Raw genomic sequence first — 72089 nt, 5'->3', positions numbered from 1 at the left:
TTGGCGCCCACCTCCGGTGAACTCATTCGACCACCTTCGGTAAAGAAGTGACCTTCGTCATGCCACCGAAGAAGTCTTCAGGGCTAGGGGCTGCACTGCAGCCACTGGATGTCAATCAGGAAACAATGCGTGAAGCTAGAAGCCAAAAAAGAAAGGCTACAAGTCCCACGCCATAGGAGGAGGAGCTGGACCAGGAAATAAGAGACCTCGAAGCCATCCATCAACAGGTCGAGAGGAAGAGAGAGAGAAGATGCTTCGTCTCTCCGATCTACAGAAGAAGATCGATGAGGTTACTGAGGAAATGTGTCATCTCACTCAAGATGACCAGGACCGAAGACCTCCACGCAGAGAGCTTCGTCAGGACAATTCCTACGATGATGATGATTGGTATGATGATTTCCATCATGGAAATTTTGCTTTTGATGATGCTTCTCCTCTGTCGGCAGAACTGCAGTCTACCCCATGGCCCCCATCATACAAGCCACCTCAGCTCCCCCATGTATGATGGGCACTCAGATCCGAAACAGTTTCTGATGAGCTACGAAGCAACCATATCTTTGTATGGGGGCAATACCGCAGTCATGGCGAAATCCTTCATCATGGCAGTCAAGAATGTCGCGCAAACCTGGTACTCCTCTCTTCAGCCAGGAACAATCACATCATGGCAGAAGCTAAAGGACATGCTGATCACCAGTTTCCAAGACTTTCAGACGATGCCGGTTACTGCTCAAGCTTTGTTTCAGTGCACGCAAGATCACGAAGAATACCTCCAGGCGTATGTCCGAAGGTTCTTGCGTCTGAGGGCACAAGCGTCCATAGTGCCCAATGAAATCATCATTGAGGCCATGATCAAAGGGCTTCGGCCAGGACCTACGACTCAATACTTCGCCACGAAACCCCCTCAGACCCTGGAGAAGCTGCTTCAGAAGATGGATGAGTACATCCGGGCCGATAATGATTTCCACCAGATAAGGGAAGAAGCTTATAGGTTTTCTGAGATGACTAGGGGCTTCGGAGGAAGACTCCACCCTAGGCATGTCAGATCAATTCACAATTCCACTCAGAGTGATGATAGAGGAAGCCAGTTTCAGAGGCCACAACATAGCTCACAATCTTCAGGGCAACAGCAAAGCTCTTTCAGGCCACCAGCTCCAAGGGGCAGAGGCGGCAAGGGCTTCGAAGGAAGATATGGGGATCAACCCAGGAAACTCTATTGCTTATTCTGTGGTGAAGACAAGGGCCACACTACAAGAACATGCCAGGTCACCATTCAGAAGCAAAAAGAGATTGTCGAAGCAGAAGCGCGGCAGAATCAGCCAAAGCAGGTTTTACATACTGCTTCGTGCTACTCTCCCTACATACCAGAATATGTGGGCAATCAACCTGCAACTTCTGTTGCTTCGGCAAGTCATTCACAAGCTTCCTAGCCTCAACTCCCACTGCCACCACCATTGCCACCTACTCATACCCGAAGCCAGCAGCCAGAAGGGCACCAGCATGACCAACAGCAGCGCGACTTTAGAGAGGAGTTCGAAGCTCGTACAGTCAACAGTACTATACCAGAGTCGAAACATATATACTGTGGAATATCCTACTGTTGATGTACTTTTATCTTTTATGTTATTTTATTTTCTCCGTGAGAAACAAGTAATGAAGAACTTAATTTCAAATTTCTTGTAATAACTGTGCCTACACCAGAGTTAAATCTATCTTCCTCATGGATTTTCGAAGCTCAAAAGTCGTTCCTAAGGGAATGCAGAGCCAAAAATTACGATCTGAAGCTTCAAAAGTCATTCCTAAGGGAGCGCATCGTAAGTTTTCTGCTCAAAAGTCATTCCTAAGGGGATGCAGAGCCAAATACCACCGAAATATAAGGTGAAGAAGCTCAAAAGTCATTTCTAAGGGGATGCAGAGCTTAAATGCCATCGAAATAGAAGGTGAAGAAGCTCAAAAGTCGTTCCTAAGGGGATGCAGAGCTTAAAGACTCAAAAGACGTTCCTAAGGGGATGTAGAGTCTTGTGTATTCCAGTGTGGGCGCGTGGGTGTGTGTCTTCGGCATACTCATCATTTTGCATCATATCATCATATCATTTCGCATAACATTACATCATACATCATATTGCATTGGCGGCATAAAAATTGAATACGAAGCAAATCTTCGGTAAATGCTTCGTCAAAATAAAAATGTGCTGAGGCACGAAGTAAGCTTTGGGAAATACAGTTTTATCAGACTTGCGATAGAAGGGACCTCTTTCTTTACGAAGCATGAAAATAAGGGAAGGTATTTTTTCGCCGAAAGCTCAAAAACGGTATGTGTGTAAATTTCACGCATCGTAAAGAAATATATTACAGTAATTTACATGTCTCATCAATTGTTCTATACACCAAATGTCATAAGGCATTTTTACAATAAAGTTACGAAGTATTATTACAACAAAGTCTACTCTTCTCTAAGGATCTTTTCTGCGGCTTCGTTTAATAACTTATCGACAACTTCGTCGATAATAGAATTTGCAAGGCTCATAACATCCAGTGCTTCCTTCATCTCCGGATCAGCCAGGGGATTGTATGGCTCCGACAGCGGTGATAGCTCAGCTGTAATAGATAAACTACTAGTTCGAAGCCACAAAGCAAGTATCGAAGTTAAAATTCAAAAAAAACAATACCTATGCGCATTTCGCGCTCAGCAGCCTCTTCAGTTCGCCTAGCTTCGTCTCGGGCGTCATGGGTGTCTTTTTCATTCTTTTTTATAATTTCATGGGCCAATTCTTGGCCACCATTTACCCAGACATCGGAATAAAATTTTTAACCCATTAAAGTTGCTTCAACTGAAGGATCTTTTGTATCATCTATGGAGAAGGCAGCTTTGGCTTGGGCTGTACTTTTGACGTGATCACATCCGGCCTTCTCCAGAATAGCCGCAATCCCCCGGGCGCCAGAGAAAGCGCAGATATCTCCACGATCGTTCAGAATTTCCTCAAAAGCTTCGGCTTCCCCGCTTATCCATTCAATAACGCCTTCGGGGTTGCCTCGAACAAAGTTCTCCTCAGAGGAGTAGGCACCTACCTTTGCAAAGCTGTTTTTCAAATTTTTCACGCAATCCAAGGATTTTTCGAAGCATCTTTCCTTGGATTCGCGAAGCTCCTCAATATTTTTCTCTAACCTAGCTTGTGTCCATTCACTGATCTCTTTGTTAGCTTTGGCAACTGCACAATTTTCTTTGGCTTCAACAAGTTGTTTCCGAGGTTTTCAACTTCGGTTCTTTGGGCTTCGGCCTGAGCGTTGTACTTAGCTTCGTCTTCTTTCATTTTATTCACCAATGAAATTAAAATCTTGTCTTTCTCCAAACCTTCATTTCTCAGCTCAATTACCTCTGAGCGAAGGTTGCTGAGAGCTATTGTGCAGCCTTCGTCATTGGCGCTCTTTTGTGCCCTCAAGGCATTGCTAAGAATTAAGCCCTGCAAGGAAAAGGAAGAATTAAGCATAACAATGAAATACTTCATTTCCAACTTTAAAGTTAACTTCTATACCTTTATATTGTTATACGCAAGGCTATCAGCAAGATCATCCTTCGACATGGCCGAAAGGCCTTCCTCAAGCTTCGGAAATCCCATACTTTTAGCTATCTCCCGGCAAACGGATATTTCTTTGTTGTCCGGGAGATAGTATAGGAAATCATCTTCGTTAGTGCCATTGAACACTAAGGCCCCCTTCGGATATTTTAGTTTCTGGGTGTAGTGTCTGGCTTCTAAGATTTCTTCGTTGGATATTTTCCCCGAAGCATGTCGAATAATGTAATCAACATCTTCGGTCGAAGCTTCGGAGGTAGGGGATTTTGCTTCTTCCATCATATCTTGCCCCGATGTCATGCCAGTATCTGAAGTTTGTTGTTCAGTTTTATCTTCAGGCGTGGCAACCTTCGTTTTAATAGGCACTAAAGGCCCAGCTTCGGGTTCGGCCTGGACTTTGACAGCTTCGGCAACTTTCTTGGTAGGAGCAGGGCTCAAGGCCTTTGTGGTCTCCATGATAGGGTCTAGCATGCTGGCCATCCTCCTCCTCTTGGGAGTTGCGGCAGGAACTTTTTGCACTTTCGGCAATTCTGCCTCTGCTGGTGGGCTCAGAATTTCTGGCATTTTTACTGTTTTTTCCACTTTTGGCTCTTCGGCCGTATCATTCTTGGCTTTGGCTGGATCGACTGTAGGCACCTTCGGCACTACAATCGATTCTTCAGCGCTCTACACGATGGGAGCAGCTTGTTTTGCTTCGGCAGTCGAAGAGGTCCCTTCGCCAAATTTAGGCACTACGGTCGGTTCAAAATATCGCGACCGATGGGTCAGAACCTTCATTTTCTTGCCCTTCGGCACAGCAGTGGTGGCCGAAGCGGCAGTTTTTCTCTTCTTTCCTTGCCTTCGTAATGGGTAGTGATAATCAGGGTATACGAAGCCAATTGCATCAAACACCCTGTTCAATCTTTTCTTGCCTCGACCCCCGAAGGCTGCGGACAAGGCATCATCTTCGGCCTTCGAATATGTCCCAAGCAGCTCATCGCTGGTAGCTTCAATGCATTTCAACCAATCATCATTTGGTTCATCGAATTTCTCTCTGAATCTGAAGGTATATTTCAATCGAACCAGGCCACCTTCGCTAGATTCAGCAGTAGTCTCCTTCGGCATTTCCCAGCTATCCACAAGTGGCCACACCTTATAGGCTATGTGCTCTTGGATTATATCTCTTGTGCCAATGAAAAAACAAATAATTCTAAAGGCCTTTTGGCACGCTTCGACATCACTCTCGACAGCCACCTTCGGCCTTCGAAGGCCGAAGCGAGACCAGATGGGGCGCTGGATAATTTCCTTGATATCTTCCCTTTTAATCAGATCATTTTTAACATTAAAACCATTCCTCCATCCAGGCCCTGGGCCATCTTTTCCGGTATGTCGACACTGGGTAGCTTGCATTAGGGCGAGCAATAAATCCATAATAACTGAAGTTGTTGTGGTACTGCTCTTTGCCAGCAGCCTTCGTCTCGTATAAAAGCTCGTGCATATTGCAGAAGCACTTCGCACTCGGCTCCAGCCCCTGCCTTCTTACAGCCCAAACAAATATCCCCATCCTAATTATAGCTTCGGGGGTGATCTGATGAAGAAAGATATGGAATATCTTCAACACTTCAACCACAAATTTGCTCAAAGGGAACCGAAGGCCAGCCTTCAAAAAACTTCGGTAGACAACAACTTCATTTCCCTCAGGAGCAGGGACGATGCTATCTCCTCCAACCCTCACAATAGACATATCGCGAAAGTATCTTCCTCTCATGGTGTCAATATGACTTTGTTTAATGATCGATTTTCCGAAGACGGCATGACTTGGTCGCCAGGGCCGGTCCTCAGAATCTTCATCTCCACTTTCCACATCATAATCATCACTGTCATCAAAATCTTCAGACAAATCCTCCATTATCTCCTTGGTAATTTTTCTCTGTATTTGGTTTTGCCATAGATTCATAAAAACCAGCAATAAAAGGATCTGTAACTTTCTTCTCTTCATACAGCTTCTTCTCCTCTGTTATCTTCTTCTCCTCTGTCATCTTCTTCTGCTCAGACATAGAACAAGCATGTCTTTAAACCGAAGCTCGAATATCAGGCGAGAGCCGATAAGCAAGAGCTAAAAATTTGAGAAAATATGCAAACAACAGAGATGGCGCATCAAATGCTGCCGCTGTGGGTTCCTATTTATACGCCTAGCGCTGTGCAACTTGGCAGGTCCCGTTTGTCATTGACTTTCGCTATTCTAGCGAAGGGAAGGTGTTTTTTCGGACCTTCGGCTTAAGGCCTCCGTTCTTTTCGCAGTCTAAATTCGTTGTTACAACAAATTAATACTGCGAGGGGCTACTGTTGGGGGCCTTCATCTTCCGAAGGTCCTCAAAAACACAACTAACATGTTTTCCAAGTATAATATATATACAGGGACCTTCGGCCTTGGGACGAAGCTGTACATGATATGACAAAGCGCGGTCCGGAAGAAGGATGAACCAGTTCCAAAGCTAGTTGTGAAGAAGCTTCGACTTAGCGGTGGAAAACGAAACTGACTTAAAGGGGAAAAGGTTGTCTAGTCCTCGATAGATTATCCCTAAGTCAATAGTAAATATCAAGGGCATGGATGTAATTTTACACAGGCTGCGTCCTGTGCCTATAAATAGATGAACAGTAGCATTGTACTGTTCACGCTGACTTGTATTCACTCACACGCCACTCTTGAGCTCACACCTTGTGTCAAACCGAAGGTACAAATGTAATTCATTATTGTTATTAATGTTTGTACATGAAGAGATAAAGAAAATAATCTGACAATTCAATATAATTGCTCATATTATTTTCCATGTTTCATATGCTTCTTTACTTTCATATATGTTGAGATGATGAAGGTATGTCTTTCATAACCTTCGTCTAAAGATCATTATAACCTTAGGGAGATAATGGTTCGAAGGACGAAGGTCTTTCATTATTAACATTTTGTGTTGCCTTGTTCTTAACTCATAGTATTTGAGAACAAGTCTCCAACAATATCTAAATTTACCACTCACATATATATCACAACTAAGCTGATATATATACAAATTTGACATCTTTATACATGAAGACAACATTTCATCTTCGGTCATAGCCGATAGAGAAATTCCTCTATCATGATTCATGAACCAAAGAAGCAACTTTTCTGTAGTGTTTACCCCAAGCATGAATCATTGAGTTAAGTGTAACAACACTTTTGCCCTCCCACAAACCTCTATTCTCGTACTCTACCAATAGCCTTTAAAAGGTGAAGAAAAAAACCATCAATACAACCACCTTTTAACTCGTAGATCTGAACAAGACTCGACTGATGTAATAATGTATAGCCAGCTAATAGTTAGCTGGTTAATATTAGTTGTAAACTATTAGTTATCGTTAGCTAACTATTATATGCCAGTGGATCCAAATGAGGCCTAAGTGCTACTCCCCTCACCATTCAATCAAAATTAAAGGTTTCATTAGTTATGTTCTAAGTCAAAATTTTCTAATTTTGGCCAGAAAAATATAGTGACGTATATGTTGGGGGCCTTCGGCTTCCGAAGGTCCTCAAAAACATGATTTAACAATGTTTCTGGAGTAAAAGTACATTAACAGGTATCTTTGGACTCGGATCAGAGCCACGGTACGAAGAAGCACAAAGAACACGAAGGTTGGCGCAGAGCCGAAGCTGTGTGAAGAAGAGCTTCGGAATAGTGGCGGAAAAAGAAACCGACTTAAAGATGAAAAACCAGATTAAACCTCGAAGAGTTATCATAGAGTTATTGATAAATGTAAAGGGCATTAATGTAATTTTGCATGGGCTGCGACCCATGCCTATAAATAGGCGAACAGTATCCCCGTACTGTTCACGCTGATTTGGCATTGGTTTTTGCGTCACACTTGTACTTTTACCTTCTCACGAGCTGAAGGTACATTTGTAATTTGATATCATTTCTATTTTTCCATCATAAAAAAATGGAAATGATTCGACAATAATACACAACTGTTTATGTTATCTTTTATGTTTCATATGATTCCTTATTCATTATTATATTTTATGCTGATGATGGTATGTCCTTCATAACCTTCGTCCGAAAATCATTATATCCTTAGGGAAATAATGTTTCGAAGGACGAAGGATATTAACATTTAACATTTTGTGTTGCCTTGTTCTTAATTCACAGCATTTGAGAACAAGTCCCCAACATTGGCGCCCACCTCCGGTGAACTCACTTCCATTTTTTGAGTCTTGAGCACTTTCGGCAAGCATCACCTTCGTCATGCCGCCGAAAAAAGCTTCAGCGACAGGGGCTGGTACTTTACAACCGCTAGATCCCAATCAGGATGTCCTTTCTCTTAGAGAGGCCCGAAGCCAGAAGAGGAAGGCTGTTAGTCCAACACCTCCGGAGGATGACCTGGATCAGGAGATCCAAAACCTGGAGATCCTTCAGCAACAGGTGCAACGCAAGAAGGAGAAGATGGCTCGTCTAGCTGATCTTCAGAGACAGATAGACGAAGCTTCTGAAGAGGTTCGTCATCTTGTTCAAGATGATCAGAGCCGAAGGCCTCCACGCAGAGAGCTTCATCAGGAAGGCTTCCACAATGAGGATGACTGGTATGAAGATTTCCATCATGGAAATTTTGCTTTTGATGATGCTTCTCCTCTCTCAACAGAATTGCAGGCTACACCATGGCCACAGTCTTACAAGCCACCCCAGCTCCCCATGTATGACGGTCACACAGACCCGAAGCAGTTCCTAATGAGCTATGAGGCAACCATATCTTCGTATGGTGGCAATACGACAGTCATGGCAAAATCTTTTGTCATGGCCGTCAGGAGCGTTGCTCAGACTTGGCACTCTTCTCTTCGGCCAGGGACAATCACTTCTTGGCAGAAATTGAAGGATATGCTGATAACTAGCTTCCAAGGGTTTCAGATGAAGCCAGTCACCGCTCAGGCTCTCTTCCAGTGTACCCAGGACCATGAAGAGTACCTTCAGGCGTATGTCCGAAGGTTTCTGCGCCTGAGGGCACAAGCGCCAACAGTGCCCAATGAAATTGTCATTAAGGCCATGATTAAGGGGCTTCGGTCGGGACCATCAGTGCAGTACTTTGCCAGGAAGCCACCACAAACGTTAGAGAAGCTGCTCCAGAAGATGGACGAATACATTCGAGCTGACAATGACTTCCGCCAAAGAAGGGAGGAAGCATTCAGGTTCTCTGAAATGACCAGGGGCTTCGGAGGAAGATTTCACCCGAGGCATGTTAGGTCAATCCATAACTCTGCTCAAACTGATGATCGAGGGAGCCAGCAGCAAAGGCCACAACACTCTTCACAAGCTTCGGCCCAACAGCAGAGTTCTTTTCGGCCGCCAGCGCCAAGGGGCAGAGGCGCCAGGGGCTTCGGGGGAAGGTTGGGAGACCATCCAAGAAAAATATATTGCCTATTCTGTGGTGAAGACAAGGGCCATACTACCAGGATGTGCCATGTTACCATCCAGAAGCAGAAGGAAATAGCGGAAGCAGCAGCGCAACAGAGTCAGCCGAAGCAGGTCATGCATACTGCTTCGTATCACTCACCTTATATTCCAGAATATGTAGGCAACCACCCTGCAGCTTCTGTTGCTTCGACGAGCCAACCCCAAGCATCTTGGCAGCAACCCCCACCGCCACCGCTGATCCAGCGAGGACAACAGCCAGAAGGGAGTCAGCACAATCATCTTCAGAGGGATTTCAGAGAGGAGTCCGAAGCTCGCACAGTCAACAGCACCGTGCCAGAGTCGAAGCACATTTATTGACAAATATCCTACCTCCACAACAGTTCTTTTGCATTTTTCTACATTCGCTATTACCCTTTTGTTAATAAGGAACAATTATGAAGAATTTAAATGTCTTTAATTGAATTTCAATTCCTTGTAATACTTTCGTCTTTTACCATAATAAAAATATGTTTTTTCCATAGGCTTGAGTTGCCGAAGCATGCGAACTTATACTGATTTGAAGGACCTTTGTATTATCAAAAATTTGATCTAACGGACACAGTACAAATTGTTCGAAGCAGTAAAAAGTCGTTCCTAAGGGAGCGCAGTGTAAGTTTTCTAAACATACAGCGAAAAATAAACGCTGATTCCGCTGAAAGTAAAAGGCGAAGAAGCTCCTAAGGGAGGCTTACAGCGAAAAATAAACGCTGATTCCGCTAAAAGTAAAAGGCGAAGAAGCTCCTAAGGGAGGCTTACAGCGAAAAATAAACGCTGATTCCGCTGAAAGTAAAAAACGAAGAAGCTCCTAAGGGAGGCTTACAGCGAAAAGTCAGCGCTGATATAAAAAGTATGTGTGCTTTATTACAGGGATATGTATCTGCGGCACAAATATCATTTTGCATAACATAAAATCACCACATCATTTTTGCATAACATAAGCATCATACAGCATAATGCATCTGGAACAAGAAGGGGATACAGTGTTGACCTTCAGAACATATTTTGGAAAAGAGAAAATCGTGCTAAGACACAAGACAAATCGAGATAAAGTATAACCTCATCGGAAACGCAACACAAAATTTTTTTTACAGCTTCGAACAATATTTCACGAAGCTTGGACATTTTTCATCAGAGAAGTAAGCAAATTCTTATGGTATAGAAAGGATTTTCTTCACGAAGCATGAAAAGAAGGGAAGGTGTTTTTTCGCCGAAGGCTCAAAAAATGGTATGTATGCAAAGTTTCATGCATCGTAAAGAATTAAACTATAAATAGATTGTATATTACATTTAAAGTTACAATATATTACACACTTTTATGTTTCAAATGTTTCTACAATGGCATTCAATCCTCTTTAAGCACTATCTCTGCAGCTTCGTTCAATAGTTGGTTGACAACCTTGTCCATAATGGCTTCGGCCATTTTTCTAATTTCATCGTCCCCCTTCGGGTGGGGGCCCGGAGATGCCTCAGCAGGTTCTGAGGGAAGAAAAGATACGGCTACATTACTATTACAAACCGAGATCAGAGTCTGGAATTAAAATTACAGCATGATAAAAACCACTAATTAATACCTATTTGCCCTTCGGGCTCTGTACTTTTCTCGGCAGCTTCCGCTACTTTTCTAGCGTCGTGGATGCCTTTTTCACTCCTTTGAATAATTTCTTGCGCCAATTCTCGGCCGCCGTTATCCCAGATATCGGTGAAGAATTTCCCGCCGACCATGCTTGCTTCGGGTGAGGGGTCTTTAATGTCTTCAGTAGACAAAGTAGCTTCGGACTGTGCTAAGGATTTTACATGCTCACAGCCTTTCTTCTCCAAAGCAGTAGCAATCCCTCTAGCACCCGAAAAAGCGCAGATGTCGCCGCGGCTGTTCAGAATTTCCTCGAAGGCCTCTGCTTCGTGACTGATCCATTCCATTGGACCTTCAGGATTGCCTCTTGAAAAATTCTCTTCACTAGAGAACGCGCCAACGCTGGCGAAGCTAGATTTTATCTTTTTGACGCACTCTATGGATTTAACATAACATTTCCTCTGGGATGCACGAAGCTCTTTAACACTTATTTCCAAATGATTGGCCAATTGGTCACTAAGCTCTCGTTTTGTCTCTTCAAGTATACGTTCTTCTTTAGCTCTAGCTAGCTGTTTCTGAAGATCTTTAATTTCACGTTTTTGAGCTTCGGCCTGGGCCTTTGAAGCAGCTTCGTCCTTTTTTACCTTGTCTACCAATGTAAGCATAATTTTATCTTTTTCTAGAGCTTCGTTTCTCAGTTTAATAACTTCTGATCGCAGATTGTTGAACGCAATTTCATAGCTCTCGTCTTCGGCACTCTTTTGTGCTCTCAATGCGTTGCTTAGAATTAAACCCTATATGAAGAAGAGTTCGTATAAGAATAAAAGAATGAGTTACGAATTATAAAATTTCCAAACGTCTAATCCCCATATCTTCAGGCTATTATACGCAAGACTATCCACGAGATCTTCTTTCGTCATAACACATAAGCCAGCTTCGAGCTTCGGAAACCCCATACTTCTAGCCATCTCCCGACAGACGGATAATTCTTTGTTGTCTAGGAGGCAATATAGGAAATCTTCTTCGTTCGTCCCATTGAACACTAGTGCCCCCTTCGGATATTTCAATTCTTTGGCATAGTGGTTAGCTTCAAAAATTTCTTCTTCCGACAACTTTTTCCCCGAAGCATGTCGCACGATATAGTCATATATTTTGGAAGATGCTTCGGGGACAGCAGTATCAATTTCTTCGGCCAAAATAGGCTCTGACATTTTTATTTCTTCAGTTGCCTTTTCAATTTTTGCTTCTTCTGCTTCCAAAGGTATTACCTTGGTTGGTTCTGAAGGCCCAGATTCAACTACAGTCTGTTGCTTCGGAGCCTTAGCAACGGATACTTCAACAAGCGCCTCAGAAGTTTCAGCAGTCTTCTTTGGGGTTGTGCTTGGAAGTTTAATTGTTTCCAAAACATCTAAAACATTGACCATTCTTTTTCTTTTTGGGGTCACTGTTGGCCCCTTTTTAATTTTTGCTGCTTCGACTTCTTCCGAAGGACTTAAAATTTCTGATATTTTCACTCCCTCAGCTGATGCTTTCGCTTCTTCCGTCTTTGGTTCTTCCACCTTTTCTGTCCCTGGCACTTTGGCCATTTCTGTGACTTCTGGCAACAGGGTTGGCTCTGTAACCTCGGTGGCCGAAGAGGTCTCACCAGTGAACTCAGGCACTGTGGCTGGTTCAATATAGCGTGGTCGGTGTGTAAGAACTTTTATCCTTTTTCTCTTCGGCGCTGGCTCGCTAGAAATAGCTGCAGCTGTTTCTTTCGCAGAAGTTGTGCCTTTTCTTTTTTGCCCTCGTATTGGATAGCGATAGTCGGGGTAGACAAACCCGACTGCATCAAACACTCGGTTGAGTCTTTTCTTTTTTCGGCCTCCGAAGGCCGCTGCCAATGCAGTGTCCTCGGCCTTCGAATATACCCCAAGCAATTCATCACTTACAGTCTCAATACTCTTTAACCAATCATCATCTGGTTCAACAAACTTGTCTCCGTACTTGAATGTATACTTCAACCGGACTAGCCCACCTTCGTCAGTTTCTTTAACAGTTTCTTTCGGCATTTCCCAATTATCTGCAAGAGGCCACACTCTGAAGGCAATGTGTTCTTGAGTTAAATCCCTTGTACCAATAAAAGAGCAAACAACTCCGAAGGCTCTCTGGCATTCTTCGGCTGCTTCATTCATTTCCACCTTCGACCTTCGCAGGCCGAAGCGTTGCCAGATGGGATGCATAATGATCTTCTTTATATCCTCTCGAGATTTCAAGTCATTTTTCACGTAAAACCATTTCGTCATCCAGTCGACAGGCCATCTTTTTCGAAAGGTCGGCACTGGGCAGCTTGACCCAGACCGAGAGAAGAAGCTGTAGCAGCCAAAGTTGTTGTGATATTGTTCCTTACCCCAGGGCTTTATCTCGTATAACAATTCGTGCATGTTGCAGAAGCTTTTTGCATCAGGTTACAAGCCTTGGCTCCTCACAGCCCACACAAAGATATTCATCCTTATGATTGCTTCGGGGGTAAGTTGGTGAAGATGGATTTCAAATATCTTCAGCACCTCCACAACAAAACGGCTCAGGGGAAATCGTAGTCCAGCTTTCAAGAAGCTTCGAAATACTACGACTTCATTTTCCTCAGGAGTTGGGCAAGTCTTCTCTCCTTCGTCAGCCCTTACAACAGACAAATCCCGGAAATATCTTCCCCTCATGTTGACAAGATGATTGTCTTTAATACTTGATTTGCCGAAAACTGCATGGCTTGGCCGCCAAGGTCGATCTTCGGAGTCTTCACCACCACTATCTGCATCATAATTGTCGCTATCACCAGTATCTTCAGATAAACCTTCCAAAATTTCTTTAGTGATCTTTTCTGTATTAGTCTTCGACATAGATCGAAGAAAACCCAGATGCATCTCTTCAGAAAGACTCAACTTCATTTCGGCAGCAACCTTCTTCTCCTCAGACATCCCTTCGGAATTTTTGCCTCTCGCTTCCGAAGCTTAAAACTAGGGAGACAACCAAATATTTGTGGGCAGAAAACTATTTGAGCAGGTAAAACAGATGGCAAGAGAGCGTGCCGAATAAATTGTGGCGAGCCCGTATTTATAAACCCATTATGTCGGAGACTGGAGGGCCCCATTTGCCAATGACTGTTGCTATTCTAGCAAAAGGAAGGTGTTTTTTCGGACCTTCGGCTCATAGCCTTCGTCCATTTCGCAATCTGAATTTATCATTCTGACAAATTAATATTGCGAGGGGCTACTGTTGGGGGCCTTCGGCTTCCGAAGGTCCTCAAAAACATGATTTAACAATGTTTCTTGAGTAAAAGTACATTAACAGGTATCTTTGGACTCGGATCAGAGCCACGGTACGAAGAAGCACAAAGAACACGAAGGTTGGCGCAGAGCCGAAGCTGTGTGAAGAAGAGCTTCGGAATAGTGGTGGAAAAAGAAACCGACTTAAAGATGAAAAACCAGATTAAACCTCGAAGAGTTATCATAGAGTTATTGATATATGTAAAGGGCATTAATGTAATTTTGCATGGGCTGCGACCCATGCCTATAAATAGGCGAACAATATCCCCGTACTGTTCACGCTGATTTGGCATTGGTTTTTGCGTCACACTTGTACTTTTACCTTCTCACGAGCTGAAGGTACATTTGTAATTTGATATCATTTCTATTTTTCCATCATAAAAAAATGGAAATGATTCGACAATAATACACAACTGTTTATGTTATCTTTTATGTTTCATATGATTCCTTCTTCATTATTATATTTTATGCCGATGAAGGTATGTCCTTCATAACCTTCGTCCGAAAATCATTATATCCTTAGGAAAATAATGTTTCGAAGGACGAAGGATATTAACATTTAACATTTTGTGTTGCTTTGTTCTTAATTCATAGCATTTGAGAACAAGTCCCCAACAGTATACAATTACAAATACATGTATTATCAATAAATATTTCATGGAGAATTTAATGGTACTAATTTGATGCTGTAAATTAATGGTACTCCCTCGTATAGATCAAACGCCACACCAAACCTCATATTACTGCAACACCAAATCTCAAATTACTAAATGATAAACTACCCAGAATCATAATCATGGTCGTCTACTTAAGATTACCTAAACCAAACAACTATTTTAGACACTAACTTTACCCTAGCTCCCGAATCAAACTCCACCACTACCGCTATAACTCCTAGAACCAAGCAGCCAACAACAAGGTACCCAATCCACCACCCTTCCTTCCTTCCTACTCACTCATAGTTATTCTTCTAACCTAAAGACTTCACCTTCCCACTGAAGCGAACCGAACTGCAAGCGATCTGTGACCTGAGCACCTAACTTACTAATTCCTACAATCTGTCCATGTGTCTACAAAGCCAGTAGTCTTTAAAGTTGAACTATGTGCTGATTTGATAGATGCAAGCCGGGAGGGTTTGACAAGTCAATGCGAAAATAAATCTGTGGAAGTCGGAAGACAACAAAAGCAGACCAGTCACTAGACAACTGGAGAGATGCTTGCACGATGGTGCTTTAGGAGCTGCACTACCTGTTTCAGTTTCCACATGCCACCCTTAGTCCCTCAATCCCCTCCTCTATCTCTATGGAATAACAAAAAGAAAAGGTGTGAGAGATGAGACAAATCTCAAGCCTAAACAAAATGGGTTCACAAAATAACAAGATTGATAGCACACAACACACCTGATACAAAAGACAAACCTAATAGAAAGTCCAAAAACATTACAAGATACAAGGTTGGCCCATCATTTTAGGCTTTTGATTATAAATCGAACAGCTAAGAAATTTGACCAGTAGTTAAACAAATCCTTAAACTGGCGATGTAAATCTGAAAAAGAAACACCTTTAGACATAATAATAAATTAAAGCAAAGAAGAACGAGGAAGAAAAGGCATAACCTTAGGAAGGCCATCTGCTTCAACCCTTGCAGAGAAGTTTAACAATTATACAAATTGTTGCTTTAGTAAAAATGATAACTTTCACACCTTCGACTGGTAGAAGCAAACCTTAATTAAATCATTTCAGAATTTTAGTGAATCTACCAATGGATTAAATCAACTTCAAGTCTTAGATCATGATTTTGATGAAATCATTTTAAGTTGAAAACCTTGAGATATATCTTCATAACTGAAGTTGTGAACACTGTGTTTATGGGGACCCTAGCATCATACTCCAAAGAGAAGACATCCGGCCATGATCGCCATCTCCAATGACCCTAAACCTAAACAATAAACAAGTATGTTTGATCTGGTGAAGAACAACCTATAAATTGTTTTCCCTAAAAGAAAAAAGCAATGTAGTGTTAACTTTGGGTTTATATTGAGGTACAATTTAATAAAAAGTTGATGTGGATCCTATGAACCCCATCTTATTCACCAGAATTTTATTACATCAGATATGACCAAACCTAAACCTGAATTTTTGTGTAGCATTACTTAATTGATGGTCCAGATGAAGCATGATTAATTTCGCAAGACCTGGTTGAACAAACAACTAAACATGTTATGTAGTAAAAATGAAGGACCAGAAACACACTCAGACTGCATGAGGCCTATCCTAAATCACAATACATCTACAGTGTGTTGTGGACAGAGCAAGTAGTGATCAGTAGACATTTTAATACACACAGTGATAAAATACCAGAAATCTACGAACCAAAGTAAGAAAAAAGGAACCTGGGACTGTACCAGCTGCCACGATTGTTTTGGAGGCTTGATCAGTTATAAATGAGAAGCGAAATAAAAATAGCAGTAGCTAATTTGTGCTGGTATTAATTTAGTACTAATTGTGAATTTATTGCTTTGTATCTTAATTGAAATTCCCACTGTATCCTATTTCAAGAAACTATTAGTCCACCTCCAGAACAAGCATAGGCTTGAGAGCAGTTACTTGTGCTCTTTTTATGGGCATGGTTAACAAATAGTAAAGTGACATTTGGGGACATTGATATGATGCTCACCACCAACAGCTCTTGTTGGCTTTGCATTTCCAAATTGGCAACACAAGTATCTTCCAGAACCATAACAGAAACCTTCACTCTTAAGGAGTTGAAACTTATGTCGGTCTAGGCTAACTGAAAGAAAATCGAAATAAAATATAGGATCAAGACCATAAAAAGAGTGGCTAACTGAAAAAAATCGAAATAAAATAAGAAAAAAATATGTGGAATATGCCTATTGTAAATAACGGTCATTGAATATTCTCATATAACATCTAGCCTGCCTAAAGGTTACCTAGAAAATACATCATACAATTTGCCAAAACAACATGAAATGTCTATGTAAACCAAAACATTAACAAATGAGTTGTAAATTGTAATTGCTACATGAAAATATGTTTCTGGTTAATATCAAATTATCAATCACGGGCCTTGAGAAAAACATGGAATGTCTATGTAAACCAAAACGAGTTACATATAAGAACATCAACCTGACAATGTATAATCAGCCAACATCCTCGCAACACACGGGCCTTGAGTTCGGCGTCGGCACTAGGGCACTCACACAGCACAAACAAGAGCCGACTGACGACGATAGTAGAAGAGACAAGCAGGCGCAGGCGCAGCACGAGTGCCATATCTACAGGCTCGGCTTTAAGATGGGGCAGGTGTTGGGCGGCCACATAAGGAGAGCTGAGCACCGCTGCCAAGGATTGGACCGCCAATGGATGGGGATTGGAGAGCGGTGCCGCCGAGGATGGGGATTGGGGTGGAAGCAAATCTCTATTTTTGGGGGCGATAGGGATTGGGTTGGCATGTTCTTTAAGGATCACCATTGATACACCCAGCCCAGGTGGGGTTGGCCGAGGCCCAACAAATTAGGGTTGCCCGGAGCCCAACAGTTCATTAAGCACACCCAACTCAGGGAAAGGCCCAATCGCCCCAAAAGACTAGTCCAATGGGAGAAGGGTGGCTCTCCCTTTTAAAGTGGCTTCCTCCTCCCAAGTTAAGCGAGGTGGGATAATTCTGAGGCTCACACGGTCGTCATCCGACTACAATTGGGCTAACTGGGCCAATTGTGTCTTTGCCAACGGTAATAGTGGAGGATGTCCTCATCATTCCCACCTTCTTAAAATGGGCCCTAGCTCTGATACCAGATGATACACTCAGCCCAGGTGGGGTTGGCCGAGGCCCAACAAATTAGGGTTGCCCGGAGCCCAACAGTTCATTAGGCACACCCAACTCAGGGAAAGGCCCAATCGCCCCAAAAGACTAGTCCAATGGGGGAAGGGTGACTCTCCCTTTAAAAGTGGCTTCCTCCTCCCAAGTTAAGCGAGGTGGGATAATTCTGAGGCTCACATGGTCGCCGTCTGACTACAATTGGGCCAACTAGGCTAATTGCGTCTTTGCCAACGAGTAATAGTGGAGGATGTCCTCATCAACCATACTCGGTGTGGAAGGGAGGTTGGCGTCGATTTGGGGCGAGGATGTTGACTGATTGACTCTCGTGGATGGTTGGGGTGGCGAGAGTTGTGGGATTTGGGGATCGCGAGTTTTGTGGAATCTCGCGGATGGTGACCTCGACGCGTGCGTGGGGAAGGAAGGTGATGGCATAGATGGCGGCCTCGACGCGTGGGGAATGAAGGTGATGGCAGCCTCGACGCGCACGTGGGAAGGAAGGTGATTGCGTGGATGGCGACCGAAGCGAGTGGGGACTTGCGGTGATGGCGCGGATGGCGGTCAAGGCGCGTGGGGAAGGTGATGGCGGGCAGTGATGGCGCGGTGGCGGCCGAGGCGCGTGGGGCGGGCGTGATGGCGCGGTGGCGGCCGAGGCCACATGGGCAGAGGGTGTGGAAGGGGAGAGCAAAGCACTGCGCGCTCGAGGAAGAAAGGAGAGATAGGGGTAGACACTAACATGTGGGTCTAGGGCTGGACGAAATGCTCGTGGCTCGTTGGCTCGCTCGGTTCGTGGTCAGCTCGGCTCGGTTCGGATCAGCTCGTTTGAATTTTTTCACGATCTGAGCTGACATTCTAGCTCAGTTCGTTAACGAGCCAGCTCGGTTCATTAAAGAGCCAGCTCACGAGCTAAATGAGCTACCACATTCTAGCAAAATGAAACTATATGCATATCATTTACAGAATAATTGATGAACATGTTATATGTATGCGAGGTGTCTATGGCTTATGAGTTAAACTAATGATTAATGAAATATATTTATGTGTTAAATTATGCTATACACATATAATTGTGGGTTAAATTGACAAAAATATATGTGAATTGTGAATTGATGAGTGATGAATTGTGCTATTTTTGTGTTATATTGACGTGGTTGGTGAAACTATGAGTATAATTATTATTTTCTATTGTTAAATTAGTTTGAAATTAACTAAAAATTAATTATTATGTATATATTATTTTTTCTGTTCTGGCTCGTGAGCTAAACGAGCCAGCTCGAGCTCGTAAACGAGCCGAGCTGAGCTGACTCTGTGGCTCGTTAACTTAACGAGCCAGCTCGAACTCGGACAAGCCGAGCCGAGCTGGCTCGTCATCCACCCTTATGTGGGTCGTACGTGCCGTGGAGATGCAAAACCACGGTGCACGAATGGTCTATATTAAAGTCTTATATAAAGTAGTAGAGATTTTGGTTACCGGCCATTTAAATAAGCTTAGCTAACATATTTGAAATATTTGATAACTAAAAGTAAAATAAAGAACTATTAAAGAACATAAATTTTTTAACTCTATGTTATCATTTAACAAATTCTTATTGAAGTTTTTTTTATCCCAAATTCCCAATAGTTAAAAGTTAGCGTGCAGCACGGTCCGGTCCAAACGCCGCAAGCACAACACCGAACCGCTAAACCCACTCACGCACTCGCGCCCGCATCACTCACCGACCAGCGACGGCGGCGGGTTTCTCCGTCCGCCGCCCTGCCCGGTCACCCATGTGGAAGCGCCTCCTGGAGACCACCAAGCAGGTCGTCTCCTCCAAGCAGGCCATCCCCTACGCAGCCGTCACCCCCAAGCCCGCGACCCCCGCCGCCGCCCCGTCGGCATCCAAGCGCGGCGCCCCTGTTGCTGCGCCGAAGCTATCCACCCTGAAGAGTCCCTCCTACAGGCGACGCGCCGCCGCCGGCCCAGCCACCACCGTCACGCAGGCATCCCTCCTGCGGCTCAAGCAGGCCGCGGCCTCGAAGAAGACCAACTTGCCGTCCTCCCCCCCACTGAATGACGCCCACGCCCTAGGTAATAAGCAGTGCGGGAACTACCACCTCCGTCCTCTCCCTACCTCTCTTCTCATGCACACTAGCTTCTAGCTTCGCTCTCACCCTTCTCCCTTTTGCGCAGATGAGGATGACCCGCCAGAGGCTCTCACCAAGGCGCTCATGTTCGTCATAGATGGTACCACTGTACTTTAATATGAGCCTGAAACAATTCCACCTATAACAGTGGCTGTAATTGACATTATTCGCTCGATGCTCAGCACCTGAAGAGGTGGAATGTACGACTTCCCCGGAAGCGCTACCGGAGGGCTCCGAAGATGTTGGGGAGGTTGCCAGGGGCAATAAGATATTGGACTTTGAGTGGTTCCAGGCCGAACCATCGAGGGACCCGCTGATGCTTTGGAGGAGGGAGGTGGCCAGGGAGAAGAAGAAACACTACATATTCAAGAATGTGGAGAGCCACCACTACACAAATTTGATGCGTATTTGCGCTAATAAGCTTGGGATGGAATCGACAATAGAATTTCTTGGAAACTTGGGGCGGGAAACAGGGGTCAAGGAGTTCAATTCGATGATTAAGGTTTGCCTAGGCAAGGCAAAGGCTTGCAGGGATATTGACTCTGCTGTGGAGTATATTTATCGGGCGTATCACCTTTTCAATACCATGAAAGATAAGGGGTTCACGATTGAGAAAGATATCTATGACCCATTCCTCTTGTATCTTATGGACACGGGGATGTTTGAGGAATTTGAGGTGTTCAGTGCATTCTTTAAGGAGGCGAATCCGAAGTCCTTCTCTAGAATAGCTTATTATGAGATGTTGCTTTGTATTAGAGTTCAAGATGAAGAAAAAATCCAGGAACTTTGTCACTCTGTTGAAGACTACGATGAGAAAGTTCACTATGACCTAGCAGGTGACAACTGAGAATCACTGCGAGATTCTTCTTTTCTATTTCTCGTTTTTGTAATTGGAAGTTTTGTTTCACATTGTATAATTTGATCAAGCTTGCATGCTGACAGATGGCTCTCATAATAGTGCCATGTTGAATGCGTCTGTTTTGTAGAGAGTTACATGCTGGCCTTTGCTGAAAGCGGCAGAAAGGAAGATCTGGTTGCCTTGTTGGATTTGGTTGATCTATCCAAAGTTTCAGGTTCAAAGTACATAACTAATATTTTCAAATCATTGGGCAAGCTAGAACTAGAGAATTATGTGGAGAAACTTCTTGAGAGGATGATGTCAAAAGGTAATAAATTGTGTGCATGTTCTCCATATTTAGTTCATATTTCTTTGTATCTCAATAAGATGACACCCATTATATTTTATTAGCAGAAAATCTTTTCATTGAAGCAGTATTTCTTTACTAGTAAATACTGCTGCTTTTCTTTTCCTTCACCCCTTTTGTAGTTTATGTAGAAAGATAGATGGGAAACACCACACCCTTAGGTGGTGGTGGTGGTGGGGGGGTTGACCTTCATATACATGTCCAAGTCCAAATATGGCTTGGAGTACAAGGCAATTACAAATCTAAAAGATATGCTTAGTTACAACTTACAATCTCTAACACCTGTTCGTAGCCGCAACGGGAGAATCACGGATGCATAGATTGGACCGAAAATCAGTAAACAACTGAACAAGCAAGCTCTTGGTCATGATGTCGGTGAATTGGCGAGAGGACGACACGTGGAGCACTCGAATTTGGTCCAAGACGACCTTCTTGTGGGCGAAGTGTATGTCAATTTCAATATGTTTCGTGCAACAGTGATGCATCAGATTTGCCATCATATATACAACACTCACATTATCACAATACACAATGGTCGTCGAAGAAACAAAGATGTGAAGTTCCTGTAGCAGTCGCCGTAACCGAAAGGTACTCGACGACGACATGGTACTCTGCCTTGCACTGGAGCGGGACTCCAGTCGTCTGGCTCTTTGAAGACTAAGAGATGCGATTATTACCAATGTATACATAGTAATCGGAGGTAGAACACCATGAATTAGGACGACCAACCCAATCTGCATCTGTGTATGTAGTCAAGGACCGAACCAGGCAAGGTCAAAGACATAGTGGGAGATGATGACATGAGAGTGGCAAGGTCGAGGCAATGGTATCTGTTGTGAGATGAGGGATAGCCGATGAAGACAAGCCATGAATTCGGAAACAAGTTTATTAGGGGCAATGGCGGAGAGGTTAGAGAAGCACATGCGGCCCAAAACTCTAAGATGAGTGAGGTTTGGTTGCGTGCCATGGAGAATCTTGAAGGGCATGCGATTGTGGATGGTGGAGGAGAGGCGTCTATTGAGGAGGTAGGTGGCAGTTGCTAGGGCCTCGACCTAATAAGGGGGCGACGTGGAGGCATGAAGGAGCAGGGTGCGAACGAAGTTGTTAAGTGTATGGAAGATGCGTTCAACTTTGCCATTTTGATCAGAGGTGTAAGAGCAGAATGGTTGTAACAGGGTGCCTTGAGAAGTAAGAAAGGAGCTACTGGCATTGTTAACAAATTCTCTGCCATTATCAGCCTGAGAACACTTGATGAGCGAGTTGAACTGGGCACGTGCAAATTGAAAGAAATTAGTGATGAGATGGTGCACTTTAGACTTGCGTTGCATAGGGAACGTCCAACAATAATGATTGAAATCATCCGAAATGACAAGATAGTAAAGACAACCCGAAATACTAGGAACTGGAGAAGTCCAAACGTCAAAATGAAGAAGCTCAAAGGGAACAGAAGTGCATGAGTTTGAACTAGCAAAAAGTAACATCATATGTTTGCTGGGGTGACAGGAGTTGCAAATAGAGTGGTCTATTTTATTACAAGAGATGACTGATATTCTGTGTGGTAGCTAAGGTAGCTGGGGCAGGGTGACTAAGACACTGGTGCTGTAAGCAACGAGACTCTTACTCTCATGGAGAGGATGACACTACGAGTTGGGGCAATTTTCTGTTTATTTTCTCAAACACTACACAATGTCATAGCCATCTAAAGGTTGGGATACATATTTATAGCCCAAGAGGCTACAACATATGCTTCCTAGAGATGCGAATATGCTGTTCTACAAACCGCACTAACCACTACACAAAGATGCTGTCCTAGTCAAAAGAACTGCAACAATGTACCGCTGTCCTCTACCCATCGTGCTGTCCTTTAAGCAGTCAAAACCGCAGTAAGGAAAGGTGCTGTCCTGCCTGCTGTCCTACGCCTCCACAAAAGGAGATGCTGTCCTAAAGCAAAGACCAAAAAGGACTGTTGCTGCAGACCAACAACAGATGCTGCTGTCCTTCCCACAGACCATGAGACTTATTTCAACAATTCTCCCCCTAAGTCTTGTGCGTCGTCTTGTTGGACAGTTGGGCCATCCCGGACCTAGAGCAAAGCTCAAGAAACTTGATCCTCCCAAGGGGCTTGGTGAGCAAGTCCGCTAGCTGATCCTTGATGTTGATGTAGCGCGTCTTGATGCTCCCTTCCAAACAGTCACAAATGACGTGGTACCTCACCCGGATGTGCTTGCTCCGTTCATGAAACATGAGGTTCTTGGCCAATGCCAGAGCGGACTGATTGTCCACCCACCGCTCCACTGTCTCTCCCAAGGAGATCTCGAGCAATCGAGCAAGCCAGAGCGCCCGAGTTGAAGCGTTGGAGGCCGCTATGTACTCAACCTCGCAGTTGGACGTGACCACCACCTGCTGTTTGACCGGCTGCCAGCTGATGGGGCACTTGCCGAGGAAGGAGAGGATCTCGCTTGTGCTCTTGCTGGTATTGATGTTGCCGGCGTGGTCATTGTACCCGACAAGGTGTGCCTCCCCAGGGCACCTCGGGTAGTAGAGATCGTGGTCGAGAGTCCCCACAACATAGCGGGCGCTCCTCTTCACAGCCTACTCGTGCTCCGTCGTCGGTTGCTGCAGGAACCGACTAATGTAGCCGATGGAGTATGCCAAGTCCGACCGTGTGTGGACGAGGTAGCGAAGGCTCCCCACAAGATGCCGGTACCGTGTAGCGTCCACCTCCTCCGTCGTGCTGTCGTGACTCAGCTTCAGTCTCTCCTCCATCGGAGTGAGAGCTGGGTTGCAATTGGTGAGCCCAGACAGCTCAACAATGCGCTTAGCGTAGGCCGTCTGGCGAAGTGTGATCCCAGAGTCAACCTGGTGCACCTCAATCCCCAGATAGAAGGAGAGATGCCCTAGGTCACTCATCTAGGAGGTGGCCTTCATCTCTTCCTTGAACGCTGCCACCTCTGCATCCTTGGTGCCGGTGATCACCAAGTCATCGACGTAGACACCCACTAGCAGGGCATTTCTCCCATTTCTCCGCCTATAGATGGCCGCCTCATGCGGGCTTGGCATGAAGCCCATCCCCTTGAGCGTGGAATTCAGCTTGGCATTCTACGCCCTCAGTGCCTGTCAGAAGCCATAGAGGGCCTTGCGCAGGCGCAACACCTTGCCCTCTTTGCCAGGGATCTCAAATCCTGGTGGCTGGTGTACGTAGACCCGATTTTTTTGCATTTTGGTCCTTTCTCGGAAAAAAATTCACGTTTAGACCCTAGAAAATTTTAATGTCATTTTTGGACCCTTTGCTCAGCGCCGTAGCCTATGGCGCCGAGGTAACACAGCTCGGCGCCATAGGCTATGGCGCCGAGGTACGTGATGCGCTGGCACAAACGGACGTCGTGGCGCTGACGTGGCACCGAGCTCGGCGCCATAGATCTTGGCGCCGAGCTCAGTTGTGTACACGAAACCTATCTAGCTCGGTTGGTAAAGCACAAGGCTATTAACCTTGTGGTTGTGGGTTCGAGCCACACAGTGGGTGTTTTTTAATACTTTTTGTCTTTGTCACTGATTTGTTTTTTTTGTTGTCCAGATTTTTCGTTTATGTCACTGATTTGTCCGTCCAGATTTATTTCTCATCCAATTTTTTTTGTTTTTGTAACTGATTTGTTTATTCGTCAAGATATTTTTTTTGTTTATCCGGCGAGCACAGCGGCTGTGTGCCACAGTGGCTGCGAGCCGTCAACTTCCCCCCTTGTTTGCTCAACTAACCTACACCTAGGAAAATCAAACTGAACCGCAAATAGATTATAATGTTTAAAACTTTTTTTGGAAATGCAATTTGAAGATTAGCATAGGAATAACAATTATGTTTCTCTTTTATCAATCAAAAAGTGACCTACAAAATAATAGCATGGTTAGATCTATGCATCGTTCCCTTGATGGGAACTCAAGCATTGAATGGAAAGGTTAATTAAATTCGCGGATTAACTATACTGTTTAGTTTAGTAGTATGTAAATTAAATATAAAAGTGAGGGACTGTACAGTTCCCCTACACACAGACACAAGCTCACAAAGTATTTTGTCCACTTGAAAAACTTAAATTTGTTTGAAAAACGTCATGGTAAATAGAGGGAATGGAATTAGGTATCACCTAGTGGAGTAATTTATGCAGTAAATTCTAAAATATATCATCCATGAGACAAGTATATAATGGAGTATACTTTTATTTAGTGCAGAGGAAAAAAAGATGAATATGTGTGCTTCTTTTTATTGGGAATATGTTATTATGTATTTAGAATTTATGTTCAAAAGAACTCAATGAAAATATAATATTTTTATTTGGTCACGATTGAAGTAAGAGTATTCTCATTTGATTTTTATTGTGGTTAGCTGAGCAAACAAGGGGAGAAGTTGACGGCTTGCGACCACTGTGGCACACAGCCGCTGTGCTCGCCGGATAAAAAAAATCTGGACGAATAAACAAATCAGTCACAAAAACAAAAAAAAGCTGGATGAGAAATAAATCTGGACGGACAAATCAGCGACATAAATGAAAAATATGGACAACAAAAAAAACAAATAAGTGACAAAGACAAAAAGTATTAAAAACGCCCACCATGGGGTTTGAACCCATGACAACAAGGTTAAGAGCCTTGTATTTTACCGACTGAGCTAGACAAGCTTTCTGTACAGAACAGAGCTCAACGCCAAGATATATGGCGCCGAGCTCCGTACCACGTCGGCGCCACGACGTCCGTTTGTGCCAGCGCAGCATGTACCTCGGCGCCATAGCCTATGGCGCCGAGCTGTGTTACCTCGGCGCCATAGGCTACGGCGCCGAGCAAAGGGTCCAAAAATGACATTAAAATTTTTTAGGGTCTAAACGTGATTTTTTTTTCCGAGAAAGGACCAAAATGCAAAAAAATCGGTACGTAGACCTTCTCCTTTAAGTCGCCGTTAAGAAACACCGACTTGACATCCATGTGATGAACACGCCAGCCCTCCTGGGCTGCCAGTGCGAGGAGTCGCACGGAATCCATCCGTGCTACGGGGGCGAAGGCATCATCGAAGTCGATCCCCTCCTGCTGCAAGAAACCGCGTGCCACCAAGCTAGCCTTGTGCTTGATGATGGCACCAACTTCATCCCTCTTCAGTTTGAACACCCACTTGAGGGTGATCACGCGGTGACCATGAGGGAGATCAGTGAGCTCCCAGGTGCGGTTCGTCTCAACAATGTCCATCTCCAACTGCACCGCGACACACCAAGCCACGTGTTTCTCGGCCTCTGCGAAAGACCGAGGCTCGCCATTGTCGCACACAATATGCAACTCCCCCGCCAGAATGCGAAATGCCAGGCCCGACAGCGACAGGTCGATGAGAAGGCCCTCCATCGTACGATATCGCAACGGCTCGCCATCGTAGCACGTGTCGACGCGCTCGTCATTGTGGGAGAGGGTAACGAGCTTCACTGGGTCGTGCTCGACACGAGCTTGCGTCGGAAAGGACGTTCCCGAAGGGGTTACTGTCGGTGCTGGAGCACATGGTGGCGAAGAGCTCGCTGTAGCCGGAGTCGTGGCTAGGGAGCGTGGTGGCGAAGAGCTCGTTGTAGCCGGAGTCGTGGCTGGAGAGCGTGGCACTGGGGTCGGTGGAGACTTGGGGGCTGGGGTAGACCTGCTCGGAGAATAGTTGCCTACTCCCCCAGCTCCCTCAAAGTGGACGTACCCGATGGTGACGTCGGAGTCGTGCCGTCGTCCATTGCCTTGTCTCATGCCCATCCTTGCCCTTCGTCGAACACTACATCTCACGCCGTGCGCACGCGCTGTGTTCCTGGGTCAAGGATGTGGTAGGCCTTCGAGCCCTTCGAGTAGCTAATGAACACCCTCGATGTGGTCAAGCTCCTTGGTGAACGCGAGGCAGCCGAAGACCTGTAGGTGAGAGACCGCCAACTTGCACCCATGCCAAGTCTCGTACGTTGTCATTCTGTTGAGTGCTTTGGTGGGCGAGCGGTTGAGGATGTAGACCGCTGTCACCACCGCCTCTCCCCAAAAGACAACTTTCATTCCCCTCTGCTTGAGGAGAGCCTGAGCCATCCCCACAACCGTCTGGTTGCGCCGCTCGACGACGCTGTTCTGCTGCGGGCTGTACGGCGTGGAGTAGTGGCGCTGAACGCCCTCATCCGCGCAATACGACGCGAACTCAGCCGCCGTGAATTCGCCGCCGTTATTGGTGCGCACCACACGCAGTTTGCGGCCGCACTCCGCCTCTGCAGCGACTTGCACACGCCTGATGGCGTTCGCAGTTTCTCCTTTGCTGCCAAGGACCATTACCCACATGTAGCGGGAGAGGTCGTCGACGAGCAGTAAGAAGTAGCGCCATCCTCCTAGTGTGGTTGGTGTCACCCCGAGCGTCTCCTTGGCTCGGAAGCTCGACTGCTGGGGAAATGTAGCACCCCGAAAATTCAAATCTTAAAAATTTCTCAAACTCGCTCTAAATTCAAAATTAATTTTAAATTTCGTTTCAAAATGTTTGTTTCTGAGTTGATCTCAACAAATAAAATATAGTGGTCTATATTCTCTCCAAAATCCTCCTCAAAATACACTACAAATATTCCCCAGTGACCCCCTCAAATTCTTTCCAGAAATACTGCCCAAATATTCTACCGATATTTCTCCAAATATCTTCCTCCCGAGAAATACCTTCAGCATCATTTTAAAGTCCCTCCAAATATTTTCTTAATAATTTTCCTCGTGCTCATACGTATACATACGCCTCCGGTGTCATACAGTGAGCTCTACAAGCTAATTTCACTTATACACGACTAATACATGCTTATCTCCCACTAATCCTCGCCTCCTCCCCCTAATCTCCCCCACCTTGCCTATAAATAGAGGGGCAAGGGCCTCCCCTCATATGCCACCCCAAGCCATTTCATGACAACTCACCTCCCCCCACTCTCACTCCCACACAAGCACAACACAAGCACAAGATCGTTTGGTCGTTCCTTTCGGTATGGTGGCTGGGGAGCACCGGGAGGACAAGGAGGGGGAATGTTTTGTCCTGGTTTGGCCATGGAGGTGGCCTTGTCCCTTTCGGTATAACCGCCAAGGTAAAGCCGTGCTGCCATCGCTGCTTTCGCTGCAGCTGCCGCTCGCTCGAGTTCTTGTGCTGCATCGACCTCGGCCTCCTGCTGGCGCCGCGCACTCGAAGTGACCGAGCGTAGGGACATTATGTGATAGTGAGGGCTCACTGCGTTTGGAAGAGGCTGTCTCATACGAAAGGCTGCTCGTCCGAGCAGGATAAGAAGAAACAGTTGGAACTCTTGCTACGACTGAGTATGTGGAGAGGCGCGGAAAGGAGATGAGCAAGAGATGCTTAGGCTGCAGGATAGTTTGGGTCTGATACCAATTGTAAGCAACATGACTTACTCTCATCGATAGGATGACACTACGAGTTTTTGTTTATTTTCTCAAACATTACACAATGCCATACCCATCTAAGGGTTGGGATACATATTTATAGCCCAAGTAGATGCAGCATATGCTTCCTAGAGATGCGAATATGCTGTCCTACAAACTACACTAACCACTACACAAAGATGCTGTCCTCTAGTCAAAAGAATTGCAACAATGTACCGCTGTCCTCTACCCATCCTCTTGTCCTTAAAGCAGTCAAAACTGCAGTAAGGAAAGGTGTTGTCTTGCCTGCTGTCCTATTCCTCCACAAAAGGAGATGCTGTCCTAAAGCAAAGACCAAAAAGGTCTGCCGCTGCAGATCAACAACAGATGTCGATGTCCTTTCCACAGACCATGAGACTTATTCCAACAGGTGCCACACAGTGGAGGGTACAACAAGGTCGGCATGAGTGTCAGCAGCGGCAGGGAAGGTGTAGAGATCGCCGTCACTCGTGCAATGAAGCATCTCTTGTCTGGTCCATAGAGAGCAAAGGCTGTTGCTAGTAAACTGATGAACGGACAGTAGATTACGAACGAGAGAGGAGACAGCAAGAACATTGCCAATATGAAAAGTAGAGGATGAAGATGAAAGAAGTGGTCCTAGGCAAGAACTGGGGGTTGCCATGCCAACAATAATGGTAAAGTGGGAGGGAGGGAAGCGTGAGAAGAGTATACCATCCAATGATGACATCTAGGAGGTGGCGCCAGCCCAGGGGCTGGATCTATGGAGTTGTAGCTGCTACAGGGCAGCCAACAGACCCAGGGGAGTTGTAGCTGCTAGGGGAGGGCGCCTGCTGCCACCCAGGGGTAGGCTGAGAGCCTGAGACTAGCCCCACGGGTTGAAAGAGACCCACAGGCCAGAAGGACACAACCCTGCGTGCTGCTGTTCCCGTGGCTCTTGTACCAGTTGCGGTGACGGTTGCCGCCCGTAGTAGTTGTGTCTGTGTTAGCTGGTGTCAGGGCTACAAGGCCCTTGTAGCCGTCAGAACAGAGCTCACCACCGCTAGTGCCGTTGGCGAGGAGGACGGTAGCCTGGGCATTATTGACGTCGTTGGCGAAACACAGTTCTTTGAGGACGAACATGTTTCATGCTTCGACGAAGAATGTCATGGGTTTGACATTGGCGATGTCGTTGATGGTGTTGGTGTAGCGGGCGTTGAGGCTGCGAAGGAGGTTTAGGACAACCTGAGGATCATCCATGACGGCACCGACATCATGAAGGGAGTCGACGAGAGTCTTCTTCCGCTTGCAATACTCGTTGATGGACAGATCACCCGGGTCATGAAATGAAACTTATGGCTTAGGAAGATCTTGCCCATGGAGCTCTATTTGCGGTGAAGAGACTTCCGATGGTGATCCAAAGCTGGTGCACAGTGATTGGAGCCTGCGGCGAGATCAAGGACCTCATCGGAGACGGATTTGCAGAGCCAGCTACGGTAGCAGTCTGCCCGTAATCAAGGACCTCATCGGAGGCTGTGGCTGTGGTGCAGTCGATGTGCCCCATGAGTCCGAATTTGTCGTACATGGCTGTGAAAAAGTTGGTCCAGCGAGTGTAGTTAGGGTTCTGAAGTTTCAGGATAATATGACCATGGGATTTGACACAGATTGTGGCGTGGGGCTGGAGTGCAGGAAGACTACTGCTGGTCTGTGACGTACTGGTTCCCGAGGTGGTTGAGGTGATAGACGACCTGATGCAGTCCGGCGATTAGGGATGGAGAGGAGTGCCGACGGGTGTGTGTGTGTAAGTGTGTGGGCAGAGGAGGCACCCGAGGGGATGATCGTCGGGCTGGTGGGCTAGGATAGCAAGTGAAAATGTAGACTATTTATACCATATTGAAAGATAAATGGGAAACATCATACCCTTAGGGGGGTGTGGGGGGACCATATATATAGGACAATATGGCTTGGAATACAAAAAAAAACTCGACCTGCGGGGGGTAAGACAGCCCTGGACATTATATTAAGAAGACTTTCTCACGCATGTCGAGCAAACCCCCGAACCCCTGCCCCACCCATACACAGCGGCACCGTAGCCCCCACGACTGGGTTTGAGCCTTAGATCCGTGCTTTGGCGTGTGACAAACGAGGGGATTTTTTTAACCATAGACTGAAATTCGCTCCCATGGGGAGTCGAACCCAGGACCTGAGGAGTGCTACTCGGACCAACTAACTAACTCGGCGAGAGGCCCTTTCGCATGGCTTGGAATACAAGGCAATTACAAATCTAAAAGATATGCCTAGATACAGTCTATAATAGTTTACCTAAAGATTGTTTTGGTTTCTTGTTTCAGAATCTTCTATCTGCTAATTTATGGATTTTGTTGTTTTAGGATGTGCTGATCACGACATTTCATCCTTGATTTTGGAGTATACCGCAAATATACCGAATATAATGGTGAGGAATCTTTTATGGTGACTACTGGTAATATTTGTTGATTCTAATATAAAAGGATCTTTAAATGCAATTCATTGAATCGGAATGAACTGCTAATTTGCTGTATAATCATAATTTAGCAATAACTTTACAAAGTAAAAATTGTTTTGATTTTACATTTTTGTTATACGCAAAAAGAAGTATGCTAAACTTCCAAATTTAAATCTCTTATCTGTGGAGTACATTGCATCGGGAGTAAATACTGAGAGTAACAGAAATTGTTCAAAAGATTAGTCAAACCATTTTTCATTTAGAAGGATGACATCTGTCATCATGGTCCATGGATGGCTACCATACCTTATATTGCTATCTTCTCAATTGACCATATGCTTTGTGGGTTCTTGAGGTATCCTTTTTTTGTCTTTGTGAAGCTATACACGTAGTATTTTTAGAGTTGCCTTAAGTCAAGTTTTTCTAACTTCGACCGAATTTATAGAAAAGAGCAGCAAAGATTTGTGAGACCAAATTAGTATCATTATATACACCATAAACTATATTTTGTAATTTGCTCATTTAGTGTCACAAGTATTTGTACCTTTTTTCTAATACATTTGGTCAAACCATACTCACAAAGTTCCCGGATCGAGGAATGTGGTATGCTACCCGTGAGAGTTTTTTACATGGTGGTAACAGAAATGACCCCGCGTTTCTGGGTTGGGGACGACGTTTCCGGGTCGAGGGTTGCTACCACTGTACCCGTTTCTTGTGACTATGGGTCAAACGCAAAAAAGTTTGACTTTCTAAGAATCGATTGATTTATAGACGGTGGGAGTACTATGTTATTAATTGTTCTCTTTTCATGGTTATTACATCAGGACTTCCTTATAAAAAATATTTGCTTCCCCTGTTTCCTATTTTCCTCAATGCAAAGAAGAATCTATCCATGTTTGAAGCTAATGTAGGCGGATTTCAAGTTAAGAACAACCCTTATAGCTAAACTTTCTTTTTAGACAACCTTTTATTAATGTTTCTTCTTTAAGGTTGAAGACATGCTAGTGGCATTTCATAAATGGCATGAGAAGTTTGAGGTAGCACCCTCTATTGATGCATATGACAAGATCGTCTCTATCTGTTGCGATTCATCAAAGGTAATACTGGAAGCATTTACAGCTTTCTCATCATCCGATGAATGATATGATATACTGTCACAGTGTCACCTTATCAATCTTTATCAAATAGTGGCAGCTGCTAAACTACTACTGCCATTTGTCCCAGACCCCAGGCATACAAGCGTTGCTTCTGTGTTTTTTTTAGATTAGGGTTGCTTCTATGCTTGCCATATTCATAAATGCTTATATTAACATTTCATTTTTCCTTCTGCTGGCTTGTGTATTACTGAAACAATTTTATATTTCGAAAATATGTTGCATAGTTAATACATGTTGTTAGAGGTAGACAGAGTGTTTTGCCGGGGCTATTAACCTCAGCTATCATTGCTTGATTATATAGAAAGATGAGTCACATTGATTACATAACAGCTCATTAGAGCTTAGCTAATCTGATAGGAGCCTTGGCAGCCGCACACACCTGTTGAGCTGCTCAAGGTCTTTAATGACTATAATTAACTAGCACAAGTAACTAGGAGAATGCTTAGGAAACAGGACATGCTTAGGAAACAGGACTTAATAACAACATTTCTCCCCCTAAGGCCTGTTTCAACTGATCTTGATCTCCTTGATCCCAATTCTGCTTCTCATATCTTCCAACTTGGTCTTGCCCAAGGCTTTGGTCAGTATATCAGCAAGCTGATCTGCAGTGGGAATAAATTCTGTTTTGATGCTACCTTCTTCCACACAGTCCCTGATGAAGTGATGCTTGATTCTAATATGTTTGCTCCTGTCATGGAAAACAGGATTCTTTGCCAAAGCTAGAGCAGATCTATTGTCTACTCTAAGTTCCACCACCTCAACTTCTCTTCCCAATAATTCTGCAAACAGCCTTGACAACCACAAGGCTTGGGTTGCAGCTGTTGTCATTGCCACATATTCAGCCTCACAGCTTGACAAGGCAACAACTCTCTGCTTGATAGATTGCCAGCTGACCAGACTGTTTCCAAGGAAAAACAAACATCCAGTAGTGCTTTTACTTGTATCAATATCTCCAGCCAAGTCTGAGTCACTATAACCCACAAATCTTGCCTTGCCTGTCATTCTAGTATAGCATAGCCCATGATCTAGAGTACCAGCCACATATCTCAAGATTCTTTTTACAGCCTGAAGATGTTCAGCTGTTGGCTTCTCCAGAAATCTGCTAACATACCCTACAACAAAAGCCAAATCTGGCCTTGTGTGCACTAGATATCTCAGGCTACCAACTAGTCTTCTATACTGAGTTAGATTTACCTCCTTTGCTGTACTTTCCTTGCTCAGTTTCAACCTTTCTTCCATGGGGGTGGTGGCTGGATTACAGTCTGCCATACCACCGAGCTCAAGTATCTTCTTAGCATAATGAGTCTGTTTCAGAGTAATGCTTCCCTCTGATTGTCTTACCTCAACTCCAAGATAGAAAGACAACAGACCCAAATCACTCATTTCGAATGTCTGCTTCATTTTTGCCTTGAAAACTTCAATCTTCTGCTGATTGACTCCAGTGATGATCAAATCATCAACATAGACTCCAATTACCAGCAAAGAATCACCTGAGCCTTTCCTGTACATGGCAACCTCATATACATTCTGCTCAAAACCCATCTGCTTGAGAGTCAAATCAAGTTTGGCATTCCAAGCCCGAGGAGCCTGTCTTAGGCCATACAATGCCTTGTGTAACTTGTACACTTTCTTCTCTTCTCCTGATACTTCAAAGCCTGGTGGCTGAGTAACATAAACCTCTTCCTTGAGTTCTCCATTCAGAAATGCAGACTTCACATCCATGTGATGTACTGCCCAACCTTCTTGTGCTGCTAGAGCAAGTAAAACACGTACTGATTCCATTCTTGCAACTGGTGCAAAGGCATCTTTATAGTCAATCCCTTCCTTCTGAACAAAGCCACGGGCCACAAGTCTTGCCTTGTGCCTGATTACAGCACCATGTTCATCCTTCTTCAATTTAAACACCCACTTCAATGAAATTGGGCGATGACCTGGACTAGGAGTAACAAGTTCCCAAGTCCCATTCCGCTCAACTGAGCTCAGCTCTTCCTTCATTGCTGCCTGCCAATCTGGGTCATCTTTGGCCTCTTCATAGCTTGTGGGCTCACCGGCATGAACGAGGTTCAGTTCTGCAAACAACCTCTGTGCCGGCAAAGGGGTTGGCTGATTACCAATAATATCATGGATCTTCCTATAACGAAGCTCTTCACCATCATGATAAGCATCCACCCTTTCACTATCATTCTCCAGAGGAGTCACATGCTCTATCTGCGGGCTTGCTGGAGCTGGTGTAGGTGTTCTAGGCGACACAGACACCTCTGTCTCCATTGCGGATTCCTCTGCTTCTGCTGCAGACTCTCCTGCACTCACCAAAGGGAGACTAGGTGATGTAGGATGTGGCTGAAGAGGTGGTGAGGGTAACACTGAACTCTCTGCTTCAGAAAACTCTTCTGCCCATGGAAACTCAACAACAAAATCGCTGTCTGCTGCCTCTGAAGTACTTGCTGCCGCTGATGCCCAGTCCCAGCCACGTCCTTCATCAAATACCACATCACGGCTGACTCGCACGCGCTGGGACACTGGATCAAATACACGATATGCCTTGGCCCCTTCTGCATAGCCAATGAACACTCCAGCCTCACCACGATCATCAAGTTTCTGGAGCTGAGTAAGCCGCCGGGTATAAGCCACACAACCAAATACCTTGAGATGACCAACTGTTGGTGCCCGGCCATGCCATGCCTCATACGGAGTGACATTCTTCAATGCCTTTGTTGGAGATCGATTCAGAATGTGCACACCCGTCATCACAGCCTCCCCCCAAAACCGAGAAGGCATCCGACGTTGCTTGAGCAGAGCTCGTGCCATGGCCACCACAGTTTGATTCCTGCACTCAACCACACCATTCTGTTGCGGTGAATAAGGAGCACTGAAATGCCTTTTAATACCTTCATCAGCGCAGTATGCGGCGAACTCCGCGACGGTGAATTCCCCGCCATTGTCGGTGCGCAGGACCTTCAACTTGCGCCCGCTTTCCACCTCTGCTGCCGCCTTGATCTTCTTGATTGCTTCCGCCGCTGCGTCCTTGGATGGCAGCAACACAGCCCACATAAAACGGGTGGCATCATCGACGAGCAGCAGGATGTAGCGGTTGCCCGCCGATGTCGCTGGCGTGACTGGGCCGCATAGATCACCGTGCACCAATTCGAGTTGATTCTGGGCGCGATATGCTGCTGCGGCCGAAAAAGAGCGCCGCCTCTGCTTCGTGTTGACACAAGTGTCACATACCTGCTCCACATGATCGACCACCAGCATCCCACGCGCCATCTCCTCCTTGCTGAGTCGCCAGAGTGCATCGAAGTTCAGATGGCCAAAACGTTCGTGCCACTGCCATGCCTCAACATCCTTGCGCGCCGCGAGACAGATAGGTTGTGCAACCTCGAGGTGCAAAATGTACAACCTGTTCTTCCCTCGATGTACCTTGGCCAACAATCGGTGATGATTGTCCCAAATGCGGAGCACGCCATGGTTAATCACAACCTTGGACCCTCCTTCATCAAGCTGTCCCAGACTTAGTATGGAGTTCTTCAGTGCTGGAATGTAGTAAACGTCGTGAAGAACTCTCTGCTCACCAGTCTTGGCTTGAAAAATGATGGATCCAACTCCCTTGATTTCCACCTTCGATGCATCCCCGAACCGGACCGTTCCTCGAACGCCAGTGTTCAGATCAGCAAAGAGTTCTTGACGCCCGGTCATGTGATGTGTTGCGCCAGAGTCTAGGTACCAACCGCTGTCCATATCTTCTTCATCCACGCCAAGGTAGGCACAGGCACATGGCTCAGAGAGCTCGACGTGCTGCGCCGTGTAGCTGTGCGCCGGCGTGCTCTGTTCCAGGCTGATAAAGCCATGTGCCAGAAACAGAGCACCATCTTCTTCACATTCGGCGTACTGGACGCGCGCCTCATGCCTTCCTTGGTTCTCGCCACGCTGTCCAGCCTGATTTCCGCCGCCGCGACCTCCACCACGGTTGCCACCGACGCGGCCAGCACGGTTTCCACCGCCACTGCCGCGCTCTGCATCCTCACGGCGCGGCTGCGGACACTCACGTGCCCAGTGGCCTTCCTGGTTGCAGTTGAGGCAGGTGTTGGGACCGACACGGCCAACAACATTGCCGTCTCCTCATCCGCCACCACGTCCACCTCCTCTGCCTCGTCCTCGTCCACCACCGCGGCTGCGTCCACCGCCACCGCGCTGGTTCCTGGAACTAGAGCCACCTGCATCGTCTCCCTTCTTCTCCTTTCTGCATCGCGCTTTCCACTGCTCCTCAGTGTACAACAGCTTGCCATTGATGGCCACCGGCTCGGTCAGTACTTGTTCTTCGCGATTGTCCACCGCCTTAAGCCTTCCAGTCACCTCCTCAAGAGTCAGTGCCTCAAAATCAAGGAACTGCTCAATGGCGATGACGATCTGCGAGTACTTGGTCGGCACCGTGCGCAGGAATTTCTCCACCACGCGCTCCTCAGTGATGTCCCTATCACCATGGATGACAAGCTGCTGGTGCAGAGTTGACAACCGCACAGCAAAGTCATCCACTTGCTCACCAGGATTGACGCTGATGTTCTTTTTTTTTCTCGAACACGCAGGAGAGCTGCGTATCATTATATTAAAGGAAGAAATAAACAAGGTCTAAAATAGACCGGGGTACAACTGACGCCTTACGGCGGCCTGAACGAAACTAGCATAGACTGACTCATCTATAAAAACTCTAGGCTACATGAGATAGGGAGGCAACAAGGGATGTCAACCCCTTGGCCCCGGCAGTCTCCCACAGACGGCGCTCATCCCCCACATGGATTAGGAAATTAGCAACATTAGGGGAAAGACCATCAAAGATGCATCTGTTCCGGTGATTCCACAAAATCCAAGCTCCCAGCATAATGAGGGAGTTTAGGCCATCTCTGAAGGACCCCTGAATAGCTTCATTTGTTTGATGCCACCACTTCATAAAATTAATATCCGTTGGTTGGGGGGCCAAACCCTGCAGCCCGAATTGCCTTAGAAGGAGGAACCAACATTCTCTTGAGAAAACACAATTCACAAGCAGATGGTCAATTGTCTCCCTTTCCTGCTCACATAAAGGACATTTTTCCGGATGATCCAGCCCCCGCTTCTCAAGTCTATCTGCTGTCCAACATTTCTTGTGAGCCACCAGCCACAAGAAGAATCGACATTTGGGCGGAGTCCAAGTTTTCCAAATCCGCTCAAAAGGTTCAAACTCCACAGATCCAATGAAGAGCCCCTCATAAGCGGCTTTAGTCGAATATTTGCCATTAGCAGCCAACCGAAAAATATGTTTGTCCTCCTTATGGGGGTCCAGATCAACATGTGCCACCAAATCCCAAATACGCAGGAAGTCTGCAAGTGCACCAACAGATAAACTCCCAGGAATATCATTAATCCAGCCATTATCCTCAATCGCCTCCTGAACTGTCCTTTTGTTAATCAGCTTCATAGGAATGGTCTCAATAAGTCGGGGAGCGATATCCCCAATCCGCTGCCCATCCAACCATCGATCACTCCAGAAAAGGGTAGAAGCTCCATTTCCAATCTCAGAATACAAGGCTACTTGTAGAAACTCTCGAATTTTTTTCGGGGTATGCAAAGGCAGGGATGCCCAGGGCCGACCTGGCTCAGTTTTTTGCAGCCAAGCCCAACGCATTTTAAGGGCCCAACTCAGTTCAGTGATGCTGAAAATACCCAGTCCACCAAGCTCTCGAGGTCTGCACACACTGCCCCAGGCCACTGCACAATGGCCACCCATGGCATTTTTACGACCACGCCAAAGGAACCCTCTTCGAATTTTATCAATGTCCTTCAAAGTAGTAGAAGGCAAGTCTACAGCCATAACACTATAAATCAGCACCCCTGTCAAAACAGATTGCACCAATACACTTCTTCCTGCTTTAGTCAACAAATCAGCTTTCTATCCAGGTAGTTGATTAGCTATTTTATCCACAATGGGCTGCACCTGCTCCCTTCTTAATTTATGTAACGACAGGGGCAGCCCAAGGTACTTGCAAGGAAAGCTAGATATCTCGCAGGGCCAAAACTGTTGAATAATCTCTAAATTGTCTTCATGGCATCTGATGGGGTAGACACTAGATTTCTGATTATTATTATATAAACCAGAAGCCTCACCAAAAAGCTGAAGGATGTCTGAAATCATAGTCATGTCCTCTGCCACGGGATTAATAAAAAGAACCACATCATCAGCATAAAGAGAAACCCGGTGTTGAAGCTGCCTAGTAGAAAGAGGTTGTAATAAACCTTCCTCATCTGCTTTAGAGACAAGTTGACCAAGCACATCCATGACAAGCACAAACAGCATCGGAGAAAGAGGATCCCCCTGTCGCAGCCCTCTTCTATGAGAAATTATGCTTCCCGGATGACCATTAACTAACACTCGAGTAGAGGAAGTGAGAAGCAGCCCTGAAATCATATCTCTCCAATCACGGCGTAGGCGCTGCAGCGTTGCTCGACGGACCCTGTCCACGCCGATGCGGGTCGCAGCGATGGCGTCCCACGCCTCCTTCGCCGTAGCCTTGTCGAGCAGTGGGAGACCCATCTCCTTGGGTACAGCCTCGACGATCACCTCCAGTGCGCGTCTGTCATCGCGGAACTGGACAGGACCGCCTTCAATGGCGTCCCAGAGATCGCGCGCCTGCATCCTCAGCTTCATAGTCTGGCTCCACTCGTAGTAATTCGTCTTGTCCAGCATCGGTCACGCCGTGCCGCTGCCAGAGTCCCGGTACACCACCCTTCCTTGCGGCGACTCGTAGCGACCACCGCCGCGGCAACGCCTCCAGTCCCGCAGTGGTGACTGCGAACGCCTCCGGTCTCGCGGAGGAGTCCGCGGCCTCCGATTCCTCTCCATCTCCTCTTCCTCTTCCTCGACCTCCTCATCTTCTCCCTTCTCGGCGGCGATTTCAGCCCGCAGCTCCTGCGCCGTCCTTGCCGCCGCCTCTGCTGCAGCCGCTGCCTGCTTTGCTGCCTGGACTGCCAGCGCCGCTGCTTCCTCTGCAGCCTTCAGGCGCGCAGCCCGGCTGGAGAAGTCGCCCAGCTCTCCTTCGCTGGTTCCCTTGGCCTTGAGCCTGGCAGCGCGCTCAGCAGAGGTCGACATGAGTAGAGAAGAGAGGAGTCGGCCTTGAGGCTCTCAGGTGTCTAACCTAAGCTCTGGTACCAAATGTTAGAGGTAGACAGAGTGTTTTGCCGGGGCTATTAACCTCAGCTATCATTGCTTGATTATATAGAAAGATGAGTCACATTGATTACATAACAGCTCATTAGAGCTTAGCTAATCTGATAGGAGCCTTGGCGGCCGCACACACCTGTTGAGCTGCTCAAGGTCTTTAATGACTATAATTAACTAGCACAAGTAACTAGGAGAACGCTTAGGAAACAGGACATGCTTAGGAAACAGGACTTAATAACAACACATGTTTCACCTATTATTTTATTTGTCTATCTATCCTATATTTTATTTTGTAAATTTATTTGAATGGGGTGTTAGAGCTGCCACCACCACACTGAAGGCAATGTTTCTTCTTGCTTATTTGAATATGAATGATTTTTGTTTGGTCGCTTGGAGCCTTGAATGATCTGGTTCTTGATATTGGGTGAGCTGAGAAAAGCACAAAGGTGGCATGCTGCAATACTGTTGTAGTGTTGTGTCACATCTGTTTAGTTTAAGTGCATTCTCGGTATCAACTACCAACTTGAAATACCCTTCAACTTTATTTTTCCCCTTTTCTTGACTCTCAAAAACATTTTCTTGCAATTGACACCAGTTTTGCATCAGTTTGTCGCTGAACATTGTATATTAGAACTTAAATATATTTATCCCACCTCAAACCAATATCATATAGATACACATGGGTATGCTAGTGTTAAGGCCCATTAGGCCCAGGCCTACAGCCTATATATATTATATAGTCCTTAGGGACTCATCATTATTGATTAATCCCAAGGTTAGTAACATGGTAACAGAGCGGGTTACGATTAGGGTTTCTCAGATTTTTTAGCCGCCGTCGTCTCCTCCTGGCCGCCATCGCGGTCTTAGTGCGGCCAGATCTGCTTCGCCGACCGCCGTCGCGGCCCTCCCACTCCCTCCCGGCCGCCGTCGCGGCCTGCTTCTGCGGCCTTTCCCGGCCGCCGTCGCAGCCCTTCCCGGCCGCCGTCGCGGCCCCATCTGCCGTGCGCCGTCGGCCCCTGCGCTCCAGTTCGCCGTCGAGGCCGCCGCTCGTCCGTACTCGCGGCTGTCGTCGCGAATTCGCAGATCCGCCCGCAACGAATCGGCCGCCATCGGGGCTGCCGTCCGCCGTCGCAACTGCCGTCTCTGTGCAGATCCGCCGTCCCTGCGCAGATCGCGGATTCGCGCACAGATCCGCCGTCGACCTGCCGTCCCTGCGCAGATCGCGGATTCACGCAGATCCGCCCGCCGTCGCAGCTGCCGTCCCTGCGCAGATCCCCCGTTGACGGCCTGCTGTTTCCTGCACCGGCACCTGTGCAGATCCGCCGTCCACGGAGTGCGCAGATTCGTCTGCTGTCAGATCTGTCTGCTGTCAGATCCGTCGACGGCCTGCTGTTTCCTGCACCAGCACCTGCGCAGATCCGCCGCACAGATCCGTCCAGGGTGTGCGCAGATCCTTCTGCTGTCAGATCTGTCCGCCGTCGGCCTGCTGTGTCTGCCGTCCTGCTGTCCCTGTGCAGACTCGTCTACAGTCGGTCTGCTGTCCTATGTACCTGCACCAACACAGTCACACCTCGCCACGGCACGTCCAGATTCTGCCTGCCTTTGTGCTGATCTGCACAGTTTTGTTCAGGCTATCTGCCCGGAATTTTGGTATTCTCTGTTATTCTTCAGTGTTTTCTTGCTCTTTAATATGTCGACCAACGCTATTATTGTCAATATTGTGCTCGATGGCCAGAATTATCCCGAATGGGCTTTCTGTGTTCAGACTGCATTAAGAGGCCATGGTTTACTGTTTCATTTGACTGAAGATTCACCCGTCTTAGCAGCCGATAGAAGTAATGTTGCTGCAATCAAGACTTGGCAGATCAATGATGGCAAGGTAATGGCTGCAATGGTCAATAGCACTAAACCAACTATGATTATGAGCCTGTCTAAGTTCACCACTGCTAAGGCTATCTGGTCACATCTAAAAGACCGATTTGTTCAGGACAGCGGTGCTCTTTTACATACCCTTATGCAACAGACTCATGTCATTGAGCAACATGATATGTCCATTGATGAATACTATTCAGCCTTTGATCGTCTTATGAATGCTTTGACCTCTATGGTGCCTGCTTGTACAACTGTGCCTTGCCCAGCCCACAAGTTCATTGAGAAGTTTTTCACATACAGATTTGTTATGGGAGTTCGATCTGAATTTGATTCTCTTCGTGCAAGGTTGCTTCACAGTTCTGATACTCTCACTATGGCTCAGGCGTTATCTGAATTACTTGCTGAAGAGACTCGTCTTAAGTCCATGTCTTCTATTACTGGTGTGAGTTCTCACAGTGTGTTGGCTGCTGCTCAGAAGTCCAGAAACACCTCTTTTCAGCCTTGTGAACATTGCAAAAAGACCACTCATAGGTCTGAGAACTGCTTCACTAAGTTTCCAGAGAAACTGGCTGATTTTCGTGTCCGTCGTGCTACTCGTGGTCGTGGTACAGGACCATCTCCTAGAGGTTCAGTTGCGGTGGCTGCTACTTCATCTGCTGGTGCTCTGTCATCATCTTGGGTTCTTGATTCTGGAGCTTCATTTCATGTGACATCTGATCAGTCACGGCTGGCGACTACTACACCTGTGACCGAGGGTACTTCTGTTCAGACTGCTGATGGTACATTATGTCATGTCACCCACAAGGGTTCTCTTTCTGATCCAAATTTTACTGTCCCAAATATATTTTTTGTACCTGATCTATCCATGGATCTACTATCAGTTGGTCAAATTACCGATCACAATTGTTTTGTTGGATTTGATGACTCATCTTGTTTTGTACAGGATCGCAAAACAGGGGATGTGATTGGGACTGGCCGTCGCCGTAGAACTTCGCCCCGCCTCTACATCTTGGATACTCTGCGTCTTCCTTCATACCATACCACTACACCTCATGTGCTTGCTGCTTCGGGTCCCACGACGTCATTTGCCCAGTGGCATCATCGTCTTGGTCATTTATGTGGATCTCGTCTGTCTACTCTAATAAAGTCAGGATGTTTAGGTCCTACACATGTTGAGTCTAGTTTTCATTGTAAAGGTTGTCATCTTGGAAAACAAATACAACTCCCATATTTTCCTAGTAATTCCCATTCTGCTAAACCTTTTGATCTAATTCACTCTGATGTTTGGGGTCCAGCTCCGTTTGTTTCTAAAGGTGGTCATAAATATTATGTCATTTTTATTGATGATCATTCTCGTTATACTTGGATTTACTTCATGAAACGTCGCTCTGAATTGCCTTCTATTTACAAGTCCTTCACTCGCATGGTTCACACCCAGTTTTCTGCTACTATTAAAATTTTTCGTTCTGATTCTGGTGGTGAATTTTTATCTGATACTTTTCGCCAGATATTGACCATAGAGGGTACTCTAGCTCAACTTTCTTGTCCTGGTGCTCATGCCCAAAATGGTGTTGCTGAACGCAAACACCGTCATATTATTGAGAGTGCTCGTACTCTTTTGATATCTTCTTTTGTTCCTTCACACTTTTGGAGTGAAGCTGTTTCCACTGCTGTGTATCTCATTAATAGACAACCATCATCTAAACTTTCTGGCAAATCACCGGGTGAAGTTCTTTTTCGGACTTCTCCACGATATGATCATCTTCGTGTGTTTGGATGTATATGTTATGTCTTGTTACCACTTCGTGAGCGGACTAAATTGACCGCTCAATCTGTAGAGTGTGTATTCCTTGGATATAGTCCTGAACACAAAGGCTATCGTTGTTATGATCCATCTACTCGTCGTATTCGAATTTCTAGAGATGTGAGTTTCAATGAAAATCACCCCTTCTTTTACAAACAGTCTACTCACTCCTCATATCATCCCACAGAATCTACTTCTTTCATGTGTCTTCCTTCCATTCCTGCCGCTAAACCATCTTCTACATCTACATCTGATGTTCTCATTCCCATAACACCACCTTCCACCTCCACGTCATCCTCTACTTACTCTTCCAAGCCACCTATCATCCAAACCTACATTCGTCGTTCCCGGTCTATTCCTGCGGCTGGTCCTGATACTGATCCTGTACCTGATTCTTGTACTAACAATTTTGAGTCTAACGGTGTTTTTAATCAGGGATATCGTCTTCGTGATCGTGGTACCATTGAACCTCCAGATCGCTATGGTTTCCCACGAGCTGGTGTGGCAATTGTTGAACCCACTACTTATCAGGAAGCCTCTGGGATTCTTGAGTGGCAGCTAGCTATGATTGATGAATTGGCTGCTCTTGAACGCACTGGTACATGGGATATCGTTCCTTTACCCTCGCATGTTGTTCCTATCACATGCAAATGGGTCTTCAAAATTAAGACAAAATCAGATGGCTCCATTGAGAGGTATAAAGCTCGTCTTGTGGCTCGTGGTTTCCAACAGACTCAAGGACTTGATTATGATGAGACTTTTGCTCCTGTTGCACATATGACTACTGTGCGAACCTTGATTGCAGTTGCAGCCTCATCTTCTTGGACTATCTTCCAGATGGATGTCAAGAATGCTTTTCTCAATGGTGATCTACGTGAAGAAGTTTATATGTATCCTCCTTCAGGGGTTGATACTCCCTCAGGGCACGTTTGTCGTCTCCGTCGCGCATTGTATGGGCTGAAACAAGCTCCTCGTGCTTGGTTTGAGCGATTCATCTCTGTCATCACAGATGCTGGTTTCTCTTCTAGTGAACATGATCCTGCATTATTTGTTCATGTGTCTCCAAAAGGGCGCACTTTACTTCTATTATATGTGGATGATATGCTGATTACAGGTGACAACTCAGAACATATTTCTCATGTCAAGCAGCATCTTAGTAAGGAATTTCAAATGTCTGATTTGGGTCCACTTAGCTATTTCTTGGGTATTGAAGTTCAACAGACTTCAAAAGGTTTTTATCTGTCTCAGTCCAAGTATATACAAGATCTTCTTGATCGCTCAGGAATTACTGATACACGGACAGTTGCAACACCAATGGATATTCATTTAAAACTTCGTCCGCAGGATGGGACACCTATAGCAGACCCCACTCGATATCGTCATATTGTGGGTAGTCTTGTTTATCTCACCATCACCAGACCTGATATTGCTCATGCTGTTCATATGTTGAGCCAATTTGTATCCACACCAACCTCAGTTCATTATGGTCATTTGCTTCGTGTGCTTCGATATTTACGCGGGACACGATCCAGATGCTTACTCTATGCTTCTGATAGTCCACTTCAGCTACATGCCTATTCTGATGCCACTTGGGCAAGTGATCCTGTTGACCGTTGTTCTACTACAGGTTACTGTATTCTTCTTGGATCCTCTCCTATTGCCTGGAAATCCAAGAAGCAAGCGGCCATATCTCGTTCTAGTGCTGAAGCCGAACTTCGGGCTCTTGCTACTACCACTGCTGAAATTATTTGGCTGCGCTGGCTATTGGCTGATCTTGGTGTTTCTTGTGACACTCCTACACCTCTATTATGTGATAACTTGAGTGCTATACAGATTTCTCATGATCCAGTGAAGCATGAACTTACTAAACACATTGGTGTCGATGCATCATTTACTCGATCTCATTGTCAGCAGAAGACTATTGATCTTCAATATGTACCCTCGGAATCTCAATTGGCAGATTTCTTCACCAAAGCACAAACAAGAGCACAACATCAATTTCACTTGATCAAACTCAACGCTTCAGATCCTCCTTCTCCACATTGAGTTTGAGGAGGGGTGTTAAGGCCCATTAGGCCCAGGCCTACAGCCTATATATATTATATAGTCCTTAGGGACTCATCATTATTGATTAATCTCAAGGTTAGTAACAGCTAGAAGGGCAAGCCTGGTGCAGTGGCGAGAGCTATTTTACTGAGTCAGCAAGTCAGGGGTTTGAAGCAGCTTCTCCAGATTTGCGGGGGAAAGGCTTGCCTTGGTTTATCACTTTCTCAGATTCCACTCATGTGGGAGCCTTCGGTACTGGGTCTGCCCCTTTTTTACACGTGGGCATGTTATTTTTTGGAAATAAAAGCTTTAGTTTTGGTGCTGAGTGCATGAATTCATCAATACTTGCCAAAGCAATATTGTAACTAATTTAATGTTTTTTTTGCAGATCGGGTTAGCTCTTGATGTAGTTGACCGCATGTGTAAATCCAGTTCTGATGTGCCAATTGAATCATTTCACCCAATCATACATGCTTGTGAACAAAGATGTGAACTTCACATGGTAAGGCATAAGCTTGGAGGTATACAAAGCAGGTTTACTTGTCACGCCACTTATCAGGATATGTTTTGGAGCCATAGGTCAGAAAAACCCGTCATTTCAAGGTGCACTGCTCTGCTAGATATATTGTATACACTAAGCATTTGTGAAGGTGTTTCAGAATATTTAAACAAGATACAACAAGCATGAGCACCTTTTGACCACAAGTTTTTCTAGTGTCAACTCAGCCTAACCAAGTTAAAACACAAGTACTGCTACATTTTCTCATGTTATTTAAGCCGAAATTTGGTTGTTGGTAACACTATGCCACCTATCACAAGTTTATAGCAAACTGAAAGATATACATGTTATGGAAAATCTGATTTGTATTCCAAGGCCCAACGTCCTAGCCATGTACAATTATACATTTACAAGTGTATGAAAAGTGCCCTGTCGAAAGAGTTCAGGACGAACAACCATTGGAAATCACATAACAATTACACATTTCTCAAAACATTCTTTTGTGTAATCAAATGACACATCTCATCATGAGCTATAATCAACATTTGCTCCTATTTTGCAGGCCCGCCCCATATATGATTTGATCCGCCACCACAATTTGAAATTTAAAAGCAAAACATTCAGAAGCATAATAAGTTTATTTGTAAAATTGAAGGATGTAAGTCATGATACTGGACACCCGTTGTTTTTTGGCCTCATGTGAAGATGTTGTTTATTGATCCCTGTTTCCAGTTTGAAGGTGCTTACAATATACTCACAGACGCTGAAGAATCTGGGGAGATATCAACCGTAAGCCTGTATAATGCTATAATGCTAGGGTATTATAGGGAGGTAAATTCTTGGGTTCCCATTTGTTCCATTTGTTTATCCTGGTGTTGCGCATACAATAATGCATTCATTCATAGTGTTGAATGTACAGTAGCCCTGTAATTGGCCATCGCCTGCATATTTGTTCAGTTCTGCTGATATCCATGTTATCTATATATGCTTAGTCCGTACTGTTAGACATGTGTGTGTATCTTAACTGTAATGGGCTTAGGCACAACCCATATACTATTTCATCTATTAATATAGCAGCCCAACCTTAGTTAGGGGTAAGGTTTCCACTTCTATCATGGTATCAAGCCTCTCTTCTCTCCCTCCCTCTTCCCTCTAACCCAACCGCCACCGCACCGGCGACTCACTGGCCGTCTCTCCTCTTCCCCCATCATGGTCGGCGCCTCCTGGGCGGCTCTGACCGCCGCGCCCCCCTGACGCACCTGTGCCGCCGCCTCCAGCCGTGCCAGCACTGCTTCTCCCCGGCGCGCCCATCCTCGCCGCCCTCGCGTCGCTCGCGCCACGCCGCCACCACTTTGGGCGTTCGCGGATGCACCCGTTGACGTCCTGCTCTTGGCCGCCCTCCCCGCGCCCGGCCACGATCCCTCCCGACGCCATGCCCGCCAAGCTCCCTCTCAGAGCTGCCCTCAACCCCCGCTGTGGCCCTACGCCACCTCCAAGCTTTCGCTGGCCCTCGGCCTCGCCTCGATAGCCACATAATCCTTCCGCGCGCTCGCGCCGTCCAACTGTTGTGCCCCGCCTGCCGTGGCGCCCCTCCCCATGCCCGCGTTGGGCCCCTGTTCACCCAGCAGGCTGCGACGCCCTTCTCCACGCTCGTGTTGGCCCCATGTTTCGCGCAACAAGCCACCGTGCCCTTCACTCCCTCATGCTCCCATGGTCCCCACCTTCTCCTTCCTTAACAGGTCCATCCTTTGCCTCTGCGCGGACCGTCCCGGCTGCTCTGCCCCGCCTGCCCTCATTCCACGTGCGCTCAGTCCGGGCGTGCACTCCTCCCTCTTTGCACCTGCTCCCTTATCGCTCGTCCTTCGCCATGCCGCGGTCCATGTGCCTCCTTACCGTGTGCGTGTCTCCCTTCACAACGACCAGCTTCTTCGGGGCACGTTCGTGGCCTTTGATCGGGTCATGAACCCTATTCTCCGTGATTGCGTTGAGCTCTACCACCCTCCAGCCTTCGTCCACCCTTAGGAGGGCCACCACACCACTGGTCTGTTTGTGTTCCATAGTGCCGAGATTGTCTCCATGATGATCAAGGCCTTGCTGTCTTCACCCTCCATGCTCGCTGTCAGCATGCTCGCACTGGAGGCCCCAACGCCCATCCCAGTGGCTATGTAGGGTGGCTCCACTAGCGATCTTCTCGTTCTCCATGTCATTGCAGCCCACTCGCACCGACTGGGTTGCTGACTTCGGTGCCTCGTACCACACTAGTCCTGACCCCAATATTGTTTCTCAACCCCATCCTCGTAGCCCCACCTTCCCTTCTTCCATCATTGTCGGTAATGGATCGACTCTGTCTATCACCTCAGTAGGTGACACGGTTCTTCCTAATCCTTTTTGTACCTCAACAACATCCTTGTTGCCCCCAACATCATACATAATCTTCTCTCGATTCGTCGATTTACCACTGCCAACCACTGTTCCATGGAGTTTGATCTTTCGGGGCTCACCATACAGGATCTTACCACTCGTGCTGTGGTCGCCCGCTGTGACAACCCCAACCCCCTCTATTCTATTCGCTTTCCTGCCCCACCTCCCTCATCCTGTGTTGCCACACCCTACACACTCGCTGTCACTGCCTCTGCCTCCACTTTGCACCGTCGTCTCTGCCACCCTGGCCACGATGTCCTTTCTAGACTTTCGCCCACCTCGTCCATTCCTCGCCCTCGCGGCAACGCTACCTCGCCTTGCCATGCTTATCAGCTTGGTCGCCACACTCGTTTACCCTTCACCTCTGCCATGTCCCGCACCGCTCGTCTCTTTGAATTCGTCCACTGTGACCTTTGGACATCCTCGATACCAAGCCTTTTCGGTAACCAGTACTATCTGGTCATCCTGGATGACTTCTCTCACTACCTCTAGACTTTTCCCCTCCATTGTAAGTTTGACACCTTCCCCGCCCTATCTCACTTCTTCACATGGGTGTTGACTTAGTTCGGCTGCACCATCCATGTGTTCAGTGTGACAACGGGCGAGAGTTCGATAACTCCACGCCTTTGCTTTCTTTTTATCGCGCGGTATGCGATTGTGGATGTCGTGTCCTTACACCTCCCCTTAGAACGGCAAGGCCGATCGCACGATTCACACCATCACCAACCTCATTTGCACCCTCCTGTTTCATGCCTTCTTTCCTGCTTGTTACTGGGCTGAGGGCCTCCACATTGCACCTACCTCCTGAACTGCCTCCCCGCCAAGGCGGCCAGTCATCCCACTTCATTCTTCGCCCTCTTCGACATAGCCTCTTTCTATACGCATCTCCGTGTTTTTTGTTGTGCTTCCTATTGTAATACCTCTGCCACTGCTCTCCACAAACTTGTGCCCCGATCCACTCGCTGCCTTTTCCTTGTATAATCCTCTGATCACAAGGGGTATCAGTGCCTCGATCTTCTCACCAACCACATCATCATCTCTAGACATGTTTTCGATGAGGACACTTTTCCCCTTGTTGGCTCCTCACCTCTAGACCTCGACTCTCCTCGACGCCAATTTTGTTGCCATCTCTCCTCTCTCCTTACCACCGGTTCCGACGACTTCTTCCACACCCTACGCGGTCCCGACGCCTTCGACCGTGCCATGCGTGTGTCCCCACCTCTCCGACCCCCTTTGACTCGCTTTGCCGATCCCGCCCGCGTCTACCAGCGGCATGTGCAGGCCGGTTCACAGGTCCCTCCTCCGACGAGCTGCTCCATGCCCTGGCCCGCTCTCGTAACGAGTCGTCGGTGCACCATCCTGTCGCCATCCACCGCGACCCTACCACGTCCACCCAATGGTCACAGACCGCTCAGCCGGTGTCCTCTGACCAGTGGATCGACGGGGGCTCACGACCGCCACTACTATGACTCTCTCGCCTGTCCCCTGCGTTCGTATCGTGCTCGCTGATCCCCACCGGCGCCGTGCTATCGAGGAGTATGAGGCCCTGCTGACCAACCACACCTGGGACTTGGTGTTGTGTCCCCCTGACACCAACGTGGTCACTGGCAAGTGGAGCACTCGTCACAAGCTCAAGGCCAATGGTACTCTGCATTGCTACAAGGCTCGTTGGGTCGGAGGGGACTACGACGAGACCTTCGGCCCCGTCCTCAAGTTCGTCATAGTTCAGACCATCCTCTCTCGGGACTGGGTGGTCTACCAGCTGGACGTCAATAATGCCTTCCTTCACGACACTCTGACCGAGACGGTGTACTGCAGTCAGCCCACCGGCTTTGTCGACTCCACTCACCCGGGTATGGTGTGTAAGCTTAACCTCTCTTTGTATGGTTTCAAATAGGCGTCGCGGGCCTGGTACAGTCACTTCGCCTCCTACTTGGTCTCCCTCGGCTTCGTCGAGGCCAAGTCGGACATGTCTCTGTTCATCCTTCAGCGCGGTGACGACGCCGTCTACCTCGTCTACATCTACGACATCATGCTCACGACGTCTAGTGTCGCCCTCCTTTAGCGTACGATCGCCACCCTTCAGTGCAAGTTTGCGATGAAGGACCTTGGCCCTCTCCATTGGTCACATAGAGCGCCGCCCCAGGGCCTCTTCACCAGCGCCAGTACGCCAACGACATTTTGGAGTGGGCTGACATGTTTGATTGCAAGCCTCGCTCCACGCCTATTGACACTTAGGCAATGATCTTTGATGACGATGGCTCCTCGGTCGGCGACGTGAAGGCCTAGTGGAGTCTCACGGGGGCTCTACAATACCTCATCTTCACCCGACCCGACATTGCCTAGAAGTCCAACAGGTGTGCCTTCACATGCACACCCCGTGGGAGCCCCATCTCACTGCTCCCAAGTGGATTCTTCTCTACCTCTGCAACACCCTCCACTATGGCCATCTTCTTTGGCCCTCTCCGACCTTTGAGCTCTGAGCTGGTCGTCTACATTGACGCTAATTGGGCCGGCTGCCCCGACACGTGTCGGTTCACCTCTGGCTATGTCATGTTCCTGGGCGTCAACTTCGTATCTTGGTACTCGAAGCGGCAGCCTGTCGTCTCCTGCTCTAGCGCTGAGGCCAAGTATCATGTTGTGACCAACGGTGTGGTCGAGACGTCTTGGCTCCGTCAGCTGCTCCAGGAGCTCCATAGCCTCCTAGCGCGCGCCACACTCGTCTACTATGATAACGTCAGCGCGGTGTACCTCTCCACCAACCCCATGCAACACCAACACAAGAATCACGTGGAGATCGACCTCCACTTCGTCCGCGGATGTGTCGCCGTCGGTGTTGTACACGTCCTCCGCATACCGACCACTTCGTAGTTCACCGACATCTTCACCATGGGACTCCCCTCTACGGTGTTCTCGGAGTTTTGGTAATGCCTAGAGTTGCGACTGCGGGGTATGTTAGACATGTGTTTATCTTAATTGTAATGGCTTAGTGGGTACTATTTCATTTATTAATATAGCAGCCCAACCCTAGTTAGGGTCAGGGTTTTCACTTCTATCAAGTACAATGCATATAGATTGTGAAAGACAGTGTATTGGGAAAATGTTGAATGATTAATAGGAGCAAAGGCTCGGGTACATATAGGCAAAGATGTTCACAGGAATAGGAAACTATCCTGGACAATGGGAAACTATCCTAGACAATCCAATCAGGAAGATCCTTGCCTATTACAACCAAATAACCAAACTAGGAGAGGGCGCACAAGGCAACATGCCTAGGCAGCCGCACTGCCTAAAACCCAAGGGTCCTGCCTACTATAGCCCATGCTAACAGATTGTACTATTATAGACCTATGAAATGACACATGTTGCCTTGCTTGTTCTCTATTTCTCGAATCTGTAACCCAAACACAAGAATATAACGATTCCATTAGTCAGTCATGCACAACATTTTGTAGATCCATATAAAAAGTTCATCAAGTTGCAAATATTTATAAGAATGATATTCTGAAATGACTTCTCTCTTTTTTTGGCTCTTCTCTAAAACCTTGAGCTTGTATTTGTGCAGAAAAACTACAATGGAGCACAAATGGTCATGTCTCAAATGCAGATTGCTGGAGTAAAACCAGATTCTGAGACATTCAGTTATTTGATAGCGAATTGTGAGTCTGAAGAGAACATTTCTAAGGTTTGCCACATTCCAGACCATTTGTTATTGCCACTGTGGCTGTTTATATGGGGTTCATGAAAAAACACATGTCTTGGTTCTGGAGGACTGTCTTAGCAAAAAAGGACTAAATCTGAGCTAAGTACTGCCAGATCAATTCCTTCTGCTGATACCCACCCAAGCATATATCCCCGGTTAATCAGAATTTTATTTTTAGTGGTGAAGTTTGTTTGATCTTGGATAAGCCTCTTTGCAGCACAACACATCTTGCACTATTACCTATAGTTTCCTAGTTCAGTTCTTTTTTTTTTGAATGAATGGCAGGAGTTCTGCCGCTCAATTAAGAACAAAAGTTAGTTCAGTACAAAGACATGATACACTGGCACACAAACAGATACCACCATGCATCATCATTGTCAAGTTTTGACGTTTAAGCGACAAAATAGCTTTGACTTCCCATGACGAACCTTAGCAAAAGCCATCAAGACACTGCCACATGCACACAACTGACACCACCAACATACCTAGAAAGAGGCTATGACACGTCATCGTTGCTGGGTTTTGTTACACCCCCAATGAAGCAGCTCTGACTCCACTGCAGCAAGCTCAACCCAGGAAAGTCAGCAGCCCGCCGAGAGCAAGAAACAACACCAAGAAGGCGTAGGCCTTGTCAATGACATGACAGGTTGAGAGGAATCATACCAACGGAATCCACCAATGGTCATCATTGCCGAGCTTGATACAAAGCGAAGAGCAGCTCTGATTTCCAACATCGATCAGCCCCATCCTAGGTCGACCTCCCCCCTGTAGCAACCACTTGTTGCTGGTGAGCAACATCACATCCCAATGACGCAGCAGCTTGGACTTCATACTACACACCCAATCCATGAGCACCAAATGGTCATTGTGGAGTGAGAGGCAGCAGCACAAATGTAGAGGCCTCGTCGAACCCAAAGAGTTGCAGACACAAGCCAAGGCTGATCTCCAAGAGTGATGTTTCCAAGGAGGAACGACACCAAGCACGCCGTTATCACTCATTCACAGAGTGAACAGGGTTTTCACATAGAGAAGCCTGGGGAAAAGGAGTCCCATCAATGATGCCCTCATCAGCCCGAAGGCACAGCCAATCGACAAAGTGCCGGGCAAGGCTTTGACCCGAAGCAAACCCACCCTCTTAGTGCTGAGGCTACAAAACTGCCCACCCACCCACACAGCCTCATGTTGCAGGAGTCACCGGCTACCGTAGCCTCAGTGCAGCCACTACTCACACTACTGTCCTGCTGCGTATACCCTGCTGGCTGCAGCCAGCACCGGCACACGCGGTCTCAGGTCCCCTGGCAGAGTTCTGGATCGTGGGGAGCCTGATCCGGCAATGGCTGCACTGGGTGAGGTCATGAGTGTTAAGTATGTCAAGGCCTATGTATTCTAGGCATATATGATCCATAACAATGAGGTTCCAGACCACCGCTGTCCACTGGATGCGCACGGCAGCCACCAAAACTAGGAGGTAAACAAGGGAGAAAGGAGGAAACGGCCTCACCACTGTCGTCCTTGCAGCAGCATGGACTTCTGGGGTGACAGGGGAGTTTGGGCAGCGGCAGGTTCATGCGGGTGAGACGAGATGTTTGTAAATGCACCCCATTGTAATTTGACTGTAAATAATTGTGCCAAACTCATTTTATAAATTCCTTTATATTTATTGTTTTCTAATGTGACGACTGTTCAATATTGAATTTTTTACAGTACTGTGACCAATTACGGCAAGATTTAATTCCAATGACCAGAAATATATATGTTGCACTCATTGTTGCATACGCAAGACTTGGTAATTTTGATATGGCCAAGCAGGTAAGTGGTGTTTACTGAGGAGATTTTCTTTTTAAAAAATCAGCTGCTTTCTTGAGTTCTTTCACATTTCCTCAGAATCATGAAATGAGGGCTATGCTATTCTTTGTTATATTGACTATGGTAAACCGTTGCCTCAGGTTCTACTCGATAAAGAAATACCATGTAAGTTCCTCAGTGACATCAAGAGCGCACTTGTAGGAGCGCTGGCATTAAATGGGCAAGTGTCGGATGCACTTCGCTTGCATGATGAGATAATGCAATCCGGCGGCTCCCTGGAACCAAAAGCTGCCATTGCCTTGATTGTGAGTAAATCTGTGAACAATTCCAATGAGAAAAGTCTGCATAGTAGTTTAGATTTATTTGCTGTCTACATTTCTTATAGAATTGTATTTTCTTCTTCAGGAGCATATTCGAACAGAAGGTGAACTGGATAGAATGCATCAACTTCTCGATGGGCTGAATGACTCAAACAGCTGGTTTGATGGCTGTGGCAGAGTACTTTTATACTGTGTCCAGCACAACTATCCTGAGTATGATTGTCAATGTTTATGCTGTTGCCTTTCTACACTGTTTAGTCAAACCCTCAAACTTACCGCGATGTGTTTATTCGCTCTCCTTTCTTTTTCTTTTTTTGGCCAGTGCTGCAATTGATCTACTTAAGCAGATCAGGGAGAAAGATGAAATGAGTACATATATGGTTGTTGATCAGGTATTCTTTTTTGAGATTGATCTTGTTGGGCATCAGGATACCTGATGGCCTTCCTGTTTCTGCAGTTTTATCGAAATCACCTGCATACTTTATCTTAACACATACCATAGTTGTCAAGGCGTCACCTCACCTCAGTGGTAAGGCGCCCCGGTGAGGTCAGGTAACGCGTTCTGCTCGCCTTACTCCCGCACCTAAGGCGAGTGGAAGAGAGGCAGCTGGCAGTGCCGCGGCGGCGGCACATGAGAGAGGGAGAAGCGCCAGCGTGGAGAGAGGGAGAGAGGAAGTGGGATTAACCTAATTTTAATGAGCTAGTTGGGCTGCTTTGTAGGCTAACTAGTCTGGCTGGGCTAGTCTTTTTCTTTTCTTTATCGTTTTCTCTTCTTTATTAATATTTTTGTCCTAAATACTTTCTCAAATATCAATATTTTTATAGTTTTATATATATATTTAAGGCATAGCCTCACCTTATGCCTTATCGCTAAAAGGTAATAAGGGGGTCAGTCGCCTTACCTTGCCTTGCCACCTTAACAACTATGACACATACACCTGATCTCATGGAAGTGTGTAATTTGTACCTTTAGTTTGTTGCAGAGTTATTGTGTAGTATATAATGATTGAGGATACCCGTAAACAAGTTCACATAGGCAATAATTCACTTCTTTGCATTGATCTGTATCTTCTTTTGCCTAATTCACACTTAATAGATATCGAGGTCAACAGAAGATCTCATGTTGTTTAATTGATCAGTATTGAACTATGTTCTGTACTTTTCGAATTGCTCATCATTTTATTTTCATTGTGTTGAAAGTACATTCCCTTCTCTGTTCCCCATTCTATTCGGTATATGTTTGTTTACGATGGAATATGCTGCAGTTTTACCCCCTTTTTTATTTGGTGAGCATTTCATGACTGTTTGATGTGATATCTCTTGTTTATTGTTCTGTTAGTTTGGAGAAGTGATTCCATTTGAATTATGTTGACACTATGAGTGATACTCATTTTTATGTTTTAGTCAACAATCTAATTGTACTGCTGTGTTTATTGGTAATGCAGATCCCTCTGAATTATTTTTCTAAAGGGTGTATTAAATGTTCCGAAACATATTTCCCTTCTTTTGGTTTATAATTGTAGCTTCGCTTACTTGATTGAACGGTTTTAAAGGTTTTTTGCCAAATATGGGACATGGAGACCACAAATTTGGATTTTGGAATGGTGTTTCTTGATGCTGTCAAAGAGCTTGGACTTAATGTTTCTCGGACAAGCCTTGACTTTCTTCTCAGCGCATGTGTAAAAGCAAAGGATTTGCGACGTGCCCAACAGATCTGGACAGAATACGAATCTGCTGGTCTTCCACACAACGTGCTGAGTTCCTTGAGGTTGAATTCTTTTACATAAGCCAAGAATTAATAAAGCATTTTCTGCATAATTGTTCATTTATGGATGATTTTTACCGTGGAGCCGTGTAAGATTTTGCTTTATGTGTTATTTATTACATTTATGCCTCTTCAGGATGTATCAAGCTTTTCTTTCATCTGGGGGACGTAAGGCGGCTAAGAAGTTGTTGAAAAAGATACAAAAGGAAGATGCTCACGTGCGCTACATAACATATGCTTGTCGTGCGACATACTGCAGTAAAGACTTCAAGCCTTCTGCTACAGTTAGGTTAAGTTCCAAAGGAAGAGCTAGATCAAAACCTACTAATGAGGGGTAAGAGGTCTATTTACTTTTACCACTTCCGTTGCAGTGAAATACTGAAACGGGATGAAATCAATTCTTTTGTTCTGGGAAATTCGCTCGTACTTGTTAACTCCTATCGCTTTGGATCTTAGAGACTAGGGTGATCATTGCTAACATCGGATTATATCTTAAGCAATTGGTGGAGCCATGGAGATTTTCTGATTTTATTTTTTGTGTGCATATCATGGTCAATATGAAGCCTTCACCTATAGGCTTAAAGGACAAGGGAATTCTAAATTGTAGCCGAACAGATAAAGACCCTGCCCTTCGTAATCAGCTTCTCTTAACAAAATCCTTCCATTAGTTGCTCATCTGTTTTCTTTTTTGTTTTGCACTGTGTGGAGTTGCTACATATGTTACTGTTTCTAGCTCGAAACAAGCAATCGTACATCCAAGGGATTGCAAAGAGATCATGAGACCACTAGCCATATTTGATGCCCCTTTGGTGACCACAGGCCACCATTCCTGTCAGACAGACCCACTCGGCTTAATGGCCTTAGCCTTGTCATAGTGCTGTCCATGTGAGCACAACACAGGAGTTTGGTCACGGTGAAACAAGGGTAGCATTGCCTTGCCTCCACAAGGCCCTCCCCCTTCCGTGCATCACCTACCAGGAAAAGATCTGCTGATCAGTTCCATTTCTTAGGGCTGGTTTGGCAGCCCAAAATTTCACCAGTTTTCCGGCCTTTTTCTCTGGAGATAAAGCCCACACAGATATTTTTCTTGGTTTTGTCCATCTGTATGTTTAGAAGCCCATCATCCAACAGACATTTGTATTCGTTCTCTCGATGTCATCTCCGCGACGCCCCGGCTCATGAGAACTATGTTACCACGGATCACAAGATCCACTCCCTTTCCTCCCGTCAGCAGATTAGACGCGAGAAGTTGTAGAAGACCCGTTTCCCTTTCCATAAGCACGACATAGAAACACACGAGACACAAGGTATAGTGTTGGGTCTCTGTCCTCTTTCTCTTCTCTGTAATATGAAGTGGTGTACATGTTCCTTATATAGAGATGTGAGACCCCTTAGGGGCAAACTCGGTATTTGCCCACATAATCCTAACTAGGGTTATTTAACACTCCCCCTTGGGCGAATACCGCGACCATCACATGCCTCGTTAAAACTCCGAAAAACCCAGTGGAAAAAATGTGGAGAAAGAGTGCATGGTGATACAAATTGCATTTGTACTTTGTTGCCTTGTTAAAAACCTCATGTAAGAAACTTCAAGAAAACTCACCAAGGGAAAAGAGTACAACAGCTGTCATCGTGACAGATTTTGATCCTCTGGGATCTAGATTCTATCGAATCTTCTACAAGGGCTAACTTTAGAAATGTGCTCCCCCTGATACTTGCAAAACCGCATCAATAAGGCAAAACATCTTCTGTAAGTATATGCACATAAAGATTTAGCAAACGGATTGCATATCCTTGCAAGGACTATTTCAGGAACTTTACCTCTACTCACTTCTAGGATATACGAGGTAAGTGCACGTATCAATATAAATAAGCCACTTTGACTGATGATGTTCGATCGACTGGATCTTTATATTTGATAGAAACTTTCATAAAGGTTCACATATTAATCATCAAGCTCACGCCTTCAGGGCATAGAATATGACATTTATTGTCTCACGATTGTGATCAATATAAGCATTCGCTCTCCCTGACGATGACATCTATCAAAGTCGTTATCCCTCATAACTCAAGCATATTCTTCAAGATATATGTCTCATTGTTCATCTAGAATAACGAGAATGGATGAGGTTGGAGTGCTATCATTTTCTATGTTACACCATAATTTATACATAGTTGTGCAAAGCAAATAACATGTCCTTAAATATGACTTAGGGGATAATATAGTTGCAATAGTACATATTCTAAATATGACACATCGCTCTAGGCGTTCATCCATTGCAACATCTATGATGGTGTAACAAAAGTCTATCAAAGATCGTAATCCATCAGGGATTTTTCATTGATCAGATACATCGTTATAGTCTGTCATTCTGGCACGATGGGGATATTTTGCCAGTAACACCTAAACCTTATAGGTTTCTGCCATCAGGGCTTTAGAGGATACCGTAATTCCACATCTAGTGGAAATTACCATGAGTAAAACCCATGGAATGCACATGTGCTTATTCGGTGAACTTCAAGTCTTTTGGTACCTCATCTTATTCCTTTTCGGGTTTGTATGGGTCTTTATCCTTTTATAGGGATTATCAAACTTTGGTGTTTAACTCAGACTTTATTTCTTCTGGAAAGGTTCAATCAAGGAGCTATAATCTCATCTAGGAGATATTCTCTCTACATAAGAGAGTGTTCATTCGTCAGGAATGTATTATTTGGTACGAGATTTATATGTTGCATGTTTATAATTCAAAGATATGAGTCCACATAGGATCTCATGACGGATCTTCAGAATCCTATTAACTGCATATTTTAATTCATGTCATTTGCTAGATATATTACATAGCGGAACAATGTTTCTCTCACAAGACCACTTGAACCATCGCATTCACCACACATTATTTCAATAGTGCCCATAAATGTCCAAACTTCAAGCTCGTGACTTTTATTTTGCGATTATTGGTTCAGCCTCGATTGCATTTATCAATGACCCGATAAGAGAGCTTAAAGCACTCATGCCTAGGACTTTGTTTTGGATCCGTTTGCAATAAAGAGAGGCAAGATAGGTGTCGACATATTTGTCTCCCACATTTAATAATAATCTCTGTCATTTCTCAAAACGAAAGATTCATTGTTCCGTATTCCCAGCACAATGATATTGCGCGCATTGCTAGGAACTTCATCATTAAGATAAACCTCTTCGTGAGGCAAATCACCATCAGAGTGAATTAATCGGAGGAAAGTTATTACAGACCACGTGAATCTGCAATCAGAATATATGCTTTGACTAAGGCCGATGGATCATATTCGCAGGCGTCCCCGAGAATACATCAAATACCAATAAGTCAAATGTGGATACGATATTAATCCCGGGTATATCCACATCTACATAAGGTAGAAGCATTCAAACCAATATGGTTACTCCTCAACGATTTCTGGCAGACTCCATATACACAGGAGTACACACCGAACGATAGTTCAGTTTAGCTTTTGTGCATTTAATATAATATTGAGGCATTACACTAGATGAACATTTATCTCCCTCTAATGCCGAGATGTTCTAAAAGCATACAGATAATATCCCCAAGCACAATCATCCAGTTGTGGCTATTGTATGATATTGTGGTGATTTATTTAGAAAATCTTACGCACATTACAGATCGGGGTTTTATGCAGTGAGCTTTGGACTTAGATTAATGTAGTGACATGAATACTACATATTTTTCCTTCAACATGAAGGGTTAGTCTCAACTTCCAGTAAGACACGCAACAACAAGTTGCTTTGTGGTTACAATTTTGTAAACTTACTGTTATTATCACCAAATATACAGTCAATCATCAGGATTTAGACTGATACGCGCAACGGTATGTTAGACATAAAAACAAAATACTTTAGGGCTCATGCACACCATTTGTTGTTTGGAGCATGTAGTTAACTTTAGATCAACAAGGACAATGACCATCAGGTCTAGCGCTCACAAAAACATTCATTGGTTGCATTGTGCTTTTAAGCACATAGGAGAATTTGCGCATATATAATGGTGGTAAAGTGCACAACATCAGGCCAATACTACCAAGCAGAGATTTTTATATGCAAAGATGTATAGTCCAGCTCGTTTTTATCATTGCCCATGGGTTACCCAATTACTCATACCATTCTAAAATTGGGTATCGATTTATGCAACATTTTTAGGTATAATAATTTTGAGAGAGAACTTATAACAATAGTTAATTATTTATGGTGTTGCCAGCAGGGCAAACTTTTCTCCTCGTATTATATACCAACTTGTTCTATAAAGCATTATTTTGTCTCTTCATTGTTCTGCAAAAAGAGAAGCTTTGGAATAGAATAGACAAGGCCAAGAATTTATTTTATCTGGGAAAACTCATCTGATTGCTAAGACTAAGCAAATGGTGATAACTGCTTGGCAAGAGCGAAAAAGACCAATATCTGTCTAGGACCAGTCTTCAACAACAGATAGTACTACTCTCATACAAAGAAATCATCAGGAGTAGAGAGGATACAACAGGTCTCTACAAGATCTTCATATTTCTATCACAAATTATCATCACTAGTAGTCTAGTGGTCAAGACATATGGCTCTTCTGGCTCCGAGGACCAAGGACATGTTAATGTCTAATTTAGCTTCATGCTTTGTGGTGATGTGGGATTTCATAGTTATTTGTCTACTCTTCTCACTTTTGGTAGATCGGAGGTAGATAATGGTAAGCATGCCAAGGGGTGGAATCCAATGTAGTTCTGCTACAAAACCTCAGTTATATATCCATTCAGGACTGACCGTTACCATTTGACTTATAATGTATACCATACTCGTCAAGGGACTATCTCGAGTCAATTCAGCGACTATGAGTATTTACAATTCTGAGAGATGTATGCAACACAAGCATAAAGGTCCTAGACAGGACGAGCAAAGTGGTTCGACGGGAACACACAATGGTTTTCACACCAACATAGTGAAAATTTTCTCAGAATAACCTCTCGGTATACTCGCAAGTTCGTGTTGCTAGCGTCTACATGTCCTTTTATCTCATAGTTTGCTTCATGTCATTCAGCAACAAAGAGAGCAATGTGCTAACATCTGGTTGAGAAATGTATGACTGAGATTTCTAGTCATAAATTATTTGGTAAGGTCTTTTTGCTTACTAATAGAATCCCAATTTGTGATGTCTTCTATGCCAAAAAGGCTTTCATGCATTATATTATATATCTTCGGGTTACTTCGGGTAAAATTTATGCATGAGGAAAGATGAGAGAATTATCTTATTTGTGTTTCATTTACATTTCAATTTAATTTCCCAGATTTTCAAGCACTATACAACTTGATATAGTTGTTATGGCCACTTGGCGAAATATATAAATATATGATGCCACACAACACAATCAAAACAAAATATAGAGCGAAAACAAAATTGTTTACGAAGGTTGCGCTATGATGTGACATCAGGGGCTCGAATAATCCACCACATTTCGCATGAGTACAAGCTCCAGCGTATCTGGCGCCAACGCGTGTGCGGTCATCAGTGCTACAACAACACAATAAGCCTCTGTAACAAACGCAACAGGCGCAATTGTGGCTCCACACAACGTGCGCAACAGGCGCAATTGTGGCTCGATGATGACGACAGACGAACAGTGCCTGCAGGGCATGCAAAAAAAATACGCGACTCGACGATGACGGTCCAACTCAACGGGAGCGGTTCGGCTAAACGAGCGTGTGACATAGCAATCACATGACGCAGCCAAGTTCGTACGACACAAATACTGTGTCGTGTTGCCAGGGTGCAGCCAATGCTCAGCCAATGTCATAGCTCAGCCGATTAATAATGTAGTCTGATCAACGTGTCTGAGTACCCACTATATCATTTAATCGCTCGACGTGAGTCTAAAAGCTCAACGCAACACAAATATTTAGAGCGATATGAAATACACAACATAGCCTTCACATGCATTTTAATAATTTTCTGCTAATTATTTACTACGGGAAATAAAGACAGAAATATAAACACAAAAATTAATACATGAACATAACATATTAGATGTAAAATATATTTTCCCATATTTAAGTACGTATTTTTCTACTAATTATTTGCGTCTGGAAATAATTAATTAAAGTAGAAAAAATGCTCAAACCGCCATTTGCATGAGATGCTAACTGTTTATTGGTTGCTGCTCGTTTTCTTTTTAGCTACACGTAATAGCATTTTACCAGGCGAAGGAATGAGATTGCATGCAGGCTGTCATGCACACAACAACTAAGGGAGCGGGCCCAAGGGCTTAGCCGCTGAGGACCACTGGTTCCAAACCACTTAATTAGAATCTCTAACCATCGCATGCTGTCGGGGACCATAATTAGGGGTACCCCCAAGACTCCTAATCTCAGCTGCTAACCCCCATCAGCACAAAGCTGCGAAGGCCTGATGGGTGCGATTAAGTCAAGGCTCGATCCACTCAAGGGACACGATCTCGCCTCGCCCGAGCCCAACCTCGGGCAAGGGCGGCCGACCCCGGAGGATTCGCGTCTCGCCCGAGGGCCCCTCAAGCAACGGACACACCTTCGGCTCGCCCAAGGCCCAGTCTTCGTCGAGAAGCAACCTTGGCCGGATCGCCACACCGACCGACCATATCGCAGGTGCATTTAATGCAAGGATGGCCTGACACCTTATCCTGACGCGCGCCCTTCAATCGACAGAGCCGAAGTGACCGCAGCCACTTCGCCGCTCCACTGACTGGCCTCACAAGAAGACAGCGCTGCCTGCGCCGCTCCGACTGCTGTGCCACTCGACAGAGAGAGGCTGACAGCAGCCAAGTCCGGCCTCGGGCGCCATATGAAACTCCGCCTCGCCCGACCCCAGGGCTCGGACTCGGCCTCGGCCCCGGAGGACGACGAACTCCGCCTCGCCCGACCCCAGGGCTCGGACTCGGCCTCGGCCCCGGAAGACGACGAACTCCGCCTCGTCCGACCCTAGGGCTCGGACTTGGCCTCGGCCCCAGAAGACGACGAACTCCGCCTCGCCCGACCCCAGGGCTCGGACTCGGCCTTGGCCCCGGAAGACGACGAACTCCGCCTCGCCCGACCCCAGGGCTCGGACTCGGCCTCGGCCCTGGAAGACGACGAACTCTGCCTCGTCCGACCCCAGGGCTCGGACTCGGCCTCGGCCCCGGAAGACGACGAACTTCGCCTCGCCCGACCCTAGGGCTCGGACTCGGCCTCGGCTCTGGAAGACGACGAACTCCGCCTCGCCCGACCCCAGGGCTCGGACTCCGCCTTGGCCTCAGACGATGGTCTCCGCCTCGCCCGACCCCAGGGCTCGGACTCCACCTTGGCCTTAGACGATGGTCTCCGCCTCGCCCGACCCGGGGCTCGGACTCGACCTCGACCTCGGAGGAGCCTCCGCCTCGCCCAGGGCTCGGACCGACCACGTCACAGTGGGGGCCATCATTACCCTACCCCTAGCTAGCTCAGGCTACGGGGAACAAGACCGGTGTCCCATTTGGCTCGCCCCGGTAAACAAATAATGATGGCGCCCCGCGTGCTCCATGACGACGGCGGCTCTCAGCCCCTTACGGAAGCAAGAAGACATCAGCAAAGACTCGATAGCCCCGACAGCTGTCCTTCCGCAAGGCTCCAGCGCTCCTCCGACGGCCACGACATCACATGAACAGGGTGTCAAAACCTCTCCGGCTGTGTCGGGGACCATAATTAGGGGTACCCCCAAGACTCCTAATCTCAGCTGGTAACCCCCATCAGCACAAAGCTGCAAAGGCCTGATGGGTGCGATTAAGTCAAGGCTCGGTCCACTCAAGGACACAATCTCGCCTCGCCCGAGTCCAGCCTCGGGCAAGGGCAGCCGACCCTGGAGGATCTACGTCTCGCTCGAGGGCCCCCTCAAGCAACGGACACACCTTCGGCTCGCCCGAGGCCCGGTCTTCGCCAAGAAGCAACCTTGGCCAAATCGCCACGACGACCGACCGTATCGCAGGAGCATTTAATGCAAAGATGGCCTGACACCTTATCCTGACGCGCGCCCTTCAGTCGACAGAGCCGAAGTGACCGCAGTCACTTCGCCGCTCCACTGACCGGCCTGACAAGAGGACAGCGCCGCCTGCGCCGCTCCGACTGCTGTGCCACTCGACAGAGTGAAGCTGACAGCAGCCAAGTCCGGCCTCGGGCGCCATAGGAAGCTCCGCCTCGTCCGACCCCAGGGCTCGGACTCGGCCTCGGCCCCGAAAGACGACGAACTCCGCCTCGCCTGACCCCAGGGCTCGGACTCGGCCTCGGCCCCGGAAGACGACGAACTCCGCCTCGCCCGACCCCAGGGCTCGGACTCGACCTCGACCTCGGAAGACAGACTCGACCTCGACCTCGGAGGAGCCTCCGCCTAGCCCTACCCAGGGCTCGGACCGACCACGTCACAGAAGGGGCCATCATTACCCTACCCCTAGCTAGCTCTGGCTACGGGGAACAAGACCAGCGTCCCATCTGGCTCGCCCCGGTAAAACAAATAATGATGGCGCCCCGCATGCCCCATGACGACGGCGGCTCTCAGCCCCCTTACGGAAGCAAGGAGACGTCAGCAAGGACTCGACAGCCCCGACAGCTGTCCTTCCGCAAGGCTCCAGTGCTCCTCCGACGACCACGACATCACACGAACAGGGTGCCAAAACCTCTCCGGCTACCACGACGGCATGTACTTAGGGCACTAGCTCCTCTCTGCTAGACACGTTAGCACGCTGCTACATCTCCCATTGTACACCTGGACCCTCTCCTTACGCCTATAAAAGGAAGGTCCAGGGCCCTCTTACAGAGGGTTGGCCGCGCGGGGGGAGGACGGGACGGCGCGCGCGTAAGCCTCTCGCTCCCTCCCACGCGGACGCTTGTAACCCCCTACTGCAAGCGCACCCGACCTGGGCACGGGACAAACACGAAGGCCGCGAGTTTCCCCTTTTACGCCTGTCTCCCTCCGGCTTTCCCCCCTTCGCGCTCCGTCTCGCGCCGACCCATCTGGGCTGGGGCACGCGACGACAATTTACTCGTCAGTCCAGGGACCCCCCGGGGTCGAAACGCCGATAGTTGGCGCGTCAGGTAGGGGCCTGCTGCGTGTTGACGAACAGCTTCCCGTCAAGCTCCAGATGGGTAGTCTCCAGCAACCTTTCCAGCTCGGGACTGTGCTCCGTTTCGGGAGTCTTGAGTTCATGTCCCTCGACGGTAGCTATGACATGATACTCCTTCCCCCGCCGCGCGACAGCGACAATGGCGGCCGACAACCCGCCCCCCGGCGGCGGAATCGACGACGTCTTCCCCACGTGGCGGAAGAACAACATTCGGGTTTGTCCTATCGCCTCCCCCACCGACGGAGGAGGAGGTGGGGCAACCAAGGCCAAGCAGGAGGCGGCACCTCTTCGGCTGTCGAGCGAGTCAACGGCGCCGGCGCCCCAACGGGGGACACGTCAGGCATCGACTTCGCGTCTGAGACGAAGACGAGCGTCGTTTCCCCGCAACACGCCAACTCCAAGCGGACGGACGACGCCAGCACGCTCGCAAAAGACTTGCTGGGCGTCACCCTCTTACCTGAGACGACGGTGCAGTCTGCCCCTGACGTGACTTCGTCACCGCCCGTCGACCAAGAGGTACCGACCGATTCCCATCTCATGCCTTTTGGATTCAGCCTCGACCCACCAAGCGACTTCGCTTCGGTGGACGCTCTCATAGAAGCGAGTCCAAACCCTCCGGGGTACGGTATGCGGTCACCCTAGGACCGGCTGACAGCCGTCTCGACCTACGGGCCCTCGGGTTCCGAGGAAGATGACGAGCCCGACATTTGTTGGGATTTCTCCAGACTTGGTAACCCCAGTACCATGCGGGACTTCATGACCGCATGCGACTGCTGCCTCTCCGATTGTTCCGACGGTAGCCGCAGCTTCGGCGACGAGGACTGCGGCCCAAGTCGTGAATGTTTCCACGTCGATCTAGGGGGTCCCGGTGAAGGCAACCATCTTGGTATACCGGAGAACGGTGATCCCCCTAGGCCTGCGCCTCGCGTTGACATCCTTCGGGAGCTAGCTGTGGTCCCAGTCCCTGCGGGGGGTCAGGACTCACAGCTCGAGCAAATCCGCGAGATCCAGGCCAGGCTCGACGAGGGAGCAGGAACACTTGAGCCGTTCCGCCGGGACATCGGGCAGGAATGGGCAGGCCAACCTCCGGCCGGAGAAGCGCGTCATCTACCCCAGGGCATCCAACACCGCATCGCCGACGATGTCAGGGCAAGACCGCCACCGGCTTCCAGTGGGGTCGGCCAGAACCTGGCTGCAGCGGCAATACTTCTCCGCGCGATGCCGGAGCCATCAACCACCGAGGGGCGGCGTATCCAGGGAGAGCTCAAGAATCTCCTGGAGGATGCTGCGGTCCGACGGGCCGAAAGCTCTCCCTCCCGAAGGCAGGGGTACCCCTCGGAACATCGCGCCGCGACTTCCCGATTCATGCGGGAAGCCTCGGTCTACACCGGGCGCACGCGCAACACAGCGCCTACGGCCCCGGGTCGCCTCGGCAACGAGCACCATCACCGCAACCGTCGAGCCCACCTCGACGAGAAGGTGCGCCGAGGCTACCACCCCAGGCGTGGGGGACGCTACGACAGCGGGGAAGATCAGAGTCCCTCGCCCGAACCGCCCGGTCCGCAGGCTTTCAGCCGGGCTATACGACGGGCGCCGTTCCCGACCTGGTTCCGAACCCCGACTACCATCACAAAGTACTCGGTGGAGACGAGGCCAGTACTGTGGCTCGCGGACTACCGGCTGGTCTGCCACCTGGGTGGAACGGACGATGACAACCTCATCATCCGCAACCTCCCCCTGTTCCTCTCCGACACCGCTCGAGCCTGGCTGGAGCATCTGCCTTCGGGGCAGATCTCCAACTGGGACGACCTGGTCCAAGCCTTCGCTGGCAACTTCCAGGACACGTACGTGCGCCCTAGGAACTCCTGGGATCTCTGAAGCTGCCTCTAGCAGCCGGGAGAGTCTCTCCGGGACTACATCCGGCGATTCTCGAAGCAGCGCACCGAGCTGCCCAACGTCACCGACTCGGATGTCATCGGCGCGTTCCTCGCCGGCACCACCTGCCGCAACCTGGTGAGCAAGCTGGGTCGCAAGACCCCCACCAGGGCGAGCGAGCTGATGGACATCGCCACCAAGTTCGCCTCTGGCCAGGAGGCGGTTGAGGCCATCTTCCGGAAGGATAAGCAACCCCAGGGCCGCCAGCCGGAAGATGTCCCCGAGGCGTCCACTCAGCGCGGCACCAAGAAGAAAGGCAAGAAGAAGTCGCACGCGAAACGCGACGCCGCCGACGCGGACCTTGTCGCCGCCGCTGAGTACAAGAACCCTCGGAAACCTCCCGGAGGCGCCAATCTCTTCGACAAGATGCTAAACGAGCCGTGCCCCTATCATCAGGGGCCCGTCAAGCACACCCTTGAGGAGTGTGCCATGCTTCGACGCCACTTTCACAAGGCCGGGCCACCTGCGGAGGGTGGCAGGGCCCGCGACGACGATAAGAAGGAAGATCACAAGGCAGGGGAGTTCCCCGAGGTCCACGACTGCTTCATGATCTATGGTGGGCAAGTGGCGAACGCCTCGGCTCGGCACCGCAAGCAAGAGCGTCGGGAGATCTGCTCGGTAAAGGTGGCGGCGCCAGTCTACCTAGACTGGTCCGACAAGCCCATCACCTTCGACCGGGGCGACCACCCCGACCGCGTGCCGAGCCCGGGGAAATACCCGCTCGTTGTCGACCCCGTCATCGGCAACGTCAGGCTCACCAAGGTCCTCATGGACGGAGGCAGCAGCCTCAACATCATCTACGTCGAGACCCTCGGGCTCCTGCGGATCGATCTGTCCTCGGTCCGAGCAGGCGCGACGCCTTTCCACGGGATCGTCCCCGGGAAACGCGTCCAGCCCCTCGGACAACTCGATCTACCTGTCTGCTTCGGGACTCCCTCCAACTTCCGAAGGGAAACCCTCACGTTCGAGGTGGTCGGGTTCCGAGGAACCTACCACGCGGTGTTGGGGAGGCCATACTACGCCAAGTTCATGGTCGTCCCCAACTACACCTACCTCAAGCTCAAGATGCCGGGCCCCAACGGGGTCATCACTGTCGGCCCCACATACCGACACGCGTACGAATGCGACGTGGAGTGCGTGGAGTACGCCGAGGCCCTCGCCGAATCCGAGGCCCTCATCGCCAACCTGGAGAGCCTCTCCAAGGAGGCGCCAGACGTGAAGCGCCATGCCGGCAACTTCGAGCCAGCGGAGACGGTTAAGTCCGTCCCTCTCGACCCCAGCAACGACGCCTCCAAGCAGATCCGGATCGGCTCCGAGCTCGATCCCAAATAGGAAGTAGTGCTCGTCGACTTTCTCCGCGCAAACGCCGACGTTTTCGCGTGGAGTCCCTCGGACATGCCCGGCATACCGAGGGATGTCACCGAGCACTCGCTGGATATCCGAGCTGGAGCCCGACCCGTGAAGCAGCCTCTGCGCCGATTCGACGAAGAAAAGCGCAGAGCCATAGGCGAGGAGATCCACAAGCTAATGGCGGCAGGGTTCATCAAAGAGGTATTCCATCCCGAATGGCTTGCCAACCCTGTGCTTGTGAGAAAGAAAGGAGGGAAATGGCGGATGTGTGTAGACTACACTGGTCTAAACAAAGCATGTCCAAAAGTTCCCTACCCTCTGCCTCGCATCGATCAAATCGTGGATTCCACTGCTGGGTGCGAAACCCTGTCTTTCCTCGATGCCTACTCAGGGTATCACCAAATCAGGATGAAAGAGTCCGACCAGCTCGCGACTTCTTTCATCACACCTTTCGACATGTACTGCTATGTTACCATGCCGTTTGGTTTGAGGAATGCGGGTGCGACATACCAAAGGTGCATGAACCACGTGTTCGGCGAACACATTGGTCGAACGGTCGAGGCTTATGTCGATGACATCATAGTCAAGACGAGGAAAGCCTCCGACCTCCTTTCCGACCTTGAAGCGACATTCCGGTGTCTAAAGGCGAAAGGCATAAAACTCAATCCTGAGAAGTGGGTCTTCGGAGTCCCCCGAGGCATGCTCTTGGGGTTCATCGTCTCCGAGCGAGGCATCGAGGCCAACCCGGAGAAAATCGCGGCCATCACCAACATGGGGCCCATCAAGGACTTGAAAGGCGTACAGAGGGTCACGGGATGCCTTGCGGCTTTGAGCCGTTTCATCTCGCGCCTCGACGAAAGAGGCCTGCCTCTGTACCGCCTCTTAAGAAAGGCCGAGTGCTTCACTTGGACCCTTGAGGCCGAGGAAGCCCTCGGGAACCTGAAGGCGCTCCTCACGAACGCGCCCATCTTGGTGCCCCCCCGCGGCCGGAGAAGCCCTCTTGATCTACGTCGCCGCTACCACTCAGGTGGTCAGCGCCACGATCGTGGTTGAGAGACGAGAAGAGGGGCATGCATTGCCCGTCCAGAGGCCGGTCTACTTCATCAGTGAGGTACTGTCCGAGACCAAGATCCGCTACCCACAAATTCAGAAGCTGCTGTACGCGGTGATCCTGACGCGGCGGAAGTTGCGACACTACTTCGAGTCTCATCCGGTGACTGTAGTGTCATCCTTCCCCCTGGGGGAGATCATCCAGTGCCGAGAGGCCTCGGGTAGGATTGCAAAGTGGGCGGTGGAAATCATGGGTGAGACAATCTCGTTCGCCCCTCGGAAGGCCGTCAAGTCCCAAGTCTTGGCGGACTTTGTGGCTGAATGGGTCGATACCCAGCTCCCAACAGCTCCGATCCAACTGGAACTCTAGACCATGTTTTTCGACGGGTCACTGATGAAGACAGGGGCAGGCGCGGGCCTGCTCTTCATCTCGCCCCTCGGGAAGCACCTACGCTACGTGCTACGCGTCCATTTCCCGGCGTCCAACAATGTGGCCGAGTACGAGGCTCTGGTCAACGGGTTGCGCATCGCCATCGAGCTAGGGGTCCGACGCCTCGACGCTCGCGGTGACTCGCAGCTCGTCATCGACCAAGTCATGAAGAACTCCCACTGCCGCGACCCGAAGATGGAAGCCTACTGCGATGAGGTTCGGCGCCTGGAAGACAAGTTCTACAGGCTCGAGCTCAACCACATCGCCCGACGATACAACGAGACTGCGGACGAGCTAGCTAAGATAGCCTCGGGGCGAACAACGGTTCCCCCGGACGTCTTCTCCCGAGACCTGCATCAACCCTCCGTCAAGACCGACGACGCGCCCGAGCCCGAGAAGGCCTCGGCTCAGCCCGAGGCACCCTCGGCCCCCGAGGGTGAGGCACTGCGCGTCGAGGAGGAGCGAAGCGGGGTCACGCCTAATCGAAACTAACAGACCCCGTACCTGCAATATCTCCACCGAGGAGAGCTACCCCTCAACCGAGCCGAAGCTCGGCGGTTGGCGCGGCGCGCCAAGTTGTTCGTCTTGCTGGGGGACGAGAAGGAGCTCTACCACCGCAGCCCCTCAGGCATCCTCCAACGATGCATATCCATCGCCGAAGGCCAGGAGCTCTTACAAGAAATACACTCGGGGGCTTGCGGTCATCACGCAACGCCTCGAGCCCTTGTTGGAAACGCCTTCCGACAAAGTTTCTACTGGCCGACCGCGGTGGCCGACGCCACTAGAATTGTCTGCACCGCCAAGGGTGTCAGTTCTATGCGAGGCAGACACACTTGCCCGCTCAGGCCCTACAGACGATACCCATCACCTGGTCGTTTGCTGTGTGGGGACTGGACCACGTCGGCCCCTTGCAGAAGGCACCCGGGGGCTACACGCACCTGCTGGTCGCCATCGACAAATTCTCCAAGTGGATCGAGGTCCGACCCCTAAACAGCATCAGGTCCGAACAGGCGGTGGCGTTCTTCACCAACATCATCCATCGCTTTGGGGTCCCGAACTCCATCATCACCGACAACGACACCCAGTTCACCGGCAGGAAGTTCCTGGACTTCTGCGAGGATCACCACATCCGGGTGGACTGGGCCGCCGTGGCTCACCCCATGACGAATGGGCAAGTAGAGCGTGCCAACGACATGATTCTGCAAGGACTCAAGCCACGGATCTACAACAACCTCAACAAGTTCGGCAAGCGATGGATGAAGGAGCTCCCCTCGGTGGTCTGGAGTCTGAGGACAACGCCGAGCCGAGCCACGGGCTTCACACCGTTCTTTCTAGTCTATGGGGCCGAGGCCATCTTGCCCACAGACTTAGAATACGGTTCCCCGAGGACGAGGGCCTACGACGACCAAAGCAATCGAGCTAACCGAGAAGACTCACTGGACCAGCTGGAAGAGGCTCGGGACATGGCCTTACTACACTCGGCGCGGTACCAACAGTCCCTGCGACGCTACCACGCCCGAGGGGTTCGGTCCCGAGACCTCCAGATGGGCGACTTGGTGCTTCGGCTGCGACAAGACGCCCGAGGGCGGCACAAGCTCACACCTCCCTGGGAAGGGCCATTCGTCATCGCCAAGGTTCTGAAGCCCGGGACGTACAAGCTGGCCAACATTCAAGGCGAGGTCTACAACAACGCTTGGAACATCCGACAGCTACGTCACTTCTACCCTTAAGATGCTTTCAAGTCGTTCGTACACCTCGTTCACACACAAAGTCTAATCATCAAGGAAGGGTCAGCCTTGCCTCGGCAAAGCCCGACCCTCCCTCGGGGGCTAGAAGGGGGGAACCCCCTCTCGACAAAATTTTCCTCGAAAAAAGTCTTCCATCAAAAAGGTTTCCGCGTCTCCTGGCTATATCAGTAACAGGACCCCAAGAAACGAATAAGGGCGCATGTAAGTGGCAAGGCCGACCGAGCGAGGGACTCATACGCCTCTGGGATACGGATACCTCACTCGTCACCTACCATGAAAAATGACTCTTACTTGGGCAAGCTACCCTGCTACTGACGAACGGGTCCGAATACGCAAAACGGAAGGAAAAGGAGCACAACCTTATATTACGATAATAAAGTGTTCGGGCCTCGGCGGCCGCAAAAGACACATGCATTCAAAGAAAACTGCTTCAGCAGAGTCAGGCGTCGCCCAGAGAAGGAGCCGCGCCCTCGGCTTCGTCCCCACCTTCGGCAAGGTCCGCCCCGGCCTCGGACGACGGCGCAGGCGGGAAGACCTCTGCCTCGAAGATGGATGCCAGCACCGCGCTTGGGCCCGCGGCGGCCGCGTCGAGCCTCTGGACTTCGGCCAGGGCGGTTTCATCTTCGTCGGGGAGGCAATACCCCTCGCTGACTCGCTCCAGATCCACGACATAGTGGGAAGCAAGCACGGCGAAGGCCCGCCTGACGCCGTGATGCAGAGCCTCGCGGAGTCTGCCACGCGCATGGTCGCCCAAGGCCTGCAGGCGACTTTGAGGGGAGCTTCCCGAGGGGACGTCGTCAAAGCCGAAGACTCGACAGAAGGCCGAGATGGCCTCAGACATGGCCGCGTGGTCGGCCTCCCTCTGCTCGGCCGCCTGAGCAAGCGCCTTGGTAGACTTACCAAGGGCAGACTCGAGCTCTGCGAACAGCCAAAGCGG

The 72089-nt window shown here is 47.9% G+C and overlaps 1 protein-coding gene across 1 annotated transcript; it reads left to right on the top strand.

The window, feature by feature from the left end:
* Positions 1 to 19343: 19343 nt before the first annotated feature.
* On the top strand, positions 19344 to 56041 carry LOC103626578 (pentatricopeptide repeat-containing protein At4g04790, mitochondrial). Its single transcript, XM_020538417.2, has 16 exons — positions 19344 to 19802; positions 19905 to 19958; positions 20041 to 20694; positions 20845 to 21024; positions 30831 to 30895; positions 31915 to 32022; positions 45385 to 45498; positions 46058 to 46153; positions 46228 to 46326; positions 51482 to 51601; positions 53324 to 53428; positions 53566 to 53730; positions 53831 to 53958; positions 54068 to 54137; positions 55299 to 55513; positions 55647 to 56041. The coding sequence occupies exons 1-16, from the start codon at positions 19502 to 19504 to the stop codon at positions 55846 to 55848; spliced, it is 2676 nt and encodes an 891-aa protein (XP_020394006.1). The 5' UTR covers positions 19344 to 19501; the 3' UTR covers positions 55849 to 56041.
* The last annotated feature ends 16048 nt before the right edge of the window (positions 56042 to 72089 follow it).

Source organism: Zea mays, chromosome 5, assembly GCF_902167145.1.
Source record: "Zea mays cultivar B73 chromosome 5, Zm-B73-REFERENCE-NAM-5.0, whole genome shotgun sequence".
In the NCBI taxonomy this organism is placed as follows: Eukaryota; Viridiplantae; Streptophyta; class Magnoliopsida; order Poales; family Poaceae; genus Zea; species Zea mays.
Note: the sequence above shows the minus strand (reverse complement) of the source record. Positions and strands in the feature narration are given on the sequence as shown.

Excerpts from the sequence above, each read along its gene's own strand:
- LOC103626578 (XM_020538417.2), top strand. The coding sequence starts at position 19,502 with ATGTGGAAGCGCCTCCTGGAGACCACCAAGCAGGTCGTCTCCTCCAAG. Across the intron at positions 51,602-53,323 it reads CTGAAGAGAACATTTCTAAG|TACTGTGACCAATTACGGCA; the intron begins GTTTGCCACATT and ends AATTTTTTACAG. Across the intron at positions 53,959-54,067 it reads GTCCAGCACAACTATCCTGA|TGCTGCAATTGATCTACTTA; the intron begins GTATGATTGTCA and ends TTTTTTGGCCAG.